The following is a 72,089-nucleotide window of genomic DNA, read 5'->3' as shown; positions in this document are numbered from 1 at the left end:
GAAGTCCCAAGGAGGCAAAGGAAACATTATAAATAACTAAACAAAAACAATAGATACAACAACAACTAAGAAAAGTGAGAAAAGAATCCGAGTCAGTGAATTTTAATGCACACTGATGACAAGTACGTAAACTAATTAATTAACACCGAGTCCCCGGCAGCGGCGCCAAAAACTTGTTCGCAAAAATCTACACGCAAGCGTACGTGGTCACAAGTAATATATTAAGTTCGATCCCACAGAGACTGGTGAATTAAGAATACGCACCTATGCAACAATGTATGATCAATTTTCACTGCCAAGACAATTAACAAGGATGGGTTCTTTTATACTAATAACTAATTTACTAATCAAAATCAGAATAGGAAAACACATGGGATTCTAACTTCATTATCGAATTCATCTAGAATTGAAATTACTGATTGACATGCGACTGTTGATCCTAATCAGACAACACGAAAGTAATACATGCCAACTCTCGTTGCACACATATCATACCAATCAAAATCCACAATTAAGATAGAAATTTCATGGACACCAACAAAGCTCAGACCCTATATCTCTATAGCGGTAGTGTAAGCAGAGAGGTTTAAAAGCAAGTCGTCTATCGTGATTACACAGGGTGATAAAAATAGTTCAAGTCTACCACAAATTATGTTTCATTCACATAATCCTATGTTTACATGGCAAAGTTCTAAATTCAATCATCCACTCTCGCTTCAGAAAGAATTAACAAACAACTCAGAAGTTAGCTACGCTCCTAAGAAGAATAAGCACGGCTCATGCAAAGATATCAACGTACGTCACAAAATCGAGTAATTAATATTCGTTACTAGACTACATCGATAAATCTATTAGAATCCCATGAAGGCGGTTAGTTCATAATCGAACTAATCGACATCATGGGTTCTAGTGAAAACATGATAAATACAAGACAAGAATTATATGGAATAAAAATGCTTGAATTAATAATAAAAGTCACACGTTACAGATTTGATGTTCACGATCTCGCTCGAAACTGTCACTTCCTCGCAAAGAACGATCTACTACAAACTGATAATGTGCTTTGATAAAAATTATACTATGATATTGTTCTCTCTACTAAAACTACTTGGAGGCTAGGGTTTTACACACGAGAAATTAAAATACATTGACCAAGTCAACCGGGCCTCGACTGCTGCGAAAATCCATCAGAAAAGCTTCAAAAATCGGCCCGGGGCACTTCTGCTGGGCGCGGCCGCGCTAAACTAGCGCAGGCGCGCTAGTTGGCTTTAATGTAGCGCGGGCGCGCTAAGAACTAGCGCGGGGGCGCTACTTTCTGACTTTGGACTAGCGCGGGCGCGCTAAGAGTTAGCGCGGGGGCGCTACTTTCTGCCACTGGCAGCCTGTTTCTTCGTTTTCAGCTCGTTCTCGCGTGCATGCCCTTCCTCGCTCTAGTACCACTTCCGTAGGTGATCACGGTTGCATTTAGCATATGCAACAAGCCCTTTAAACCCCTAGATAGCTCTAGTGGACGAGTGTGTTCTCGTGAGGGTTTGTAGAAGATGTACCCACAAAATCCCAAGTCGTGAGGAATCCACAATTCTCTATTCTTGCAAATAATGCACCAAAAACAACCTAAAATGATAGAAAATCACTTCATCACCTCAACTCGTGACCTGCACAGAAAAACACTAAAAACACATCAAAAGACACTAAACACTTAAGTACAACCAATCAATTTAAGTGGAAATGAAGGCCTATAAGTGTGTATAAATACCACTTATCACACTAGAACCCATGATGTCGATTAGTTCGATTATGAACTAACCGCCTTCATGGGATTCTAATGGATTTATCGATGTAGTCTAGTATCGAATATTTATTACTTGATTTTGTGACGTACGTTGATTTCTTTGCATGAGCCGTGCTTATTCTTCTTAGGAGCGTAGCTAACTTCTAAGTTGTTTGTTAATTCTTTCTGAAGCGAGAGTGGATGATTGAATTTAGAACTATGCCATGTAAACATAGGATTATGTGAATGAAACATAATTTGTGGTAGACTTAAACTATTTTTATCACCCTGTGTAATCACGATAGATGACTTGCTATTAAACCTCTCTGCCTATAAGTGTGTATAAATACCACTTATCACACTAGAACCCATGATGTCGATTAGTTCGATTATGAACTAACCGCCTTCATGGGATTCTAATGGATTTATCGATGTAGTCTAGTATCGAATATTTATTACTTGATTTTGTGACGTACGTTGATTTCTTTGCATGAGCCGTGCTTATTCTTCTTAGGAGCGTAGCTAACTTCTAAGTTGTTTGTTAATTCTTTCTGAAGCGAGAGTGGATGATTGAATTTAGAACTATGCCATGTAAACATAGGATTATGTGAATGAAACATAATTTGTGGTAGACTTAAACTATTTTTATCACCCTGTGTAATCACGATAGATGACTTGCTATTAAACCTCTCTGCTTACACTACCGCTATAGAGATATAGGGTCTGAGCTTTGTTGGTGTCCATGAGATTTCTGTCTTAATTGCGGATTTTGATTGGTATGATATGAGTGCAACGAGAGTTGGCATGTATTACTTTTGTGTTGTCTGATTAGGATCAACAGTCGCATGTTAATCAGTAATTTCAATTCTAGATGAGTTCGATAATGAAGTTAGAATCCCATGTGTTTTCCTATTCTGAATTTGATTAGTAATTTTAGTTATTAGTATAAAAGAAACCATCCTTGTTAATTGTCTTGGCAGTGAAAATTGATCATACATTGTTGCATAGGTGCGTATTCTTAATTCACCAGTCTCTGTGGGATCGAACTTAATATATTACTTGTGATCACGTGCGCTTGCGTGTAGATTTCACCGAACAAGTTTTTGGCGCCGCTGCCGGGGACTCGGTGTATATTAATAGTTTATGTACTTGTCATCAGTGTGCATTAAAATTCTCTGACTAGGATTCTATTCTCTTCTCACTTTTCTTCTTTTCTTTATTTCAGGTACTTGGATCGCGTTTATATTAACGAGTTCTCAAACCCGTAAGAAGCAATGAATTCATCTTTTTCTTCTGATTCTGAAACAATGGATTATGCTAGGACAGCAGTTGGTGAGGCGTCCCGTGAATTTTCTCGTTTGAAAATCAATGATAATCAGGCTGACACAATTGAACCAGCAATATCAGCCAGTGGTGTTCGCGTCAAGCCATCAATTATTCTTAAGCTGCAAGATACTATTCAATTCAGGGGTTCTGTTCTCGAAGACCCAAATCTGCATCTAAGGAATTTCGAGAAATTCATTACTGCATTGGATTTCAATATCGGACCTAAAGATCTAGTGAAGCTGAGACTCTTTCCATTCACGCTACGTGATGTAGCACGATCGTGGTTTATCTCTCTCTCGGCAAGCACTACTAATAGCTGGAACAAGTTGGAGAAAATATTCTGTACAAGGTTTTATCCTCTAATCAAAGTATCAGCTATCAAAAACACTGAAGGCAAATTCTCTCAATTCTCGGGAGAATATCTTTGCCTAGCGTGGGACCGATTCAAGAAGATTCTCGAAAATCTCAAGGAAGATGACATGCCTCCGGGAATGGCAATTAATTACTTCTACAGGGGTCTTAATAGTCAATGTAGAGCAGAGTTAGACGTGGCAGCTGGAGGAAGTTTGTGGAACAAAAGCTTCGATGATGCTTACGAACTGATAGAGAACCTAGCCGCTGCTGAGCACAAAGATCTAAAGTGGAAGATTCCAAAAGAGGAAGAATCGGAGGAGGATGAAGCGGTCGAAGTCACTCAGGAAGTCCAGATGACTAATTGGCACAGAATTAGAGCTCACTCAGACTCAAACTTTAATGCATGTGGAGACACTTGTCCTCTATTCTCTACCAGTGCGAGTAACCAAGCGCGCCCGCGCTATCCTCGGGTCAACTAGCGCGCCCGCGCTAGTTTAGCGCGGCCGCGCCCAGCAGAAGTGTTCCGGGCCGATTTTTACAGCTTTTCTGACGGATTTTAGCAGCGGTCGAGGCCCGGTTGACTTGGTCAATTTATTTTAAATTCTCATGTGTAAAACCCTAGCCTCCAAGTAGTTTTAGTAGAGAACAATATCGTAAGTTAGTTTTAATTATTCAAGCACATTATCAGTTTTGTAGTAGATCGTTCTTCGCGAGGAAGTGACAGTTTCGAGCGAGATCGTGAACATCAAATCTGTAACGTGTGATCTTTATTATTAATTCAAGCATTTTTATTCCATTTAATTCTTGTCGTTTATTATCATGTTTTCACTAGAACCCATGATGTCGATTAGTTCGATTATGAACTAACCGCCTTCATGGGATTCTAATGGATTTATCGATGTAGTCTAGTATCGAATATTTATTACTTGATTTTGTGACGTACGTTGATTTCTTTGCATGAGCCGTGCTTATTCTTCTTAGGAGCGTAGCTAACTTCTAAGTTGTTTGTTAATTCTTTCTGAAGCGAGAGTGGATGATTGAATTTAGAACTATGCCATGTAAACATAGGATTATGTGAATGAAACATAATTTGTGGTAGACTTGAACTATTTTTATCACCCTGTGTAATCACGATAGATGACTTGCTATTAAACCTCTCTGCTTACACTACCGCTATAGAGATATAGGGTCTGAGCTTTGTTGGTGTCCATGAGATTTCTGTCTTAATTGCGGATTTTGATTGGTATGATATGTGTGCAACGAGAGTTGGCATGTATTACTTTTGTGTTGTCTGATTAGGATCAACAGTCGCATGTTAATCAGTAATTTCAATTCTAGATGAGTTCGATAATGAAGTTAGAATCCCATGTGTTTTCCTATTCTGAATTTGATTAGTAATTTTAGTTATTAGTATAAAAGAAACCATCCTTGTTAATTGTCTTGGCAGTGAAAATTGATCATACATTGTTGCATAGGTGCGTATTCTTAATTCACCAGTCTCTGTGGGATCGAACTTAATATATTACTTGTGATCACGTGCGCTTGCGTGTAGATTTCACCGAACAAGTTTTTTGGAGCTCTTGAACCATGTTCAAAAGCTCACCATCCTCCGCCGTGGGTAAGAATCCCCTCTCCTTGACTAACGACTTATTCATAAGCCGTTGAAACTCGGTTCGCGCACCATCCGAGGTGAACTCAACCTCACCCATCGAGGAAGAATCGCTAGATGCGGGGGCTTGGGTGCTTGTTCCTTGTGATCTTCGGGCTCTTTTGGGTGCCATTGGTAGAGATTTAGAGTTGCAAGAGATTTGTGTGTAGTGGGTTTGAGAGATTGGATGAAGGTTGTGTGTATGGATGTGTATATGTAATTAGGGTTTAGGCGGGCGCGCTAGTGACTGCCGGGACTGGCGAATTTTCTCCCAAAATTTATTTTTTTTCGTTTTAAAAAGCCCACAATCCTAATTTTGCATGCCTAGCCCGAAATACATCCCATAAAACCCTAACTCAACTCTACAATCCTTATATAAACACAAAACCCATATCCAAATCCCATTATAATTCTCTAAACCCTAATTACATATACACATCCATACACACAACCTTCATCCAATCTCTCAAACCCACTACACACAAATCTCTTGCAACTCTAAATCTCTACCAATGGCACCCAAAAGAGCCCGAAGATCACAAGGAACAAGCACCCAAGCCCCCGCATCTAGCGATTCTTCCTCGATGGGTGAGGTTGAGTTCACCTCGGATGGTGCGCGAACCGAGTTTCAACGGCTTATGAATAAGTCGTTAGTCAAGGAGAGGGGATTCTTACCCACGGCGGAGGATGGTGAGCTTTTGAACATGGTTCAAGAGCGGGGTTGGGAATCTTTTTGCGAGGCTCCGGAGGCGGTTCCCTTGGCTATTATTCGAGAGTTCTATGCTAATGCCAAGGAGAATCGCGATGGATTCACGGTGGTGCGGGGAATCCGTGTTGATTATAGTGCGGAGGCGATCCGCCGAGTTATTGGGGGGCGTGCCAGGCGCCGTAATGAAGAAGATTGGGTGGTTGAGAGGATTGGGCGTGCCAAACGCCGTTTTGATGACGATCCAGTTGATTTTGAGAAGTTGGTGTATGACATGTGTGTACCGGACACGCATTGGAAGATGACTGCACCTCCTTTGCCGGCTCATGTTTCTTTTCCTGCAGCTGCGTTGAACCGGTATGCGAAGGCGTGGAATGCCTTCATCTGTGCTAACATCATGCCATCTTCACATGGGCATGAGGTGACAGTGGAGAGAGCTATTCTGCTCTTTGGGATTGTCTCGGGCAAGTATATTGATCTGGGACATGTTATTCATCAGGGGATTCTGAGGTTCTTGAAAGGAGGAACCACTGGTGCCATTCCATATGGCACAATTGTTACGAAGCTCTGTCGATCGAGCGGTGAGCAATTACAGTTGCCAGGGACACCTATTGATCATTCGGCGATCAGTCGGATGACAGAGTGGGATGGAGGAGTTCCCCACCCTCGAGGCCTCGGGTACTTATATGATGAGATGCCAGGGGGACGTCCAGAGTTTGTGAGGAGGGAGCAGCCTAGAGCTTCTGGAGCTGGTACTTCACAGACGGAGAGGAGCTCCGAACCGATGGGAGATGCTCATTATCGCCGCCTAGCGAGACGGATGGATACCATGCATGACATCCACCAGAGGTTTGCTTTTGATTTGACACAGGCTCTAGGTAGTGCTTTTCAGGCACAGGGGGTCACAGTTCAGTGGCCGGTATTCGGAGCAGGGATGCAGTATCCTCCACCTGATTCACCTCCAGCAGAGGAGGGGGAGGACTCGGACTCCGAGTAGGTATGTGGGTGCTCTAGCCTTTTTATCACTTTCAATGGGGGCATTGAAAATTTTAAGTTTGGGGGTGGTAATCTAAGGAAGAGCATATTATTAGATAGTTTTTTTTTATTTGCATGTGTTAGTTAGTTCATGTAGTTCACGTTTTTTTTATTTTACTTTGATTATTTCTCACGTTTTCTTTCTATTTTTCCCATATTTTCTTTATGTTTACATGTTTAGTGGTAGTTGTAATAGTTAGTATCACGAGCATTTGCATGAATTATGAAGTTAAGCCAAGTTAATTGCCTATGATGAGTTATGTGCGTAGTTCTTGATTAGTAATTTCAATTGCAATGCTAGGTTAGTACTTGGAAATTGCTTGTGTTGGAAATTGTAATTCACATATGTTCTTGAGATAGGATTTAGACGAAATTCCATGAATTCTAGGATTGAATTGAACACCCTTCAGCTTAGGTCTGTAAATCTTAAGTTTGGGGGAACTGAGGAGTAGATATACCTTTCTAAAAGAAAAAGAAAAAAAAAATAAAAATAAAATAGTAGTAAATAAATTCACTAGAAAAATAAGTGGTAGAATTAACTAGGTTGAGCTCATTAGTACTCGAGTAATTAAGTCTGAGGGGACTTTGTGCCTAACAACCTAAAGCCCTTCGTGGTTTGGGATTGTTGACCCAACACTCGCTACATGGGTACTAGTGCATAAATCTTTAGGGATCTCAACCATTGCACGGTTAAATAAACCGCTAGAATAGAGTGAATAATTGGTGTGTAAAGTCTTGTGGTGTTCGTAACGCATTTACACTGCGAAGCGCTCTGACCTTAGACCGAGCAATTAATCACCAATAAAAAAAAAAAATAAAAATAAAAATAAAAAAATTATAGTGAATAAAATAGAAGGGTGTGGACATTCTTTGGGACCTTGGCTTTTAGTTGGACTTGAGTGACGGGGTGTTAGTTTTAAACTTTTACGATTCGTGATTGGGATTCTGTGGGAGTAGTAGTTTTTGTCTTGTCTCAATAAAAGAGCATGCTTGCACACATTGGCACTCCACACTTGTAAATAGAAGAGTAATTGACTTGGTAGCGAGAGAAGTGAAATTCGAGAACACTAGCACAATCTGAGGTATTATAATTGGCAAGGCAATTACTTCATAGTTTACTCATTCATCACGTAGTTGCATTCATGCATTGCATTGTATTAATGTATAGTGTCGTTGACGCTTGAGGACAAGCATCAGTTTAAGTTTGGGGGTGTGATAAGTGGTATTTATACACACTTATAGGCCTTCATTTCCACTTAAATTGGTTGGTTGTACTTAAGTGTTTAGTGTCTTTTGATGTGTTTTTAGTGTTTTTCTGTGCAGGTCACGAGTTGAGGTGATGAAGTGATTTTCTATCATTTTAGGTTGGTTTTGGTGCATTATTTGCAAGAATAGAGAATTGTGGATTCATCAAGACTTGGGATTTTGTGGGTACATCTTCTACAAACCCTCACGAGAGCACACTCGTCCACTAGAGCTATCTAGGGGTTTAAAGGGCTTGTTGCATATGCTAAATGCAACCGTGATCACCTACGGAAGTGGTACTAGAAGCGAGGAAGGACATGCACGCGAGAACGAGCTGAACACGAAGAAACAGGGCTGCCATCACAGTCAGTAGCGCGCCCGCGCTAACCTATAGCGCGCCCGCGCTATCCTCGGGTCAACTAGCGCGCCCGCGCTAGTTTAGCGCGGCCGCGCCCAGCAGAAGTGTTCCGGGCCGATTTTTACAGCTTTTCTGACGGATTTTAGCAGCGGTCGAGGCCCGGTTGACTTGGTCAATTTATTTTAAATTCTCATGTGTAAAACCCTAGCCTCCAAGTAGTTTTAGTAGAGAACAATATCGTAAGTTAGTTTTAATTATTCAAGCACATTATCAGTTTTGTAGTAGATCGTTCTTCGCGAGGAAGTGACAGTTTCGAGCGAGATCGTGAACATCAAATCTGTAACGTGTGATCTTTATTATTAATTCAAGCATTTTTATTCCATTTAATTCTTGTCGTTTATTATCATGTTTTCACTAGAACCCATGATGTCGATTAGTTCGATTATGAACTAACCGCCTTCATGGGATTCTAATGGATTTATCGATGTAGTCTAGTATCGAATATTTATTACTTGATTTTGTGACGTACGTTGATTTCTTTGCATGAGCCGTGCTTATTCTTCTTAGGAGCGTAGCTAACTTCTAAGTTGTTTGTTAATTCTTTCTGAAGCGAGAGTGGATGATTGAATTTAGAACTATGCCATGTAAACATAGGATTATGTGAATGAAACATAATTTGTGGTAGACTTGAACTATTTTTATCACCCTGTGTAATCACGATAGATGACTTGCTATTAAACCTCTCTGCTTACACTACCGCTATAGAGATATAGGGTCTGAGCTTTGTTGGTGTCCATGAGATTTCTGTCTTAATTGCGGATTTTGATTGGTATGATATGTGTGCAACGAGAGTTGGCATGTATTACTTTTGTGTTGTCTGATTAGGATCAACAGTCGCATGTTAATCAGTAATTTCAATTCTAGATGAGTTCGATAATGAAGTTAGAATCCCATGTGTTTTCCTATTCTGAATTTGATTAGTAATTTTAGTTATTAGTATAAAAGAAACCATCCTTGTTAATTGTCTTGGCAGTGAAAATTGATCATACATTGTTGCATAGGTGCGTATTCTTAATTCACCAGTCTCTGTGGGATCGAACTTAATATATTACTTGTGATCACGTGCGCTTGCGTGTAGATTTCACCGAACAAGTTTTTTGAACTCCGAGTAGGTATGTGGGTGCTCTAGCCTTTTTATCACTTTCAATGGGGGCATTGAAAATTTTAAGTTTGGGGGTGGTAATCTAAGGAAGAGCATATTATTAGATAGTTTTTTTTTATTTGCATGTGTTAGTTAGTTCATGTAGTTCACGTTTTTTTTATTTTACTTTGATTATTTCTCACGTTTTCTTTCTATTTTTCCCATATTTTCTTTATGTTTACATGTTTAGTGGTAGTTGTAATAGTTAGTATCACGAGCATTTGCATGAATTATGAAGTTAAGCCAAGTTAATTGCCTATGATGAGTTATGTGCGTAGTTCTTGATTAGTAATTTCAATTGCAATGCTAGGTTAGTACTTGGAAATTGCTTGTGTTGGAAATTGTAATTCACATATGTTCTTGAGATAGGATTTAGACGAAATTCCATGAATTCTAGGATTGAATTGAACACCCTTCAGCTTAGGTCTGTAAATCTTAAGTTTGGGGGAACTGAGGAGTAGATATACCTTTCTAAAAGAAAAAGAAAAAAAAAATAAAAATAAAATAGTAGTAAATAAATTCACTAGAAAAATAAGTGGTAGAATTAACTAGGTTGAGCTCATTAGTACTCGAGTAATTAAGTCTGAGGGGACTTTGTGCCTAACAACCTAAAGCCCTTCGTGGTTTGGGATTGTTGACCCAACACTCGCTACATGGGTACTAGTGCATAAATCTTTAGGGATCTCAACCATTGCACGGTTAAATAAACCGCTAGAATAGAGTGAATAATTAGTGTGTAAAGTCTTGTGGTGTTCGTAACGCATTTACACTGCGAAGCGCTCTGACCTTAGACCGAGCAATTAATCACCAATAAAAAAAAAATAAAAAATAAAAAATAAAAAAATTATAGTGAATAAAATAGAAGGGTGTGGACATTCTTTGGGACCTTGGCTTTTAGTTGGACTTGAGTGACGGGGTGTTAGTTTTAAACTTTTACGATTCGTGATTGGGATTCTGTGGGAGTAGTAGTTTTTGTCTTGTCTCAATAAAAGAGCATGCTTGCACACATTGGCACTCCACACTTGTAAATAGAAGAGTAATTGACTTGGTAGCGAGAGAAGTGAAATTCGAGAACACTAGCACAATCTGAGGTATTATAATTGGCAAGGCAATTACTTCATAGTTTACTCATTCATCACGTAGTTGCATTCATGCATTGCATTGTATTAATGTATAGTGTCGTTGACGCTTGAGGACAAGCATCAGTTTAAGTTTGGGGGTGTGATAAGTGGTATTTATACACACTTATAGGCCTTCATTTCCACTTAAATTGGTTGGTTGTACTTAAGTGTTTAGTGTCTTTTGATGTGTTTTTAGTGTTTTTCTGTGCAGGTCACGAGTTGAGGTGATGAAGTGATTTTCTATCATTTTAGGTTGGTTTTGGTGCATTATTTGCAAGAATAGAGAATTGTGGATTCATCAAGACTTGGGATTTTGTGGGTACATCTTCTACAAACCCTCACGAGAGCACACTCGTCCACTAGAGCTATCTAGGGGTTTAAAGGGCTTGTTGCATATGCTAAATGCAACCGTGATCACCTACGGAAGTGGTACTAGAAGCGAGGAAGGACATGCACGCGAGAACGAGCTGAACACGAAGAAACAGGGCTGCCATCACAGTCAGTAGCGCGCCCGCGCTAACCTATAGCGCGCCCGCGCTATCCTCGGGTCAACTAGCGCGCCCGCGCTAGTTTAGCGCGGCCGCGCCCAGCAGAAGTGTTCCGGGCCGATTTTTACAGCTTTTCTGACGGATTTTAGCAGCGGTCGAGGCCCGGTTGACTTGGTCAATTTATTTTAAATTCTCATGTGTAAAACCCTAGCCTCCAAGTAGTTTTAGTAGAGAACAATATCGTAAGTTAGTTTTAATTATTCAAGCACATTATCAGTTTTGTAGTAGATCGTTCTTCGCGAGGAAGTGACAGTTTCGAGCGAGATCGTGAACATCAAATCTGTAACGTGTGATCTTTATTATTAATTCAAGCATTTTTATTCCATTTAATTCTTGTCGTTTATTATCATGTTTTCACTAGAACCCATGATGTCGATTAGTTCGATTATGAACTAACCGCCTTCATGGGATTCTAATGGATTTATCGATGTAGTCTAGTATCGAATATTTATTACTTGATTTTGTGACGTACGTTGATTTCTTTGCATGAGCCGTGCTTATTCTTCTTAGGAGCGTAGCTAACTTCTAAGTTGTTTGTTAATTCTTTCTGAAGCGAGAGTGGATGATTGAATTTAGAACTATGCCATGTAAACATAGGATTATGTGAATGAAACATAATTTGTGGTAGACTTGAACTATTTTTATCACCCTGTGTAATCACGATAGATGACTTGCTATTAAACCTCTCTGCTTACACTACCGCTATAGAGATATAGGGTCTGAGCTTTGTTGGTGTCCATGAGATTTCTGTCTTAATTGCGGATTTTGATTGGTATGATATGTGTGCAACGAGAGTTGGCATGTATTACTTTTGTGTTGTCTGATTAGGATCAACAGTCGCATGTTAATCAGTAATTTCAATTCTAGATGAGTTCGATAATGAAGTTAGAATCCCATGTGTTTTCCTATTCTGAATTTGATTAGTAATTTTAGTTATTAGTATAAAAGAAACCATCCTTGTTAATTGTCTTGGCAGTGAAAATTGATCATACATTGTTGCATAGGTGCGTATTCTTAATTCACCAGTCTCTGTGGGATCGAACTTAATATATTACTTGTGATCACGTGCGCTTGCTAGTTGCCGGCGTTAATATAATCAGGCGTATTGACGCGTTGGAAGAACAAATTGGTCGCTTTGCTGATATACTAACGGATTCTCTTGCTGAAGCATTCTTGGCACTAGACGTCAATGTTACTTGGGATTCGTTTGGTTATGGAACGAGGTATCCTCCACAGGATACTTCATCGGAATCGGATTAATTCTGGACTTCACGTCGAGCTAACGACGTTAAACAAGCGCTTCGTGGGAGGCAACCCACGCATTGGAACCACATTGTACCATTGTAAACCTCAAAAACACAAAAATCGAAAAAATTCAGCCTCCGGTGTCAGACACTAGCGCGCCCGCGCTAGTGTCAGCGCGCCCGCGCTAAGTTGCACAGCGCGCCCGCGCTATACTTAGCGCGGCCGCGCTACTGACTGCCGGGACTGGCGAATTTTCTCCCAAAATTTATTTTTTTTTCGTTTTAAAAAGCCCACAATCCTAATTTTGCATGCCTAGCCCGAAATACATCCCATAAAACCCTAACTCAACTCTACAATCCTTATATAAACACAAAACCCATATCCAAATCCCATTATAATTCTCTAAACCCTAATTACATATACACATCCATACACACAACCTTCATCCAATCTCTCAAACCCACTACACACAAATCTCTTGCAACTCTAAATCTCTACCAATGGCACCCAAAAGAGCCCGAAGATCACAAGGAACAAGCACCCAAGCCCCCGCATCTAGCGATTCTTCCTCGATGGGTGAGGTTGAGTTCACCTCGGATGGTGCGCGAACCGAGTTTCAACGGCTTATGAATAAGTCGTTAGTCAAGGAGAGGGGATTCTTACCCACGGCGGAGGATGGTGAGCTTTTGAACATGGTTCAAGAGCGGGGTTGGGAATCTTTTTGCGAGGCTCCGGAGGCGGTTCCCTTGGCTATTATTCGAGAGTTCTATGCTAATGCCAAGGAGAATCGCGATGGATTCACGGTGGTGCGGGGAATCCGTGTTGATTATAGTGCGGAGGCGATCCGCCGAGTTATTGGGGGGCGTGCCAGGCGCCGTAATGAAGAAGATTGGGTGGTTGAGAGGATTGGGCGTGCCAAACGCCGTTTTGATGACGATCCAGTTGATTTTGAGAAGTTGGTGTATGACATGTGTGTACCGGACACGCATTGGAAGATGACTGCACCTCCTTTGCCGGCTCATGTTTCTTTTCCTGCAGCTGCGTTGAACCGGTATGCGAAGGCGTGGAACGCCTTCATCTGTGCTAACATCATGCCATCTTCACATGGGCATGAGGTGACAGTGGAGAGAGCTATTCTGCTCTTTGGGATTGTCTCGGGCAAGTATATTGATCTGGGACATGTTATTCATCAGGGGATTCTGAGGTTCTTGAAGGGAGGAACCACTGGTGCCATTCCATATGGCACAATTGTTACGAAGCTCTGTAGATCGAGCGGTGTTCGTTGGCCATCCAACGAGCAATTACAGTTGCCAGGGACACCTATTGATCATTCGGCGATCAGTCGGATGACAGAGTGGGATGGAGGAGTTCCCCACCCTCGAGGCCTCGGGTACTTATATGATGAGATGCCAGGGGGACGTCCAGAGTTTGTGAGGAGGGAGCAGCCTAGAGCTTCTGGAGCTGGTACTTCACAGACGGAGAGGAGCTCCGAACCGATGGGAGATGCTCATTATCGCCGCCTAGCGAGACGGATGGATACCATGCATGACATCCACCAGAGGTTTGCTTTTGATTTGACACAGGCTCTAGGTAGTGCTTTTCAGGCACAGGGGGTCACAGTTCAGTGGCCGGTATTCGGAGCAGGGATGCAGTATCCTCCACCTGATTCACCTCCAGCAGAGGAGGGGGAGGACTCGGACTCCGAGTAGGTATGTGGGTGCTCTAGCCTTTTTATCACTTTCAATGGGGGCATTGAAAATTTTAAGTTTGGGGGTGGTAATCTAAGGAAGAGCATATTATTAGATAGTTTTTTTTTATTTGCATGTGTTAGTTAGTTCATGTAGTTCACGTTTTTTTTATTTTACTTTGATTATTTCTCACGTTTTCTTTCTATTTTTCCCATATTTTCTTTATGTTTACATGTTTAGTGGTAGTTGTAATAGTTAGTATCACGAGCATTTGCATGAATTATGAAGTTAAGCCAAGTTAATTGCCTATGATGAGTTATGTGCGTAGTTCTTGATTAGTAATTTCAATTGCAATGCTAGGTTAGTACTTGGAAATTGCTTGTGTTGGAAATTGTAATTCACATATGTTCTTGAGATAGGATTTAGACGAAATTCCATGAATTCTAGGATTGAATTGAACACCCTTCAGCTTAGGTCTGTAAATCTTAAGTTTGGGGGAACTGAGGAGTAGATATACCTTTCTAAAAGAAAAAGAAAAAAAAATAAAAATAAAATAGTAGTAAATAAATTCACTAGAAAAATAAGTGGTAGAATTAACTAGGTTGAGCTCATTAGTACTCGAGTAATTAAGTCTGAGGGGACTTTGTGCCTAACAACCTAAAGCCCTTCGTGGTTTGGGATTGTTGACCCAACACTCGCTACATGGGTACTAGTGCATAAATCTTTAGGGATCTCAACCATTGCACGGTTAAATAAACCGCTAGAATAGAGTGAATAATTGGTGTGTAAAGTCTTGTGGTGTTCGTAACGCATTTACACTGCGAAGCGCTCTGACCTTAGACCGAGCAATTAATCACCAATAAAAAAAAAATAAAAAAAAAATAAAAAAAATAAAAAAATTATAGTGAATAAAATAGAAGGGTGTGGACATTCTTTGGGACCTTGGCTTTTAGTTGGACTTGAGTGACGGGGTGTTAGTTTTAAACTTTTACGATTCGTGATTGGGATTCTGTGGGAGTAGTAGTTTTTGTCTTGTCTCAATAAAAGAGCATGCTTGCACACATTGGCACTCCACACTTGTAAATAGAAGAGTAATTGACTTGGTAGCGAGAGAAGTGAAATTCGAGAACACTAGCACAATCTGAGGTATTATAATTGGCAAAGCAATTACTTCATAGTTTACTCATTCATCACGTAGTTGCATTCATGCATTGCATTGTATTAATGTATAGTGTCGTTGACGCTTGAGGACAAACATCAGTTTAAGTTTGGGGGTGTGATAAGTGGTATTTATACACACTTATAGGCCTTCATTTCCACTTAAATTGGTTGGTTGTACTTAAGTGTTTAGTGTCTTTTGATGTGTTTTTAGTGTTTTTCTGTGCAGGTCACGAGTTGAGGTGATGAAGTGATTTTCTATCATTTTAGGTTGGTTTTGGTGCATTATTTGCAAGAATAGAGAATTGTGGATTCATCAAGACTTGGGATTTTGTGGGTACATCTTCTACAAACCCTCACGAGAGCACACTCGTCCACTAGAGCTATCTAGGGGTTTAAAGGGCTTGTTGCATATGCTAAATGCAACCGTGATCACCTACGGAAGTGGTACTAGAAGCGAGGAAGGACATGCACGCGAGAACGAGCTGAACACGAAGAAACAGGGCTGCCATCACAGTCAGTAGCGCGCCCGCGCTAACCTATAGCGCGCCCGCGCTATCCTCGGGTCAACTAGCGCGCCCGCGCTAGTTTAGCGCGCCCGCGCCCAGCAGAAGTGTTCCGGGCCGATTTTTACAGCTTTTCTGACGGATTTTAGCAGCGGTCGAGGCCCGGTTGACTTGGTCAATTTATTTTAAATTCTCATGTGTAAAACCCTAGCCTCCTAGTAGTTTTAGTAGAGAACAATATCGTAAGTTAGTTTTAATTATTCAAGCACATTATCAGTTTTGTAGTAGATCGTTCTTCGCGAGGAAGTGACAGTTTCGAGCGAGATCGTGAACATCAAATCTGTAACGTGTGATCTTTATTATTAATTCAAGCATTTTTATTCCATTTAATTCTTGTCGTTTATTATCATGTTTTCACTAGAACCCATGATGTCGATTAGTTCGATTATGAACTAACCGCCTTCATGGGATTCTAATGGATTTATCGATGTAGTCTAGTATCGAATATTTATTACTTGATTTTGTGACGTACGTTGATTTCTTTGCATGAGCCGTGCTTATTCTTCTTAGGAGCGTAGCTAACTTCTAAGTTGTTTGTTAATTCTTTCTGAAGCGAGAGTGGATGATTGAATTTAGAACTATGCCATGTAAACATAGGATTATGTGAATGAAACATAATTTGTGGTAGACTTGAACTATTTTTATCACCCTGTGTAATCACGATAGATGACTTGCTATTAAACCTCTCTGCTTACACTACCGCTATAGAGATATAGGGTCTGAGCTTTGTTGGTGTCCATGAGATTTCTGTCTTAATTGCGGATTTTGATTGGTATGATATGTGTGCAACGAGAGTTGGCATGTATTACTTTTGTGTTGTCTGATTAGGATCAACAGTCGCATGTTAATCAGTAATTTCAATTCTAGATGAGTTCGATAATGAAGTTAGAATCCCATGTGTTTTCCTATTCTGAATTTGATTAGTAATTTTAGTTATTAGTATAAAAGAAACCATCCTTGTTAATTGTCTTGGCAGTGAAAATTGATCATACATTGTTGCATAGGTGCGTATTCTTAATTCACCAGTCTCTGTGGGATCGAACTTAATATATTACTTGTGATCACGTGCGCTTGCGTGTAGATTTCACCGAACAAAGCGATAGGAGTCAGATACTTTGCCACATAGTTATATATAGTTGGTAGTGGATTGCTTGTAATAGACACTGATATACTCAAAGAATATCTTGAGTATAAGTGGGAGATTGTTAGGGTTATACTGAAATATTCGTTTGAAGTATATAACAATTATTTGAGAATCTTCAATGCATGTTTTCACATTGTCTGTATATTATATATTGTAGACAATCTAGTATCAAATGGGATAGCAGAAGATTAGATTGTCAGACTCCTTATATAATATAATAAAGGTTCACAGTCGAGGTGGTGTTAGACAAACCACTGGAACGGCTGAAGTATTATTTGGAAATAGTTTATCTTGACTATTGAATAATACTTATATACTTTGTGTATATTGAACGGGATCAAAATAGTAGAATAATTGTTTCTTTAATTCTGACAATAAAGAACTAAGATTCTATGATGTTATTAATGCTTAAGTTCTTAATCCGGATATAGTGATTGACACTTGTATTTAATGCACATGCCTTGACTCATAAATTAAGTAATTTATTTTAAATTACGAATTTATGTATTGGGCAATGACATTATATACAGAGTGGGATATTGACTATACAAGGAAACCGTGTCCGAAAAATATATTCGGGTGATGATGTCCTCTTGAAAGCTCATAAAGATAATTATGCTTTAGTCCTGCAGACAGATTTGTTCTTGCATAATTATAAGGTTGAGTGGATGATCAAGGATAAAAGATATTGATTAAATTAATTGTCAGAAATTAATTTAATTAATGGACATGCGATATCTTAAACATGGGGAATTTATAAGCAATTAATATGGGAGCCGAATTAAATAATTAATTTACGGAATTAGGAAAGGTAGTGCAAATATTAGTTCTTTAGTGGATAGAATTAATATTTAATGACATTGGGCCTGGCCCGGAATGTCATTGGAAGGCCTGACCTAATGATCCATGATCCCTGCTGTAGCCTATATATATTCTCGTTCTCCTAAAGCTGAAAGACACACCAAAACGAATTAATCCTAGAGTCAGAGAGAGGCAGACGTTTTTCTCAAGGAGACAGCTAGGGTTTTGGGTTTTCGGAGCTTTAAGGAGAGGCACACCTTGGGAGATCGAAGGCCACACTTCGTCCAAGGAGAATCAAGGAATACAGTAGAAGACGTGGATTTGAATCGCTTGCGCCGTAGCGATTAAGGTTAATATTCTGTTCGAACTTTTAATTAATATCATAAAACGCAGGACCAAGGTCCGATTGTTCTTACAAAATGTACCTACAAGTTGTTTTCAACTTCAAACGAGTCTGGAATGAAGCTACAAGTTGTTTCCAACTTCAATCTAGTCAATCATAAAGCTACAAGTTGTTTTCAAGCTCAAACGAGTCAAAAATGAAACTACAAGTTAATTCCAATTTAAAACAACCGAAAATGAAGCTACAAGTAATTTTCAGTTTCAAACGAGTCTGGAATGAAGCTACAAGTTGTTTCCAACTTGAATCTAGTCAATAATAAAGCTACAAGTTGTTTTTAAGCTCAAACGAGTCAAGAATGAAACTACAAGTTGATTCCAATTTCAAACAACCAAAAATGAAACTACAAGTTGTTTTCAACTTAAAACGAGTCTGGAATGAAGCTACAAGTTGTTTCCATCTTCAATCTAGTCAATAATAAAGCTACAAGTTGATTTCAAGCTCAAACGAGTCAAGAATGAAACTACAAGTTGATTCCAATTTGAAACAACCGAAAATGAAGCTACAAGTAATTTTCAGTTTCAAACGAGTCTGGAATGAAGCTACAAGTTGTTTCCAAGTTCAATCTAGTCAATAATAAAGCTACAAGTTGTTTTCAAGCTCAAACGAGTCAAGAATGAAACTACAAGTTCATTCCAATTTCAAACAACAAAAAATGTACCTACAAGTTGTTTTCAACTTCAAACAAGTCTGGAATGAAGCTACAAGTTGTTTCCAACTTCAATCTAGACAATAATAAAGCTACAAGTTGATTTCAAGCTTGTTTCCAACTTCAATCTGTTCAATAATAAAAGCTACAAGTTGTTTTCAAGCTCAAACGAGTCAAGATTGAAACTACAAGCTGATTCCAATTTCAAAAAACCGAAAATGAAGCTACAAGTTGTTTTCAACTTCAAACGAGTCTGGAATGAAGCTACAAGTTGTTTTCAACTTCAATCTAGTCAATCATAAAGCTACAAGTTGTTTTCAAGCTCAAACGAGTCAAAAATGAAACTACAAGTTAATTCCAATTTAAAACAACCGAAAATGAAGCTACAAGTAATTTTCAGTTTCAAACGAGTCTGGAATGAAGCTACAAGTTGTTTCCAACTTCAATCTAGTCAATAATAAAGCTACAATTTGTTTTCAAGCTCAAACGAGTCAAGATTGAAACTACAAGTTGATTCCAATTTCAAACAACCGAAAATGAAGCTACAAGTAATTTTCAGTTTCAAACGAGTCTGGAATGAAGCTACAAGTTGTTTCCAAGTTCAATCTAGTCAATAATAAAGCTACAAGTTGTTTTCAAGCTCAAACGAGTCAAGAATGAAACTACAAGTTGATTCCAATTTCAAACAACCAAAAATGTACCTACAAGTTGTTTTCAACTTCAAACGAGTCTGGAATGAAGCTACAAGTTGTTTCCAACTTCAATCTAGAAAATAATAAAGCTACAAGTTGATTTCAAGCTTGTTTCCAACTTCAATCTAGTCAATAATAAAGCTACAAGTTGTTTTCAAGCTCAAACGAGTCAAGATTGAAACTACAAGCTGATTCCAATTTCAAAAAACCGAAAATGAAGCTACAAGTTGTTTTCAACTTCAAACGAGTCTGGAATGAAGCTACAAGTTGTTTCCAACTTCAATCTAGTCAATCATAAAGCTACAAGTTGTTTTCAAGCTCAAACGAGTCAAAAATGAAACTACAAGTTAATTCCAATTTAAAACAACCGAAAATGAAGCTACAAGTAATTTTCAGTTTCAAACGAGTCTGGAATGAAGCTACAAGTTGTTTCCAACTTCAATCTAGTCAATAATAAAGCTACAAGTTGTTTTTAAGCTCAAACGAGTCAAGAATGAAACTACAAGTTGATTCCAATTTCAAACAACCAAAAATGAAACTACAAGTTGTTTTCAACTTAAAACGAGTCTGGAATGAAGCTACAAGTTGTTTCCATCTTCAATCTAGTCAATAAGAAAGCTACAAGTTGATTTCAAGCTCAAATGAGTCAAGAATGAAACTACAAGTTGATTCCAATTTCAAACAACCAAAAATGAAACTAAAAGTTGTTTTCAACTTCAAATGAGTCTGGAATTAAGCTGCAAGTTGTTTCCAACTTCAATCTAGTCAATAATGAAGCTCCAAGTGGTTTACAAGATCAAACGAATCAAAAATAATACTACAATGTGATTCCAATTTCAAACAACCAAAAATGAAGCTACAACTTGTTTTCAACTTCAAACGAGTCTGGAATGAATCTACAAGTTGTTTCCAACTTCAATCTAGTCGATAATGAAGCTAAAAATTGTTTCCGTGCACAAACGAGTCTGGAATGAAGCTACAAGTTGTTTCCAACTTCAATCTAGTCAATAATTAAGCTACAAGTTGTTTTTAAGCTCAAACGAGTCAAGAATGAAACTACAAGTTGATTCCAATTTCAAACAACCAAAAATGAAACTACAAGTTGTTTTCAACTTAAAACGATTCTGGAATGAAGCTACAAGTTGTTTCCATCTTCAATCTAGTCAATAATAAAGCTACAAGTTGATTTCAATCTCAAACGAGTCAAGAATGAAACTACAAGTTGATTCCAATTTGAAACAACCGAAAATGAAGCTACAAGTAATTTTCAGTTTCAAACGAGTCTGGAATGAAGCTACAAGTTGTTTCCAAGTTCAATCTAGTCAATAATAAAGCTACAAGTTGTTTTCAAGCTCAAACGAGTGAAGAATGAAACTACAAGTTCATTCCAATTTCAAACAACAAAAAATGTACCTACAAGTTGTTTTCAACTTCAAACAAGTCTGGAATGAAGCTACAAGTTGTTTCCAACTTCAATCTAGACAATAATAAAGCTACAAGTTGATTTCAAGCTTGTTTCCAACTTCAATCTGTTCAATAATAAAAGCTACAAGTTGTTTTCAAGCTCAAACGAGTCAAGATTGAAACTACAAGCTGATTCCAATTTCAAAAAACCGAAAATGAAGCTACAAGTTGTTTTCAACTTCAAACGAGTCTGGAATGAAGCTACAAGTTGTTTTCAACTTCAATCTAGTCAATCATAAAGCTACAAGTTGTTTTCAAGCTCAAACGAGTCAAAAATGAAACTACAAGTTAATTCCAATTTAAAACAACCGAAAATGAAGCTACAAGTAATTTTCAGTTTCAAACGAGTCTGGAATGAAGCTACAAGTTGTTTCCAACTTCAATCTAGTCAATAATAAAGCTACAATTTGTTTTCAAGCTCAAACGAGTCAAGATTGAAACTACAAGTTGATTCCAATTTCAAACAACCGAAAATGAAGCTACAAGTAATTTTCAGTTTCAAACGAGTCTGGAATGAAGCTACAAGTTGTTTCCAAGTTCAATCTAGTCAATAATAAAGCTACAAGTTGTTTTCAAGCTTGTTTCCAACTTCAATCTAGTCAATAATAAAGCTACAAGTTGTTTTCAAGCTCAAACGAGTCAAGATTGAAACCACAAGCTGATTCCAATTTCAAAAAACCGAAAATGAAGCTACAAGTTGTTTTCAACTTCAAACGAGTCTGGAATGAAGCTACAAGTTGTTTCCAACTTCAATCTAGTCAATCATAAAGCTACAAGTTGTTTTCAAGATCAAACGAGTCAAAAATGAAACTACAAGTTAATTCCAATTTAAAACAACCGAAAATGAAGCTACAAGTAATTTTCAGTTTCAAACGAGTCTGGAATGAAGCTACAAGTTGTTTCCAACTTCAATCTAGTCAATAATAAAGCTACAAGTTGTTTTTAAGCTCAAACGAGTCAAGAATGAAACTACAAGTTGATTCCAATTTCAAACAACCAAAAATGAAACTACAAGTTGTTTTCAACTTAAAACGAGTCTGGAATGAAGCTACAAGTTGTTTCCATCTTCAATCTAGTCAATAAGAAAGCTACAAGTTGATTTCAAGCTCAAATGAGTCAAGAATGAAACTACAAGTTGATTCCAATTTCAAACAACCAAAAATGAAACTAAAAGTTGTTTTCAACTTCAAATGAGTCTGGAATTAAGCTGCAAGTTGTTTCCAACTTCAATCTAGTCAATAATGAAGCTCCAAGTGGTTTACAAGCTCAAACGAATCAAAAATAATACTACAATTTGATTCCAATTTCAAACAACCAAAAATGAAGCTACAACTTGTTTTCAACTTCAAACGAGTCTGGAATGAATCTACAAGTTGTTTCCAACTTCAATCTAGTCGATAATGAAGCTAAAAATTGTTTCCGTGCACAAACGAGTCTGGAATGAAGCTACAAGTTGTTTCCAACTTCAATCTAGTCAATAATAAAGCTACAAGTTGTTTTTAAGCTCAAACGAGTCAAGAATGAAACTACAAGTTGATTCCAATTTCAAACAACCAAAAATGAAACTACAAGTTGTTTTCAACTTAAAACGATTCTGGAATGAGGCTACAAGTTGTTTCCATCTTCAATCTAGTCAATAATAAAGCTACAAGTTGATTTCAAGCTCAAACGAGTCAAGAATGAAACTACAAGTTGATTCCAATTTGAAACAACCGAAAATGAAGCTACAAGTAATTTTCAGTTTCAAACGAGTCTGGAATGAAGCTACAAGTTGTTTCCAAGTTCAATCTAGTCAATAATAAAGCTACAAGTTGTTTTCAAGCTAAAACGAGTAAAGAATGAAACTACAAGTTCATTCCAATTTCAAACAACAAAAAATGTACCTACAAGTTGTTTTCAACTTCAAACAAGTCTGGAATGAAGCTACAAGTTGTTTCCAACTTCAATCTAGACAATAATAAAGCTACAAGTTGATTTCAAGCTTGTTTCCAACTTCAATCTGTTCAATAATAAAAGCTACAAGTTGTTTTCAAGCTCAAACGAGTCAAGATTGAAACTACAAGCTGATTCTGATAAGTGGTATTTATACACACTTATAGGCCTTCATTTCCACTTAAATTGGTTGATTGTACTTAAGTGTGTAGTGTCTTTTGATGTGTTTTTATTGTTTTTCTGTGCAGGTCACGAGTTGAGGAGATGAAGTGATTTTCTATCATTTTAGGTTGGTTTTGGTGCATTCTTTGCGAGAATAGAGAATTGTGGATTCACCGAGACTTGGGATTTTGTGGGTATATCTTCTACAAACCCTCACGAGAACACACTCGTCCACTAGAGCTATCTAGGGGTTTAAAGGGCTTGTTGCATATGCTAAATGCAACCGTGATCACCTACGGAAGTGGTACTAGGAACGAGGAAGGACATGCACGCGAGAACGGGCTGAAAAACAAAGAATCAAGGCTGTCATCACAGACAGTAGCGCGCCCGCGCTAACCTGTAGCGCGCCCGCGCTACAGCCTGCATCACTAGCGCGCCCGCGCTAGTGTAGCGCGGTGGCGCTCCGCAGAAACTCCCCGGGCCGATTTTTACAGCTTTTCTGATGGATTTTCGCAGCGGTCGAGGCCCGGTGGACGTAGTCAATGCATTTTTTATTTCTCGTGTGTAAAAACCCTAGCCTCATAGTCGTAGTTTGAGTAGAGTTTAATATCGTAATCATAGTTTTAGTTTTATTCGAAGCACATTATCAGTTTGTATTAGATCGTTCTTCGCGAGGAAGTGACAGTTTCGAGCAAGATCGTGAACATCAAATCTGTAACGTGTGATCCTTATTATTATTAATTCAAGCATTTATTTTATTTAATTCTCGTCTTTTCTTTATCATGCTTTCATTAGAACCCATGATGTCGATTAGTTCGATTATGAACTAACCGCCTTCATGGGACTCTAATGGATTTATCGATGTAGTCTAGTAACGATTATAATTACGTGATTTTGTGACATATGTTGATTGCTTTGCATGAGCCGTGCTTATTCTTCTTAGAAGCGTAGCTAACTTCTAAGTTGTGTGTTAATTCTTTCTGAAGCGAGAGTGGATGATTGAATTTAGAACTATGCCATGTAAACATAGGATTATGTGAATGAAACATAATTTGTGGTAGACTTGAACTATTTTTATCACCCTGTGTAATCACGATAGACGACTTGTTATTAAACCTCTCTGCTTACACTACCGCTATAGAGATATAGGGTCTGAGCTTTGTTGGTGTCCATGAGATTTCTATCTTAATTGTGGATTTTGATTGGTATGTTATGTGTGCAACGAGAGTTGGCATGTATTACTTCCGTGTTGTCTGATTAGGATCAACAGTCGCATGTTAATCAGTAATTTCAATTCTAGATGAATTCGATAATGAAGTTAGAATCCCATGTGTTTTCCTATTCTGAATTTGATTAGTAATTTTAATTATTAGTATAAAAGAACCCAATCCTTGTTAATTGTCTTAGCAGTGATAATTGATCATACATTGTTGCATAGGTGCGTATTCTTAATTCACCAGTCTCTGTGGGATCGAACTTAATATATTACTTGTGATCGCGTACGCTTGCGTGTAGATTTCACCGAACAAGTTTTTGGCGCCGCTGCCGGGGACTCGGTGTTAATTAATTAGTTTATGCACTTGTCATCAGTGTGCATTAAAATTCACTGACTAGGATTCTATTCTCTTCTCACTTTTCTTCTTTTCTTTATTTCAGGTACTTGGATCGCGTTTTTACTAACGAGTTTTCGAACCCGTAAGAAGCAATGGATTCATCTTTTTCTTCTGATTCTGAAACAATGGATTATGCTAGGACAGCAGTTGGTGAGGCATCCCGTGAATTTTCTCGTTTGAAAATCAATGATAATCAGGCTGACACAATTGAACCAGCAATATCCGCCAGTGGCATTCGCATCAAGCCATCAATCATTCTCAAGCTGCAAGATACCATTCAATTTGGGGGTTCTGTTCTTGAGGACCCAAATCTACATCTAAGGAATTTCGAGAAATTCATTACTGCATTGGACTTCAATATCGGACCTAAGGATCTAGTGAAACTGAGACTCTTTCCATTCACGCTACGTGATGTAGCACGATCGTGGTTTATCTCTCTCTCGGCAAGCACTACTAATAGCTGGAACAAGTTGGAGAAAATATTCTGTACAAGGTTTTATCCTCTAATCAAAGTATCAGCTATCAAAAACACTGAAGGCAAATTCTCTCAATTCTCGGGAGAATATCTTTGCCTAGCTTGGGACCGATTCAAGAAGATTCTCGAAAACCTCAAGGAAGATGACATGCCTCCTGGAATGGCAATTAATTACTTCTACAGGGGTCTTAATAGTCAATGTAGAGCAGAGTTAGACGTAGCAGCTGGAGGAAGTTTGTGGAACAAAAGCTTCGATGATGCTTACGAACTGATAGAGAACCTAGCCGCTGCTGAGCACAAAGATCTAAAGTGGAAGATTCCAAAAGAGGAAGAATCGGAGGAGGATGAAGCGGTCGAAGTCACTCAGGAAGTCCAGATGACTAATTGGCACAGAATCAGAGCTCACTCAGACTCAAACTTTAATGCATGTGGAGACACTTGTCCTCTATTCTCTGCCAGTGCGAGTAACCAATCTGCAATTCAATCACCTGCTGATTCAACACTGAATGAAGCACAGTACCGAAGAATAATCAGGCGTATTGACGTGTTGGAGGAACGAATTGGTCGCTTTGCTGATATACTAACGGATTCTCTTGCTGAAGCGTTCTTGGCACTAGACGTCAATGTTACTTGGGATTCGTTTGGTTATGGAACGAGGTATCCTCCACAGGATACTTCATCGGAATCTGATTAATTCTGGACTTCACGTCGAGCTAACGACGTTAAACAAGCGCTTCGTGGGAGGCAACCCACGCATTGGAACCACATTGTACCATTGTAAACCTCAAAAACACAAAAATCGAAAAATTTCAGCCTCCGGTGTCAGACACTAGCGCGCCCGCGCTAGTGTCAGGCGCGACCGCGCTAAGTTGCACGGCGCGCCCGCGCTATACTTAGCGCGGCCGCGCTACTGACTGCCGGACCGGCGGATTTTTCCCCCAAAAATAGTTTTTTTTTCGTTTTAAAAAGCCCACAATCCTAATTTTGCATGCCTAGCCCGAAATACGCCCTCTAAAACCCTAACTCAGCCCTCCAATCCCTATATAAACACAAACATATCTCCAATTCCCATTATAATTCTCTAAACCCTACCTATACATACACATCCATACACACAACCTTCATTCAATCTCTCCAACCCAATACACACAAACCTCTTACAAATCTAAATCTCTACCAATGGCACCCAAAAGAGCAAGAAGATCACAAGGACCGAGCACCCGAGCCGCCGCATCTAGCGATTCTTCCTCGATGGGCGAGGTTGAGTTTACCTCGGATGGTGCGAGAAACGAGTTTCAACGGCTTATGAATAAGTCGTTAGTTAAGGAGAGGGGATTCTTGCCCACGGCGGAAGATGGTGAGCTCTTGAACATGATTCAAGAACGTGGTTGGGAATCTTTTTGCGAGGCTCCGGAGGCGGTTCCCTTGGCTATTGTTCGAGAATTTTATGCTAATGCCAAGGAGAATCGTGATGGATTCACGGTTGTTCGGGGAATCCGGGTGGATTACAGTGCGGATGCAATCCGTAGAGTCATTGGGGGGCGTGCCAGGCGCCCTGATGAAGAAGATTGGGTGGTGGAGAGGATTGGGCGTGCAAAACGCCGATTTGATGATGATCCGGTTGATTTGGAGCGGCTAATCTATGATATGTGTGTGCCGGATACACGTTGGAAGATGACTGCACCGCCTTTGCCGGCACATGTTTCGTTTCCAGCAGCCGCGTTGAACCGGTATGCAAAGGCGTGGAACGCCTTCATATGTGCCAACATCATGCCATCGTCACATGGGCATGAGGTGATAGTGGAGAGAGCGATTCTGCTTTATGGGATTGTCTTGGGCAAGTATATTGACCTGGGACATGTTATTCATCAGGGGATTCTGAGGTTCTTGCGAGGAGGAACCACTGGTGCCATTCCCCATGGCACAATTGTTACCAAGCTCTGTCGATCGAGTGGTGTTCGTTGGCCATCCAACGAGCAATTACAGTTGCCAGGGACACCTATTGATCATTCGGCGATCAGTCGGATGACGGAGTGGGAAGGAGGAGTTCCCCACCCTCGAGGTCTCGGGTACTTATATGATGAGATGCCAGGGGGACGTCCCGAGTTTGTTAGGAGGGAGCAGCCTAGAGCTTCTGGAGCTGGTACGTCGCAGACAGAGAGGAGCTCCGAGCCTATGGGAGATGTTCATTATCGCCGATTAGCGAGACGGATGGACGCCATGCATGACATCCACCAGAGGTTTGCTTTTGATTTGACACAGGCTCTAGGCAGTGCTTTTCAGGCACAGGGGGTCACAGTTCAGTGGCCAGTATTCGGAGCGGGGATGCAGTATCCTCCACCAGATTCACCTCCAGCAGAGGAGGGGGAGGACTCGGACTCCGAGTAGGTATGTGGGTGCTCTAGCCTTTTTATCACTTTCAATGGGGACATTGAAAATTTTAAGTTTGGGGGTGGTAATCTAAGGAAGAGCATATTATTAGATAGTTTTTTTTTATTATTGCATGTGTTAGTTAGTTCATGTAGTTCACGTTTATTTTATGTTGATTTGATTATTTCTCACGTTTTTTTATTTTACTCACGTTTTTTTTATTTTGCATAGTAACTGTCATAGTAGTATCACGAGCATTTGCATGAATTATGAAGTTAAGCCAAGTTAATTGCCTATGATGAGTTATGTGCGTAGTTCTTGATTAGTAATTTCAATTGCAATGCTAGGTTAGTACTTGGAAATTGCTTGTGTTGGAAATTGTAATTCACATATGTTCTTGAGATAGGATTTAGACGAAATTCCATGAATTCTAGGATTGAATTGAACACCCTTCAGCTTAGGTCTGTAAATCTTAAGTTTGGGGGAACTGAGGAGTAGATATACCTTTCTAAAAAGAATGATATAGAAAAAGAAAAAAAAAAATATAGTAGTAAATAAATTCACTAAAAAAATAAGTGGTAGAATTAACTAGGTTGAGCTCATTAGTACTCGAGTAATTAAGTCTGAGGGGACTTTGTGCCTAACAACCTAAAGCCCTTCGTGGTTTGGGATTGTTGACCCAACGCTCGCTACATGGGTACTAGTGCATAAATCTTTAGGGATCTCAACCATTGCACGGTTAAATAAACCACTAGAATAAAGTGAATAATTGGTGTGTGAAGTCTTGTGGTGTTCGTAACGCATTTACACTGCGAAGCGCTCTGACCTTAGACCAAGCAATTAATCACCAATAAAAAAAAAAAAAAGAGAAGAAAAAAATAATATAGTGAATAAAATAGAAGGGTGTGGACATTCTTTGGGACCTTGGCTTTTAGTTGGACTTGAGTGACGGGGTGTTAGTTTAGACTTTTACGATTCTTGATTGGGATTCTGTGGGAGTAGTAGTTTTTGTCTTGTCTCAATAAAAGAGCATGCTTGCACACACGGGCACTCCACACTTGTAAATAGAAGAGTGATTGACTTGGTAGCGAGAGAGATGAAAGTCGAGAACATTAGCACAATCTGAGGTATTAAAAATTGACAAGGCAATGACTTCATAGTTTATTCATTCATCACGTAGTTGCATTCATGCATTGCATTGTATTATTGTATAGTGTCGTTGACGCTTGAGGACAAGCATCAGTTTAAGTTTGGGGGTGTGATAAGTGGTATTTATACACACTTATAGGCCTTCATTTCCACTTAAATTGGTTGATTGTACTTAAGTGTGTAGTGTCTTTTGATGTGTTTTTATTGTTTTTCTGTGCAGGTCACGAGTTGAGGAGATGAAGTGATTTTCTATCATTTTAGGTTGGTTTTGGTGCATTCTTTGCGAGAATAGAGAATTGTGGATTCACCGAGACTTGGGATTTTGTGGGTATATCTTCTACAAACCCTCACGAGAACACACTCGTCCACTAGAGCTATCTAGGGGTTTAAAGGGCTTGTTGCATATGCTAAATGCAACCGTGATCACCTACGGAAGTGGTACTAGGAACGAGGAAGGACATGCACGCGAGAACGGGCTGAAAAACAAAGAATCAAGGCTGTCATCACAGACAGTAGCGCGCCCGCGCTAACCTGTAGCGCGCCCGCGCTACAGCCTGCATCACTAGCGCGCCCGCGCTAGTGTAGCGCGGTGGCGCTCCGCAGAAACTCCCCGGGCCGATTTTTACAGCTTTTCTGATGGATTTTCGCAGCGGTCGAGGCCCGGTGGACGTAGTCAATGCATTTTTTATTTCTCGTGTGTAAAAACCCTAGCCTCATAGTCGTAGTTTGAGTAGAGTTTAATATCGTAATCATAGTTTTAGTTTTATTCGAAGCACATTATCAGTTTGTATTAGATCGTTCTTCGCGAGGAAGTGACAGTTTCGAGCAAGATCGTGAACATCAAATCTGTAACGTGTGATCCTTATTATTATTAATTCAAGCATTTATTTTATTTAATTCTCGTCTTTTCTTTATCATGCTTTCATTAGAACCCATGATGTCGATTAGTTCGATTATGAACTAACCGCCTTCATGGGACTCTAATGGATTTATCGATGTAGTCTAGTAACGATTATAATTACGTGATTTTGTGACATATGTTGATTGCTTTGCATGAGCCGTGCTTATTCTTCTTAGAAGCGTAGCTAACTTCTAAGTTGTGTGTTAATTCTTTCTGAAGCGAGAGTGGATGATTGAATTTAGAACTATGCCATGTAAACATAGGATTATGTGAATGAAACATAATTTGTGGTAGACTTGAACTATTTTTATCACCCTGTGTAATCACGATAGACGACTTGTTATTAAACCTCTCTGCTTACACTACCGCTATAGAGATATAGGGTCTGAGCTTTGTTGGTGTCCATGAGATTTCTATCTTAATTGTGGATTTTGATTGGTATGTTATGTGTGCAACGAGAGTTGGCATGTATTACTTCCGTGTTGTCTGATTAGGATCAACAGTCGCATGTTAATCAGTAATTTCAATTCTAGATGAATTCGATAATGAAGTTAGAATCCCATGTGTTTTCCTATTCTGAATTTGATTAGTAATTTTAATTATTAGTATAAAAGAACCCAATCCTTGTTAATTGTCTTAGCAGTGATAATTGATCATACATTGTTGCATAGGTGCGTATTCTTAATTCACCAGTCTCTGTGGGATCGAACTTAATATATTACTTGTGATCGCGTACGCTTGCGTGTAGATTTCACCGAACAGATTCCAATTTCAAAAAACCGAAAATGAAGCTACAAGTTGTTTTCAACTTCAAACGAGTCTGGAATGAAGCTACAAGTTGTTTTCAACTTCAATCTAGTCAATCATAAAGCTACAAGTTGTTTTCAAGCTCAAACGAGTCAAAAATGAAACTACAAGTTAATTCCAATTTAAAACAACCGAAAATGAAGCTACAAGTAATTTTCAGTTTCAAACGAGTCTGGAATGAAGCTACAAGTTGTTTCCAACTTCAATCTAGTCAATAATAAAGCTACAATTTGTTTTCAAGCTCAAACGAGTCAAGATTGAAACTACAAGTTGATTCCAATTTCAAACAACCGAAAATGAAGCTACAAGTAATTTTCAGTTTCAAACGAGTCTGGAATGAAGCTATGAAAGGCATATGTTCAGCCTATTTGTATTTAAAGAGATACAACTCAACTCAGATAAGAAAGCTCAGTAAATAGCAAGTCAACGGAATCCGTACGAAGAACGTCAAATGATTTATGGGAATTATATGTCAGATAAATTCCAGGATGCTGCTGCACACCACTGAAAGAAGTTCATTAATATGTTCAGGCCTCAGTGCACAAATAATCTCTCGTGGCACGTCCAGGAGTTCAGAAGATATAAAGTTCCTATACTTTATTTTATCAGAAGATTCCATTTAATGAAGAAGTACTTACAAGACGAAGACTCGACGAACAAATCAAATTCTTAATGTTTATTTGACAAAGAATATTTGATTTAACTAGATACAGATGAACCAGACAGTGCATCTGTGTATCAGTTATTCAAATTGAATATTTGAAGTCAAGCAGAGTTGGTGGTTCGTTCGCTCGACTGATCAAGACGGAGTTTTTATTGTTTAGAGAAGACGGGAAGCAGTTCTGCTGATGAATGGGTGATTAAATATTTAATAGATTATTATTTCACTTCTTAAATAATTAAATTAATTATGTAATTTATTTGTTAAATTAATTCACTCTCGAATTAATTTAATTTATGAATTTATATGATTAAATTAATTAAGTGGATAATTTTCTATTTAAATATAATCTACAAATCACATTCAATCATCCACTCAAGCTCAGCAAGACAATCTGAGATTGTCTTACCGAAGGTGCTCTGCCAAGACAATTGGATTGTCTGGCCGAGAAAACCACTCTGCCAAGACAATCTTATATTGTCTGCCCGAGAACAATCTGCCAAGACAATTAGGCATTGTCTGACCGAGATAAAATTGTCTGCAAGACATTCTGTGACTTCCCAGACAATCAAAGATTGTCTGACCGAATGAAGATCACCAAGACAATCTTTGATTGTCTGACCGAAGGTGCTCTGCCAAGACAATTGGATTGTCTGGCCGAGAGAACCACACTGCCAAGACAATATAATTGTCTGACCGAACTATAAATTGTCTTGCTAGCCTTTAGATTGTCTTTCTGCCATGCTTTTGGCTTGATAGGCAATTGTAATTGTCTTGCCCTTGCTAGATTGTCTTTTCTACTTGCAATTGTCTTGTCTTTCAATTGTCTTACAAGTACAAATGCTTTGCCTATAAATATGGCATTGCATCCTTCATTTTTAAGTGTTCATTCACTTTGTAATCAAAGCATTTGTAAAGCTTTCAAGTTGTTCGTAACTTGCTTGATCGTTATATCCACAGTTTTCTGTGCTTTGATAACCCGGTTGTTTTAATCACTAAATCTAGAATATACCCTGTCGAATTTATTCTACGAACTTTAGTGGACATTAAAACTGAACCATCTTAATTATATAACGACTTCAAACATTGTTATATTAATTAATTATAATCTGATTATCAAATCATATTCAATCAGATTAACTTCCGCGACGATTTGGTACTGATTGTATTCAACCCCCCCCCTTCTACAATCATATCTGGACCTAACAATTGGCATCAGAGCGGTTGATACCATTTTTCCGTATCAGATCCTATACACACTCTGTAACGTCCAAATATTTTTTGTTCGAATTAATTTTATTCCAAAAATTAATTTTGATTAAAAATATTTTTCTTTCAAAAATCTAAATCTCTCCAAACACTATTCACTTCAAATCCTTAAACATGAGTACACAAAAGATCAGTAGCATTAAAATCCCACCGTTCAGCCAGGAACACTTTGGCCTATGGAAGAGGCACATGTTCCTATTCCTCCGAACTGCGAACAGAAAATACATCGGGATTTTGGACAAAGGTGTTACTACTCCGATGAAGGTCATATTAGCACACGAAGAGGATGGTGTGTTGATACCTCATCAGGTCATTCCGAAAGAACTTTCTGAGTACACAGACGAAGAGAGTGATCAGATGAACTTAGATGATGCTCTTCAACTAATCTTGGTTGAATCTCTAAATCCAGTAATGTACAATGCTGTTGTAAATTGTACGAACGCCAAGCAAATCTGGGATACATTAGAGATTATCAATGAAGGCTCAGAGGAAGTTAGGGAAAACAAGAAAGAGATACTGATGGCTCAGTATGAACAGTTTGGTTCTCATCCCGGTGAAGGGATTTCAGAAGTATTTATCAGACTTAATAATTTGATAAATAATTTAAATCTGAATGGGAAATTCTACGACAAGAAAGAGGTCAACATGAAGTTTCTCTTAACCCTTCCTGAACATCTGGAACACAGAATCACTGCCATCAGGGAAAGCAGAGATCTGAATGAGATTTCTCTGGAAAGACTCTACGGAGTTTTGAAAACTTATGAACTGGAGCAAGTTCAGAGTAAACAGAGATATGGCTGGGGTAAAACACAGAACCATTCGAGAGCTCTAGTTGTTGAGTCACCTGTACTGGAAGAAAAGAAGAAGGATGTTGTTGTTCCTTCTGAGACTACTCAGGAATTTGTTGTACCTGAGATGGGTCAGACTGCTTCTACCAGTGGTGACGAAGAGTTCTATACAATGGAAGAGCTTGAACAGTTAGAAGATCAATCTCTATCACTGTTTGCCAAGAAGTTTGGAAACATGAGATTTCGGAAGAACCCTTCCTATAAATACAAACCTACTATTAGTAAGTTTCAGAAGGGAGGCTATTCATCTTCTACAAGCAAAGGAGGATACAAGACTGGGATGGTGGACAGAAGCAAGTTCAAATGCTTCAATTGTGGTGAACCTGGACACTTTGCAACTGAATGCAAACAGCCCAAGGTTCAAGGAAAAAGAAAAGATTCGTATGATGAGCTGAAGCAGAAGTATGATGCACTGGTTAGAAAGCATCATGGTACTTCTGGAAGTCAAAGTTTCAAAAGCAAGTCTTATCTGGCAGAAGGCAAAAGCTGGGATGATACAGATAGTGATGAAGAGGAGCAGCTAGGGAATGTTGCTTTCATGGCTAATGCTGGATCATCTTCACCTCCTCCTGCTGGAAGCTTTCAGGTAGATCCTACATGCCCTAAACTGTTTATGCAATTAGGACTTGAAAGAGATGATGCTATTAAAAGGATGAAAGCTGCTAATCTTAAAATTGATACTTTAGTCTTAGAAATTCATGCTTATAAAATGAATGAGATGAAAGTATTAAAACCTAAAATAGAACAATTGACTATGGACTTAGGATTACAATGTGCTAAAGTCAAAGTTCTAGAGAAAGGTGAGATTGCCTTAAGACTTCAGCTAGACGAAGAGAAAGTGAAATGTAAAGCCTTTAAGGATGCCTCCTTGATAGTCAAAGAACTTAATGATAAACAAGAGATCAAGAGAACTGTTGGAATAGGCTTTGACTATAACAAATCTGTAGGTAAGGCTAGTAACATTACTCCTTTTAAGAAGAGTGCTGAAGAGAGAGGGATTCCTTTTGTTTTGAAAGATTCCCTTAAACCTTTGTTTAAAACCTCAGAAGCTGAACCTCTTTTAGAGACTCCTGTTGTCATTAGATATGAACTAAAACAGGAAGACCTTAAAATGAAAGAGAGTAATGAGATGAGAGATGAGATTCTGACAAACCTGAAACCAATTAAAGTGAGAGGCAATGTTAGGTTGCCTAAAGCTGGTTTAGGTGTCAACTCTGAAAGAACCAAATTCAACAAGCCTAATAGTTTTGTGAATAGTAAGAACAAGAACAATAGATGTCATTCTACTGAGAACTTTAAATCTGATAACAAGGTTAGAGTAGAATCTATTAATGTTCCTACTACTATGACTGATACTCCTGTTGTTCCTGCTTTTGATGCATGTCATAAATACTGTGGTGTTGATAATTGTATGACTTGTGCTTTCAATTTGATGTCTGCTTATTTTAAAAATTTGCATGCCAAAAATGAAAACACATCACCTAGACAACACACAAACAACAAGCATGCTAGATCAAAGACTGCTAGTCCTACTCATGTTAGGAAGGAGACTTATGTTCCAAAGCCTAAAACTAAGGTTTATAAGGCTGTTGTTAAGGAAGTAAGTTCAGTCAAGTCTGAACCAAGTATCAGTCCAAGAGGCTCTGTTGTATTACCTAATAGAAATCAGTTCTTTAAGACTGCCGGACCCAATCAAGTGTGGGTCCCAAAGACTGTCTAATCAAGTTGTCTTTTGCAGGGTGCCAGTGGAGTTGTTCGTGTTACCTGGGTGCTTGACAGTGGAGCGTCAATGCACATGACTGGCAATAAATCCCTGCTGGAGGACATAAGAGAAGGAGCTGGCCCTACAGTCAGTTTTGCTGATAATAGCAAAGGTCGTACTGTGGGATATGGCAAGTACAAAATTGGAAGGATCATCATAGAAGATATTGCAATAGTTGAAGGACTTCAACATAATCTCCTGAGTGTCAGTCAATTCTGTGACAAAGGTTATTATGTTCATTTTGAAAAAGAGATATGTATCATTAAACATATCAAGGATAAGCGTCCTTCACTATGTGGCATAAGGAAAGGCAATATATTCGTAGCTGATTTGTCTTCAGGACCTGGAAACGAAGTTCACTGTTTCTACGCCAAAGCGTCAGCTGAAGATAGTTGGTTATGGCATAAGAAGCTCTCACACCTCAACTTCAAAACCATAAACTCTCTTGTCAAGAGAGATCTAGTGAGAGGTTTGCCTTCCCTGGAATTCTCAACTGATGATCTTTGTGAAGCTTGTCAGAAAGGAAAAGCGAAGAGAGCATCTCACAAAGGCAAAACCATCAATACCATTACAGATCCACTTCATTTGTTACATATGGATTTGTTTGGCCCTGTGAATGTTGCATCTATTGATGGAGGAAGATATGCCTTAGTCATTGTGGATGACTTCTCTAAATTTACTTGGGTTTACTTCCTGTCTTCCAAGGATGAAACTCCCCTGACAGTAATTGATCATATCAAGTTGGTTGAGTTGGAAAAAGGTGTTCCTGTAAAAGCTGTAAGATCAGACAATGGAACTGAGTTTAAAAATCAAACTCTAATCAACTTTTACTCTGAAAAGGGAATTAGAAGGCAGTATTCAGCACCAAGGACTCCTCAGCAGAATGGAGTCGTCGAAAGAAAGAATCGTACACTGATCGAAGCTGCAAGGACTATGATTGCTGAAGCAAAGCTTCCTCTGTACTTTTGGGCTGAAGCTGTGTCTACTGCCTGCTATACCCAGAATAGAACTTTGATCAACAAGGATCATATGAAAACTCCATTTCATCTGTATAACAACAAGAAACCTTATGTCAAACATCTTCATGTCTTTGGAGCCAAGTGTTTTGTTCTCAAGGATGGTGAAGAGAACTTGAACAAATTTGAGCCAAAGGCTTCTGAAGCAATTTTTGTTGGTTATACAAATAATGCTTATAGAGTTTTTATAATTGATACTCTGTCAGTGAAAGTTAGTGTCAATGTTACATTTGATGACACTAAACTTCCAAGTATACAATCTGCTGATCCATCTGAATCTCTGAAGTTTGACAACTATCCAGATTCTGATTCAGATGATGATGTTCCACCTGAGGTTGAAACAGGAGATGACAACAATGATAATGATCCAGGCAATGGTGGAGGAAATGGCAATAATGCTGGAGATTCCACTAATGCTAGTGGTGGATCATCAAGTCAACCTGGCAACAGCTCAGGGGGAGCTGGTGGATCAACTAGTCATACACATCAGCCAAATGATAATACTGCTGAATCATCAAGGACACAACTTCCAAGGGAAAGGATTTGGAGCAGAGATCATCCCTTTGATCTAATTATTGGTGATCCTGATGTTGGTGTAAGGACTAGAAGTGCTACGACAAATGAATGTCTATTCTCTGGGTTTCTATCGCAACTAGAACCAAAGAAAATAGAAGAAGCACTTGCTGATCCTGATTGGGTTCTTGCCATGCAAGAAGAACTCAATCAATTTGAGAGACAAGAAGTCTGGGCCCTGGTTCCAAGACCAAAAGGAAAATCTACAATTGGAGCTAGATGGGTCTTCCGTAACAAGTTAGATGGTGATGGCATTGTTGTGAGAAACAAAGCCAGACTGGTTGCAAAAGGTTATTCTCAGGAAGAAGGAATTGATTACGATGAAACCTATGCTCCAGTTGCTCGTCTTGAAGCCATCAGAATATTTCTTGCATTTGCTGCACACTCCAACTTCAAAGTATATCAAATGGATGTGAAAAGTGCATTTCTGAATGGAAAGCTAGAAGAAGAAGTATATCTGGAACAGCCCCCTGGCTTTGAAAATCCAGAGTTTGCTGATTTTGTATACTTTCTATTCAAAGCTGTCTATGGACTCAAGCAGTCACCAAGAACATGGTATGACACTCTTTCTGAGTTTTTAATAGAAAACAACTTTACTAGAGGTGTCATAGACAAAACTCTCTTTTACAAATTGCATGATAAGGATATGATATTTGTACAAATATATGTTGATGATATTATATTTGGTTCTACTAACGATAACTTGTGCAAGAGATTTGCTAAGTTAATGCAGAGTAATTATGAGATGAGTATGATGGGTGAACTGTCCTACTTCCTTGGTCTTCAAGTAAGTCAAAAGGAAGATGGAATATTTATTTGCCAATCCAAATATGTCAGAGATCTTCTTCGAAAGTTCAATCTAGAAGACTCTTCACCGGCAAAGACACCCATGGCCACTGCCACAAAGCTTGATCAGGATAAATCTGGTAAGAAAGTTGATATCACAAGCTATCGAGGTATGATTGGCTCTCTACTTTATCTTACTGCAAGTAGACCAGATATCATGTTTGCAACATGTTTGTGTGCTAGGTTCCAAGCTGATCCTAAGGAATCACATCTTATAGCCGTCAAAAGAATCTTTAGATATCTTAAGGGTACACCTGGTTTAGGTATTTGGTACCCTAAGAATACTGGTTTTGACTTAACCGGCTATACAGATTCTGATTATGCAGGATGCAGGATTGATAGGAAGAGTACGTCTGGAAGCTGTCAATTTCTAGGACGTCGGTTGGTTTCCTGGTATAGCAAGAAGCAGCACTCAGTGTCTACTTCTACTGCTGAAGCTGAGTATATAGCTGCTGGAAGCTGCTGTGCTCAGATCTTGTGGATCAAGAATCAACTGAATGATTATGGTGTTGTAGTAAACAAAATTCCCATATTTTGTGATAATACAAGTGCCATAGCCATTTCCAACAATCCGGTTCAACATTCAAGAACCAAGCACATTGATATCAGGTATCATTTCATACGAGAACATGTCATGAATGGTACAGTGGTGTTACATTTTGTACCCACGACTGAGCAAATTGCGGACATCTTCAGTAAACCACTGGATGAATCCACTTTCTCTAAGCTGGTTTGTGAGTTAGGGATGTTAAATATGACATAGTTCTTTTGTATATATTTTTCATATGCATTATATGTTTTTATATATTTTTGTGAATGTTCTGTATAATTATATCTATTTTATTAAATTTTATATGATTTTCTGTATATTATCTGATAATATTCTTAGTAATTATGCATGTTTGTATATTAGTCTGTAATTTTCTAAGTGCTTATACACTCCCCTGTACTATTCCCTAAGCATTTAGATAATTATTTGTAATTATTTTGTATTTTTCAAAATTAATTAAGCATAAATATTTGATTCTAAGTTAATTCATCTTTTTTTGAATTAAAGTCAAAGTCATAAGTATTTATATTTAATTAAAGTTGAAATTTACAAAATATATGTGTAATATAAAGTATTGTTTTTATTATAGATTTTTGATTTTAATTGCAAAATGTTTTATCTCTTAAATTAATCAAAAATCATATTATTATTATTTGTTTTTCTTTTTGACAATTGGCATTGTCTACTGATTGGCTCGGCAAGACAATTAAATTGTCTTGCTGAACCGATTTTTCAGTGTAATTTCAAACAACTCGGCAAGACAATTAGATTGTCTTACCGAGCATGCTTTGTAATCGCCGTTTTGTATCTAATTGTCTTACAGACACTTCTTTTGTCTGCGTCGTTAGAATCTCGGCAAGACAATTTCAAATTGTCTTACCGAGACTTAACTTTGGATTGTCTTGCTGCCTTGTATATATTTCCCTGAAAGGCTTTTGAGCAAGACAATTTAGATTGTCTTGCCCAAACTCATCTTCTCCATCGATACACATACATATATACACGCACAAACTGATCTGGTTTTCAAGTTTTGCCGAAAAACTTGCTGGTTTTCTGTCGATTTCAGGCTGTAAAGCTTGCTTGGTTACTTAAAATCGATCGATTTGAAGCTGAACCTCTGCCGGATTTTGGTCAGATTCCCGTCGGTTTTTGTTGTCTGTTTTCGAAGCTTTTCGACTAAGTTTGTACTGAGACTTGCCTGGAAATCAGTTTAACGGTATTGTTTGTGTGATCCTTGAGTCGATTTTAGGCCAATTTGAAGTTAGGGTTCTTGATTTATTGATTTAAGGGCGTGTTTGGTTGAAATTGATTATTTGGGGTTTTTGGCCTTAAGGACCTGTTTGGCAAATCTGAGTTATTTGGACTTAAAGATTTGTTTGGTGATTATTTAGTTAAGTTCTATTTGATTAGTGCCATTCAAATTAATTAACTTTTAATTCGATATTATTTTAATATTTCGAATTATTAATTAATTAATTAAGCTTTAATTAATAGTTGAAATTTGCGAGACATTTGAGAATTCACATTTAATTTGAAAAATTCTCGCTTAATTCAATTTTTAATTATTAAAAATGGCCGGAGAGTTCGTTGTTGCTGAGACTAACTACTGTGCCAGTCTTAACCCCGATGACTGTTCTGATAGATTCCGGACTTGGGTCAGATTTCTTTCGAGACAGAGTTTGGTCAGTACAGCAATGACTGCAGATATTCCGATCAAGCTGCAACCTCTGTTTGACTTCTACTCAAATGCTGTCAACTCTACAACCCTGGAGAACTACAAGTTAATAGGGGATTTACCTAACCGGAAGAGGATTGTAATCACTGTCGATGATGTGAACCGGATCTTAGGACTTCCAAGGGACAATTTTGAGCCAGATCCCTCTGAGGATGAATTGAGACAGTTCTTTCAGGATATTCACTATCAGGGTCAGATTTTTCTCCCGAAGATGTCAAAGGGAAATCTGAAAGCTGAATGGGATGTGTTCTTTGACACCCTTGCCAAGGTGTTTGCTCCCACAAATAGGAAGAATTTTGGAAATATATCTTCAATGCTGCAGATCTTTGGATTCAGCATAGCTTACAACCGACGAATCAATTTTGGGAAGATATTGCTGAGGGAGATTATCAGGAAGATGGGGTCTGTTTCACAGAGATCAATTCAGAAGAATGACAAAGTTGAATGCTTCTACCCCAGATTCCTGATGTTGTTTATGAATGATAAGATGAATGCTGATGATAGGCACATGTACATCGATTCTCCTGTTGTTCCTATTCAGAGGACATGTGCGAAGATCCAAACTAGGCTGGTCAACAAGAAAAAGCATGATAATGTACCGCTGGTAGTGACTCCATTCATGCTCGAACAATTTAGTGTTCCTTTTCAGCCTGTACAAGTTCCAGAACCACTTCAACAACAACAATATCAACCTCAACAACAACAACAAGCTCAACAACAAGAACAGCCGCAACCACAATCACCTCCTCAAAACTTTCAACCACTTCAACTCCTACAAGACTACCAATCATCCAGCCAATCCTCACATTACTCTCCCTACAACCCTCATTACAATTCACCACAACAATCTCCTCACCAATCTCCTCACCAATCTCAACACCAATCCCCTCCACAATACAACTTCTTCCCAGACCAACAAGCCTCCATTCTTCCCTCTCAATCTGAACCAACACCTTCACCTACACATACACATACCATACCTCAACCTCAATCAACCTCTCAGCCACTGCCTGCTGATTCTGCTATCAATCCTGCCCTACAGGACTTCAGGGCTGATTTACAGGTAGCTCAGGTACTTTCTAATCTCACTGATACCTTTAATATTGATATTGCAGATTTTGATTGTGATATTGGATTTGATTTCCAGACTCCCAGCATTGAACCTGTAAACACCCAGGTTCATATCCAAGCTGATGTTTCCAATTCAACAACTGAGTCTTCGTCAAACACATCAACCGACACTACTCATACACCTGTTGTTCGAAAGGTAGCCCGGAAACGGAGTGGGAGTGCTATTCTGAGAGAACCCGCAGCTCTGTCTCATAAGAAGCAAAGGGTGGCAGAACCGGAGACAACTGCAGCCACATCCATTTCCTCCCAAAAGGATTTGGACTCTGACATGGTAAATATACAGTCTCTAGATTCATTCTCTCCACAGAATGCATTTATTGAAATTGGCCGTCCGACCGCGGTATCCTGTAAAGAGTCAAGCACACAACTAGCACTCACGCTAGTAAACTCTGAACCTGTGTCTTTTAATTCTTCACTTAGAGAGAGCACAGAATTTCAAAACATGTTATATGAAAATCTTTCTGATCACTCTTTCTTTTTGGATCAGGATCTACTTGGCAACCTGCAAGTACATCCGCCTTCACAGGCATTCGGAGAACAATTTGTTTCTTCACCTCCTACAGTTCCATCTCAGGGAACTATGGTTGTATACAGGTGCTGGTGACGGTGTGAAAACTACGAGTGAAATCAGGCAAACACCGAGCGAAACACATGCACGAGAGGATAGTGAAAAATCTTTGAGTGTTCGTGAGGTGAGTGCACACACCAACACAGATCTGTTACAGGAACAAATGGCTTCTCTGAGGGCTGAAATAGAAAGGTTGAATGCTGAGAACGCAAGATTCAGAAGTGGAGAGTTGGTAACTCTAAAAGAAAAGGCTGTTGATCCTTCATTCTCTTCCCTCAAACAGGAATTAGATGCTCATGTCAAGGGTATTCACTCTAGGATGGACAAATTTGATACAACTCAGGAGCTCTGTCTGACGAAGCTTGACAACTTGGAGCAAACTTTGGCTCAAGTTGTTCAACACTTAAAGATCAATCCGTCAACATCTCAGTCTACTCCAGAGGATCCCTCAACTAAGGGGGAGAAGGATAAGGATGACAAAGATAAGGATGACAGCAATGCTGGTGGTGGTGGCAATGGTGGTGACAAGGGTGGAGATACTGATAGGAGTGATAAGGGTGGAGAAGGAGCAAGTGAAAAGGACTCTTCTGAAGCTAGCAAGTCTAAAGGCAAAATGCCTGAAACTGAGAACATCTTCACTAATCAGGATTATGATAACATTCCTGAAGATGTTGATGATGATGATGCATTTGATTCTGCTTACTTTGAAGCTGAAGAAGAAGGTCGTTTCGAGGAAGGCTTTCTTTTCAATGAAGATCAGTCTGTAGATCCTGAGCACATGGAAAAGGTCAAGATGTTTAAAGCTCAACATGAAGCTAGCAAAGCAAAGCTTCAGGAACTGCAGAAACTGGTAGATGAAAAGAGGACAACTGATGAGTTGGTCAAGCTGGAGAAACAGAAACTATGGGATGCTAAGTGCAAGGAAAAGAGAGAGGATATCTCCAGGAAAGTTGGTGAAAGCTGGGATATTGCAAGGCAAATCCTCTCTGGACCTCAAAGGGAACCTTTCAATGATGGTAAATTCAAATCCTTCATTTATGACCTGAGAGAGGCTAACCCTAATGAAGATATGTTTATGCGTGCTCTTGCTCTCGAGTTAGAATATATAACTATTGGTGTCAAGAATCTTCTCAATGAATGGGAGATCATTATTTCTACTCAGAGAAACGGAACATTCAGGGTTTCAATTGATCTATTCAAGTTTCTATCTCTAACTGAAATCTGGGTGATTCGTAACAAGATTAGACGCAGCTCGAATTTGAATGAACTCCTACGTGACAGACTTATGGATTGTGCCATTCATAACAGTCCACAAGTTGTCAGAAAGCCTTACTGTGTCAAGTTCATTCACGAGAGAAAATTTGGAACCTTCTACCTGGACCACCAACATCTTCTCAAGTATGATGTGAGTCAGTTGGTTCTTGTATCTACAATTCTACGTACCAAGGGCTTCGCTACTAAGGCCAAAGCTGATGCTGATACTGAGATTGTGAACTACTGCACAAGAAGAAATATTCAGCAATACTTCAGGAAGATGAAGTATATCAACCAATCTCAGCCAGCAGATTTCATCGAAGACCCTGTGGATATTGAGGTTCAATATTATCTCTCTTTGGCTCGTGAAAGAAAGAAGCGTGGAGAATCCACTGCAGCTGAAGAGCCAACTCAGAATGAGCCGTCTACTCCAATTATCCACTGTTCAGATGCTGAAGAAGGAGAAGTCACTCGTTCTGAGTAAATAGATTGATTAGGATATTTTGTTAGATATGTTCAAGGAACATCCTTTTGTAATCTATTATGAATATGGTTTAATGTTCAATACAAGCCATAAACTTTTGCTATTTACATTCCATTGTTTAAATCTTTGTCTTATCTGTTAGTTGAGTTATCCTCTAGGAAATTTGCATGTTATGTTAACAAACAAATAGGGGGAGATTGAAAGGCATATGTTCAGCCTATTTGTATTTAAAGAGATACAACTCAACTCAGATAAGAAAGCTCAGTAAATAGCAAGTCAACGGAATCCGTACGAAGAACGTCAAATGATTTATGGGAATTATATGTCAGATAAATTCCAGGATGCTGCTGCACACCACTGAAAGAAGTTCATTAATATGTTCAGGCCTCAGTGCACAAATAATCTCTCGTGGCACGTCCAGGAGTTCAGAAGATATAAAGTTCCTATACTTTATTTTATCAGAAGATTCCATTTAATGAAGAAGTACTTACAAGACGAAGACTCGACGAACAAATCAAATTCTTAATGTTTATTTGACAAAGAATATTTGATTTAACTAGATACAGATGAACCAGACAGTGCATCTGTGTATCAGTTATTCAAATTGAATATTTGAAGTCAAGCAGAGTTGGTGGTTCGTTCGCTCGACTGATCAAGACGGAGTTTTTATTGTTTAGAGAAGACGGGAAGCAGTTCTGCTGATGAATGGGTGATTAAATATTTAATAGATTATTATTTCACTTCTTAAATAATTAAATTAATTATGTAATTTATTTGTTAAATTAATTCACTCTCGAATTAATTTAATTTATGAATTTATATGATTAAATTAATTATGTGGATAATTTTCTATTTAAATATAATCTACAAATCACATTCAATCATCCACTCAAGCTCAGCAAGACAATCTGAGATTGTCTTACCGAAGGTGCTCTGCCAAGACAATTGGATTGTCTGGCCGAGAAAACCACTCTGCCAAGACAATCTTATATTGTCTGCCCGAGAACAATCTGCCAAGACAATTAGGCATTGTCTGACCGAGATAAAATTGTCTGCAAGACATTCTGTGACTTCCCAGACAATCAAAGATTGTCTGACCGAATGAAGATCACCAAGACAATCTTTGATTGTCTGACCGAAGGTGCTCTGCCAAGACAATTGGATTGTCTGGCCGAGAGAACCACACTGCCAAGACAATATAATTGTCTGACCGAACTATAAATTGTCTTGCTAGCCTTTAGATTGTCTTTCTGCCATGCTTTTGGCTTGATAGGCAATTGTAATTGTCTTGCCCTTGCTAGATTGTCTTTTCTACTTGCAATTGTCTTGTCTTTCAATTGTCTTACAAGTACAAATGCTTTGCCTATAAATATGGCATTGCATCCTTCATTTTTAAGTGTTCATTCACTTTGTAATCAAAGCATTTGTAAAGCTTTCAAGTTGTTCGTAACTTGCTTGATCGTTATATCCACAGTTTTCTGTGCTTTGATAACCCGGTTGTTTTAATCACTAAATCTAGAATATACCCTGTCGAATTTATTCTACGAACTTTAGTGGACATTAAAACTGAACCATCTTAATTATATAACGACTTCAAACATTGTTATATTAATTAATTATAATCTGATTATCAAATCATATTCAATCAGATTAACTTCCGCGACGATTTGGTACTGATTGTATTCAACCCCCCCCTTCTACAATCATATCTGGACCTAACAAGCTACAAGTTGTTTCCAAGTTCAATCTAGTCAATAATAAAGCTACAAGTTGTTTTCAAGCTCAAACGAGTCAAGAATGAAACTACAAGTTGATTCCAATTTCAAACAATCAAAAATGTACCTACAAGTTGTTTCCAACTTCAATCTAGACAATAATAAAGCTACAAGTTGATTTCAAGCTTGTTTCCAACTTCAATCTAGTCAATAATAAAGCTACAAGTTGTTTTCAAGCTCAAACGAGTCAAGATTGAAACTACAAGCTGATTCCAATTTCAAAAAACCGAAAATGAAGCTATAAGTTGTTTTCAACTTCAAACGAGTCTGGAATGAAGCTACAAGTTGTTTCCAACTTCAATCTAGTCAATCATAAAGCTACAAGTTGTTTTCAAGCTCAAACGAGTCAAAAATGAAACTACAAGTTAATTCCAATTTAAAACAACCGAAAATGAAGCTACAAGTAATTTTCAGTTTCAAACGAGTCTGGAATGAAGCTACAAGTTGTTTCCAACTTCAATCTAGTCAATAATAAAGCTACAAGTTGTTTTTAAGCTCAAACGAGTCAAGAATGAAACTACAAGTTGATTCCAATTTCAAACAACCAAAAATGAAACTACAAGTTGTTTTCAACTTAAAACGAGTCTGGAATGAAGCTACAAGTTGTTTCCATCTTCAATCTAGTCAATAAGAAAGCTACAAGTTGATTTCAAGCTCAAATGAGTCAAGAATGAAACTACAAGTTGATTCCAATTTCAAACAACCAAAAATGAAACTAAAAGTTGTTTTCAACTTCAAATGAGTCTGGAATTAAGCTGCAAGTTGTTTCCAACTTCAATCTAGTCAATAAAGAAGCTCCAAGTGGTTTACAAGCTCAAACGAATCAAAAATAATACTACAATTTGATTCCAATTTCAAACAACCAAAAATGAAGCTACAACTTGTTTTCAACTTCAAACGAGTCTGGAATGAACCTACAAGTTGTTTCCAACTTCAATCTAGTCGATAATGAAGCTAAAAATTGTTTCCGTGCACAAACGAGTCAAGAATGAAACTACAAGTTGATTTCAATTTCAAACAACCGAAAATGAAGCTACAAGTAATTTTCAGTTTCAAACGAGTCTGGAATGAAGCTACAAGTTGTTTCCAAGTTCAATCTAGTCAATAATAAAGCTACAAGTTGTTTTCAAGCTCAAACGAGTCAAGAATGAAACTACAAGTTGATTCCAATTTCAAACAACCAAAAATGTACCTACAAGTTGTTTTCAACTTCAAACGAGTCTGGAATGAAGCTACAAGTTGTTTCCAACTTCAATCTAGTCAATCATAAAGCTACAAGTTGTTTTCAAGCTCAAACGAGTCAAAAATGAAACTACAAGTTAATTCCAATTTAAAACAACCGAAAATGAAGCTACAAGTAATTTTCAGTTTCAAACGAGTCTGGAATGAAGCTACAAGTTGTTTCCAACTTCAATCTAGTCAATAATAAAGCTACAAGTTGTTTTTAAGCTCAAACGAGTCAAGAATGAAACTACAAGTTGATTCCAATTTCAAACAACCAAAAATGAAACTACAAGTTGTTTTCAACTTAAAACGAGTCTGGAATGAAGCTACAAGTTGTTTCCATCTTCAATCTAGTCAATAATAAAGCTACAAGTTGATTTCAAGCTCAAACGAGTCAAGAATGAAACTACAAGTTGATTCCAATTTCAAACAACCGAAAATGAAGCTACAAGAAATTTTCAGTTTCAAACGAGTCTGGAATGAAGCTACAAGTTGTTTCCAAGTTCAATCTAGTCAATAATAAAGCTACAATTTGTTTTCAAGCTCAAACGAGTCAAGATTGAAACTACAAGTTGATTCCAATTTCAAACAACCGAAAATGAAGCTACAAGTAATTTTCAGTTTCAAACGAGTCTGGAATGAAGCTACAAGTTGTTTCCAAGTTCAATCTAGTCAATAATAAAGCTACAAGTTGTTTTCAAGCTCAAACGAGTCAAGAATGAAACTACAAGTTGATTCCAATTTCAAACAACCAAAAATGTACCTACAAGTTGTTTTCAACTTCAAACGAGTCTGGAATGAAGCTACAAGTTCTTTCCAACTTCAATCTAGACAATAATAAAGCTACAAGTTGATTTCAAGCTTGTTTCCAACTTCAATCTAGTCAATAATAAAGCTACAAGTTGTTTTCAAGCTCAAACTAGTCAAGATTGAAACTACAAGCTGATTCCAATTTCAAAAAACCGAAAATGAAGCTACAAGTTGTTTTCAACTTCAAACGAGTCTGGAATGAAGCTACAAGTTGTTTCCAACTTCAATCTAGTCAATCATAAAGCTACAAGTTGTTTTCAAGCTCAAACGAGTCAAAAATGAAACTACAAGTTAATTCCAATTTAAAACAACCGAAAATGAAGCTACAAGTAATTTTCAGTTTCAAACGAGTCTGCAATGAAGCTACAAGTTGTTTCCAACTTCAATCTAGTCAATAATAAAGCTACAAGTTGTTTTTAAGCTCAAACGAGTCAAGAATGAAACTACAAGTTGATTCCAATTTCAAACAACCAAAAATGAAACTACAAGTTGTTTTCAACTTAAAACGAGTCTGGAATGAAGCTACAAGTTGTTTCCATCTTCAATCTAGTCAATAATAAAGCTACAAGTTGATTTCAAGCTCAAACGAGTCAAGAATGAAACTACAAGTTGATTCCAATTTCAAACAACCGAAAATGAAGCTACAAGTAATTTTCAGTTTCAAACGAGTCTGGAATGAAGCTACAAGTTGTTTCCAACTTCAATCTAGTCAATCATAAAGCTACAAGTTGTTTTCAAGCTCAAACGAGTCAAAAATGAAACTACAAGTTAATTCCAATTTAAAACAACCGAAAATGAAGCTACAAGTAATTTTCAGTTTCAAACGAGTCTGGAATGAAGCTACAAGTTGTTTCCAACTTGAATCTAGTCAATAATAAAGCTACAAGTTGTTTTTAAGCTCAAACGAGTCAAGAATGAAACTACAAGTTGATTCCAATTTCAAACAACCAAAAATGAAACTACAAGTTGTTTTCAACTTAAAACGAGTCTGGAATGAAGCTACAAGTTGTTTCCATCTTCAATCTAGTCAATAATAAAGCTACAAGTTGATTTCAAGCTCAAACGAGTCAAGAATGAAACTACAAGTTGATTCCAATTTCAAACAACCAAAAATGAAACTAAAAGTTGTTTTCAACTTCAAATGAGTCTGGAATAAAGCTGCAAGTTGTTTCCAACTTCAATCTAGTCAATAATGAAGCTCCAAGTGGTTTACAAGCTCAAACGAATAAAAAATAATACTACAATTTGATTCCAATTTCAAACAACCAAAAATGAAGCTACAAGTTGTTTTTAACTTCAAACGAGTCTGGAATGAATCTACATGTTGTTTCCAACTTCAATCTAGTCGATAATGAAGCTAAAAATTGTTTCCGTGCACAAACGAGTCAAGAATGAAACTACAAGTTGATTCCAATTTCAAACAACCGAAAATGAAGCTACAAGTAATTTTCAGTTTCAAACGAGTCTGGAATGAAGCTACAAGTTGATTCCAAGTTCAATCTAGTCAATAATAAAGCTACAAGTTGTTTTCAAGCTCAAACGAGTAAAGAATGAAACTACAAGTTCATTCCAATTTCAAATAACCAAAAATGTACGTACAAGTTGTTTTCAACTTCAAACGAGTCTGGAATGAAGCTACAAGTTGTTTCCAACTTCAATCTAGACAATAATAAAGCTACAAGTTGATTTCAAGCTTGTTTCCAACTTCAATCTAGTCAATAATAAAAGCTACAAGTTGTTTTCAAGCTCAAACGAGTCAAGATTGAAACTACAAGCTGATTCCAATTTCAAAAAACCGAAAAAAGCTACAAGTTGTTTTCAACTTCAAACGAGTCTGGAATGAAGCTACAAGTTGTTTTCAACTTCAATCTAGTCAATCATAAAGCTACAAGTTGTTTTCAAGCTCAAACGAGTTAAAAATGAAACTACAAGTTAATTCCAATTTAAAACAACCGAAAATGAAGCTACAAGTTGTTTTCAACTTCAAACGAGTCTGGAATGAAGCTACAAGTTGTTTCCAACTTCAATCTAGACAATAATAAAGCTACAAGTTGATTTCAAACTTGTTTCCAACTTCGATCTAGTCAATAATAAAGCTACAAGTTGTTTTCAAGCTCAAACGAGTCAAGATTGAAACTACAAGCTGATTCCAATTTCAAAAAACCGAAAATGAAGCTACAAGTTGTTTTCAACTTCAAACGAGTCTGGAATGAAGCTACAAGGTGTTTCCAACTTCAATCTAGTCAATCATAAAGCTACAAGTTGTTTTCAAGCTCAAACGAGTCAAAAATGAAACTACAAGTTAATCCCAATTTAAAACAACCGAAAATGAAGCTACAAGTGATTTTCAGTTTCAAACGAGTCTGGAATGAAGCTACAAGTTGTTCCAAACTTCAATCTAGTCAATAATAAAGCTACAAGTTGTTTTTAAGCTCAAACGAGTCAAGAATGAAACTACAAGTTGATTCCAATTTTAAACAACCAAAAATGAAACTACAAGTTGTTTTCAACTTAAAACGAGTCTGGAATGAAGCTACAAGTTGTTTCCATCTTCAATCTAGTCAATAATAAAGCTACAAGTTGATTTCAAGCTCAAACGAGTCAAGAATGAAACTACAAGTTGATTCCAATTTCAAACAACCAAAAATGAAACTAAAAGTTGTTTTCAACTTCAAATGAGTCTGGAATTAAGCTGCAAGTTGTTTCCAACTTCAATCTAGTCAATAATGAAGCTCCAAGTGGTTTACAAGCTCAAACGAATAAAAAATAATACTACAATTTGATTCCAATTTCAAACAACCAAAAATGAAGCTACAAGTTGTTTTTAACTTCAAACGAGTCTGGAATGAATCTACATGTTGTTTCCAACTTCAATCTAGTCGATAATGAAGCTAAAAATTATTTCCGTGCACAAACGAGTCAAGAATGAAACTACAAGTTGATTCCAATTTCAAACAACCGAAAATGAAGCTACAAGTAATTTTCAGTTTCAAACGAGTCTGGAATGAAGCTACAAGTTGATTCCAAGTTCAATCTAGTCAATAATAAAGCTACAAGTTGTTTTCAAGCTCAAACGAGTAAAGAATGAAACTACAAGTTCATTCCAATTTCAAATAACCAAAAATGTACGTACAAGTTGTTTTCAACTTCAAACGAGTCTGGAATGAAGCTACAAGTTGTTTCCAACTTCAATCTAGACAATAATAAAGCTACAAGTTGATTTCAAGCTTGTTTCCAACTTCAATCTAGTCAATAATAAAAGCTACAAGTTGTTTTCAAGCTCAAACGAGTCAAGATTGAAACTACAAGCTGATTCCAATTTCAAAAAACCGAAAAAAGCTACAAGTTGTTTTCAACTTCAAACGAGTCTGGAATGAAGCTACAAGTTGTTTTCAACTTCAATCTAGTCAATCATAAAGCTACAAGTTGTTTTCAAGCTCAAACGAGTTAAAAATGAAACTACAAGTTAATTCCAATTTAAAACAACCGAAAATGAAGCTACAAGTTGTTTTCAACTTCAAACGAGTCTGGAATGAAGCTACAAGTTGTTTCCAACTTCAATCTAGACAATAATAAAGCTACAAGTTGATTTCAAACTTGTTTCCAACTTCGATCTAGTCAATAATAAAGCTACAAGTTGTTTTCAAGCTCAAACGAGTCAAGATTGAAACTACAAGCTGATTCCAATTTCAAAAAACCGAAAATGAAGCTACAAGTTGTTTTCAACTTCAAACGAGTCTGGAATGAAGCTACAAGGTGTTTCCAACTTCAATCTAGTCAATCATAAAGCTACAAGTTGTTTTCAAGCTCAAACGAGTCAAAAATGAAACTACAAGTTAATTCCAATTTAAAACAACCGAAAATGAAGCTACAAGTAATTTTCAGTTTCAAACGAGTCTGCAATGAAGCTACAAGTTGTTTCCAACTTCAATCTAGTCAATAATAAAGCTACAAGTTGTTTTTAAGCTCAAACGAGTCAAGAATGAAACTACAAGTTGATTCCAATTTCAAACAACCAAAAATGAAACTACAAGTTGTTTTCAACTTAAAACGAGTCTGGAATGAAGCTACAAGTTGTTTCCATCTTCAATCTAGTCAATAATAAAGCTACAAGTTGATTTCAAGCTCAAACGAGTCAAGAATGAAACTACAAGTTGATTCCAATTTCAAACAACCGAAAATGAAGCTACAAGTAATTTTCAGTTTCAAACGAGTCTGGAATGAAGCTACAAGTTGTTTCCAACTTCAATCTAGTCAATCATAAAGCTACAAGTTGTTTTCAAGCTCAAACGAGTCAAAAATGAAACTACAAGTTAATTCCAATTTAAAACAACCGAAAATGAAGCTACAAGTAATTTTCAGTTTCAAACGAGTCTGGAATGAAGCTACAAGTTGTTTCCAACTTGAATCTAGTCAATAATAAAGCTACAAGTTGTTTTTAAGCTCAAACGAGTCAAGAATGAAACTACAAGTTGATTCCAATTTCAAACAACCAAAAATGAAACTACAAGTTGTTTTCAACTTAAAACGAGTCTGGAATGAAGCTACAAGTTGTTTCCATCTTCAATCTAGTCAATAATAAAGCTACAAGTTGATTTCAAGCTCAAACGAGTCAAGAATGAAACTACAAGTTGATTCCAATTTCAAACAACCAAAAATGAAACTAAAAGTTGTTTTCAACTTCAAATGAGTCTGGAATAAAGCTGCAAGTTGTTTCCAACTTCAATCTAGTCAATAATGAAGCTCCAAGTGGTTTACAAGCTCAAACGAATAAAAAATAATACTACAATTTGATTCCAATTTCAAACAACCAAAAATGAAGCTACAAGTTGTTTTTAACTTCAAACGAGTCTGGAATGAATCTACATGTTGTTTCCAACTTCAATCTAGTCGATAATGAAGCTAAAAATTGTTTCCGTGCACAAACGAGTCAAGAATGAAACTACAAGTTGATTCCAATTTCAAACAACCGAAAATGAAGCTACAAGTAATTTTCAGTTTCAAACGAGTCTGGAATGAAGCTACAAGTTGATTCCAAGTTCAATCTAGTCAATAATAAAGCTACAAGTTGTTTTCAAGCTCAAACGAGTAAAGAATGAAACTACAAGTTCATTCCAATTTCAAATAACCAAAAATGTACGTACAAGTTGTTTTCAACTTCAAACGAGTCTGGAATGAAGCTACAAGTTGTTTCCAACTTCAATCTAGACAATAATAAAGCTACAAGTTGATTTCAAGCTTGTTTCCAACTTCAATCTAGTCAATAATAAAAGCTACAAGTTGTTTTCAAGCTCAAACGAGTCAAGATTGAAACTACAAGCTGATTCCAATTTCAAAAAACCGAAAAAAGCTACAAGTTGTTTTCAACTTCAAACGAGTCTGGAATGAAGCTACAAGTTGTTTTCAACTTCAATCTAGTCAATCATAAAGCTACAAGTTGTTTTCAAGCTCAAACGAGTTAAAAATGAAACTACAAGTTAATTCCAATTTAAAACAACCGAAAATGAAGCTACAAGTTGTTTTCAACTTCAAACGAGTCTGGAATGAAGCTACAAGTTGTTTCCAACTTCAATCTAGACAATAATAAAGCTACAAGTTGATTTCAAACTTGTTTCCAACTTCGATCTAGTCAATAATAAAGCTACAAGTTGTTTTCAAGCTCAAACGAGTCAAGATTGAAACTACAAGCTGATTCCAATTTCAAAAAACCGAAAATGAAGCTACAAGTTGTTTTCAACTTCAAACGAGTCTGGAATGAAGCTACAAGGTGTTTCCAACTTCAATCTAGTCAATCATAAAGCTACAAGTTGTTTTCAAGCTCAAACGAGTCAAAAATGAAACTACAAGTTAATCCCAATTTAAAACAACCGAAAATGAAGCTACAAGTGATTTTCAGTTTCAAACGAGTCTGGAATGAAGCTACAAGTTGTTCCAAACTTCAATCTAGTCAATAATAAAGCTACAAGTTGTTTTTAAGCTCAAACGAGTCAAGAATGAAACTACAAGTTGATTCCAATTTTAAACAACCAAAAATGAAACTACAAGTTGTTTTCAACTTAAAACGAGTCTGGAATGAAGCTACAAGTTGTTTCCATCTTCAATCTAGTCAATAATAAAGCTACAAGTTGATTTCAAGCTCAAACGAGTCAAGAATGAAACTACAAGTTGATTCCAATTTCAAACAACCAAAAATGAAACTAAAAGTTGTTTTCAACTTCAAATGAGTCTGGAATTAAGCTGCAAGTTGTTTCCAACTTCAATCTAGTCAATAATGAAGCTCCAAGTGGTTTACAAGCTCAAACGAATAAAAAATAATACTACAATTTGATTCCAATTTCAAACAACCAAAAATGAAGCTACAAGTTGTTTTTAACTTCAAACGAGTCTGGAATGAATCTACATGTTGTTTCCAACTTCAATCTAGTCGATAATGAAGCTAAAAATTGTTTCCGTGCACAAACGAGTCAAGAATGAAACTACAAGTTGATTCCAATTTCAAACAACCGAAAATGAAGCTACAAGTAATTTTCAGTTTCAAACGAGTCTGGAATGAAGCTACAAGTTGATTCCAAGTTCAATCTAGTCAATAATAAAGCTACAAGTTGTTTTCAAGCTCAAACGAGTAAAGAATGAAACTACAAGTTCATTCCAATTTCAAATAACCAAAAATGTACGTACAAGTTGTTTTCAACTTCAAACGAGTCTGGAATGAAGCTACAAGTTGTTTCCAACTTCAATCTAGACAATAATAAAGCTACAAGTTGATTTCAAGCTTGTTTCCAACTTCAATCTAGTCAATAATAAAAGCTACAAGTTGTTTTCAAGCTCAAACGAGTCAAGATTGAAACTACAAGCTGATTCCAATTTCAAAAAACCGAAAAAAGCTACAAGTTGTTTTCAACTTCAAACGAGTCTGGAATGAAGCTACAAGTTGTTTTCAACTTCAATCTAGTCAATCATAAAGCTACAAGTTGTTTTCAAGCTCAAACGAGTTAAAAATGAAACTACAAGTTAATTCCAATTTAAAACAACCGAAAATGAAGCTACAAGTTGTTTTCAACTTCAAACGAGTCTGGAATGAAGCTACAAGTTGTTTCCAACTTCAATCTAGACAATAATAAAGCTACAAGTTGATTTCAAACTTGTTTCCAACTTCGATCTAGTCAATAATAAAGCTACAAGTTGTTTTCAAGCTCAAACGAGTCAAGATTGAAACTACAAGCTGATTCCAATTTCAAAAAACCGAAAATGAAGCTACAAGTTGTTTTCAACTTCAAACGAGTCTGGAATGAAGCTACAAGGTGTTTCCAACTTCAATCTAGTCAATCATAAAGCTACAAGTTGTTTTCAAGCTCAAACGAGTCAAAAATGAAACTACAAGTTAATCCCAATTTAAAACAACCGAAAATGAAGCTACAAGTGATTTTCAGTTTCAAACGAGTCTGGAATGAAGCTACAAGTTGTTCCAAACTTCAATCTAGTCAATAATAAAGCTACAAGTTGTTTTTAAGCTCAAACGAGTCAAGAATGAAACTACAAGTTGATTCCAATTTTAAACAACCAGAAATGAAACTACAAGTTGTTTTCAACTTAAAACGAGTCTGGAATGAAGCTACAAGTTGTTTCCATCTTCAATCTAGTCAATAATAAAGCTACAAGTTCATTTCAAGCTCAAACGAGTCAAGAATGAAACTACAAGTTGATTCCAATTTCAAACAACCAAAAATGAAACTAAAAGTTGTTTTCAACTTCAAATGAGTCTGGAATTAAGCTGCAAGTTGTTTCCAACTTCAATCTAGTCAATAATGAAGCTCCAAGTGGTTTACAAGCTCAAACGAATAAAAAATAATACTACAATTTGATTCCAATTTCAAACAACCAAAAATGAAGCTACAAGTTGTTTTTAACTTCAAACGAGTCTGGAATGAATCTACATGTTGTTTCCAACTTCAATCTAGTCGATAATGAAGCTAAAAATTGTTTCCGTGCACAAACGAGTCAAGAATGAAACTACAAGTTGATTCCAATTTCAAACAACCGAAAATGAAGCTACAAGTAATTTTCAGTTTCAAACGAGTCTGGAATGAAGCTACAAGTTGTTTCCAACTTGAATCTAGTCAATAATAAAGCTACAAGTTGTTTTTAATCTCAAACGAGTCAAGAATGAAACTACAAGTTGATTCCAATTTCAAACAACCGAAAATGAAGCTACAAGTAATTTTCAGTTTCAAACGAGTCTGGAATGAAGCTACAAGTTGTTTCCAAGTTCAATCTAGTCAATAATAAAGCTACAAGTTGTTTTCAAGCTCAAACGAGTCAATAATGAAACTACAAGTTCATTCCAATTTCAAACAACCAAAAATGTACCTACAAGTTGTTTTCAACTTCAAACGAGTCTGGAATGAAGCTACAAGTTGTTTCCAACTTCAATCTAGACAATAATAAAGCTACAAGTTGATTTCAAGCTTGTTTCCAACTTCAATCTAGTCAATAATAAAGCTACAAGTTGTTTTCAAGCTCAAACGAGTCAAGATTGAAACTACAAGCTGATTCCAATTTCAAAAAACCGAAAATGAAGCTACAAGTTGTTTTCAACTTCAAACTAGTCTGGAATGAAGCTACAAGTTGTTTTCAACTTCAATCTAGTCAATCATAAAGCTACAAGTTGTTTTCAAGCTCAAACGAGTCAAAAATGAAACTACAAGTTAATTCCAATTTAAAACAACCGAAAATGAAACTACAAGTAATTTTCAGTTTCAAACGAGTCTGGAATGAAGCTACAAGTTGTTTCCAACTTCAATCTAGTCAATAATAAAGCTACAATTTGTTTTCAAGCTCAAACGAGTCAAGATTGAAACTACAAGTTGATTCCAATTTCAAACAACCGAAAATGAAGCTACAAGTAATTTTCAGTTTCAAACGAGTCTGGAATGAAGCTACAAGTTGTTTCTAAGTTCAATCTAGTCAATAATAAAGCTACAAGTTGTTTTCAAGCTCAAACGAGTCAAGAATGAAACTACAAGTTGATTCCAATTTCAAACAACCAAAAATGTACCTACAAGTTGTTTTCAACTTCAAACGAGTCTGGAATGAAGCTACAAGTTGTTTCCAACTGCAATCTAGACAATAATAAAGCTACAAGTTGATTTCAAGCTTGTTTCCAACTTCAATCTAGTCAATAATAAAGCTACAAGTTGTTTTCAAGCTCAAACGAGTCAAGATTGAAACTACAAGCTGATTCCAATTTCAAAAAACCGAAAAAGAAGCTACAAGTTGTTTTCAACTTCAAACGAGTCTGGAATGAAGCTACAAGTTGTTTCCAACTTCAATCTAGTCAATCATAAAGCTACAAGTTGTTTTCAAGCTCAAACGAGTCAAAAAGGAAACTACAAGTTAATCCCAATTTAAAACAACCGAAAATGAAGCTACAAGTAATTTTCAGTTTCAAACGAGTCTGGAATGAAGCTACAAGTTGTTTCCAACTTGAATCTAGTCAATAATAAAGCTACAAGTTGTTTTTAATCTCAAACGAGTCAAGAATGAAACTACAAGTTGATTCCAATTTCAAACAACCGAAAATGAAGCTACAAGTAATTTTCAGTTTCAAACGAGTCTGGAATGAAGCTACAAGTTGTTTCCAAGTTCAATCTAGTCAATAATAAAGCTACAAGTTGTTTTCAAGCTCAAACGAGTCAATAATGAAACTACAAGTTCATTCCAATTTCAAACAACCAAAAATGTACCTACAAGTTGTTTTCAACTTCAAACGAGTCTGGAATGAAGCTACAAGTTGTTTCCAACTTCAATCTAGACAATAATAAAGCTACAAGTTGATTTCAAGCTTGTTTCCAACTTCAATCTAGTCAATAATAAAGCTACAAGTTGTTTTCAAGCTCAAACGAGTCAAGATTGAAACTACAAGCTGATTCCAATTTCAAAAAACCGAAAATGAAGCTACAAGTTGTTTTCAACTTCAAACTAGTCTGGAATGAAGCTACAAGTTGTTTTCAACTTCAATCTAGTCAATCATAAAGCTACAAGTTGTTTTCAAGCTCAAACGAGTCAAAAATGAAACTACAAGTTAATTCCAATTTAAAACAACCGAAAATGAAACTACAAGTAATTTTCAATTTCAAACGAGTCTGGAATGAAGCTACAAGTTGTTTCCAACTTCAATCTAGTCAATAATAAAGCTACAATTTGTTTTCAAGCTCAAACGAGTCAAGATTGAAACTACAAGTTGATTCCAATTTCAAACAACCGAAAATGAAGCTACAAGTAATTTTCAGTTTCAAACGAGTCTGGAATGAAGCTACAAGTTGTTTCTAAGTTCAATCTAGTCAATAATAAAGCTACAAGTTGTTTTCAAGCTCAAACGAGTCAAGAATGAAACTACAAGTTGATTCCAATTTCAAACAACCAAAAATGTACCTACAAGTTGTTTTCAACTTCAAACGAGTCTGGAATGAAGCTACAAGTTGTTTCCAACTGCAATCTAGACAATAATAAAGCTACAAGTTGATTTCAAGCTTGTTTCCAACTTCAATCTAGTCAATAATAAAGCTACAAGTTGTTTTCAAGCTCAAACGAGTCAAGATTGAAACTACAAGCTGATTCCAATTTCAAAAAACCGAAAAAGAAGCTACAAGTTGTTTTCAACTTCAAACGAGTCTGGAATGAAGCTACAAGTTGTTTCCAACTTCAATCTAGTCAATCATAAAGCTACAAGTTGTTTTCAAGCTCAAACGAGTCAAAAAGGAAACTACAAGTTAATCCCAATTTAAAACAACCGAAAATGAAGCTACAAGTAATTTTCAGTTTCAAACGAGTCTGGAATGAAGCTACAAGTTGTTTCCAACTTCAATCTAGTCAATAATAAAGCTACAAGTTGTTTTTAAGCTCAAACGAGTCAAGAATGAAACTACAAGTTGATTCCAATTTCAAACAACCAAAAATGAAACTACAAGTTGTTTTCAACTTCAAACGAGTCTGGAATGAAGCTACAAGTTGTTTCCATCTTCAATCTAGTCAATAATAAAGCTACAAGTTGATTTCAAGCTCAAACGAGTCAAGAATGAAACTACAAGTTGATTCGAATTTCAAACAACCAAAAATGAAACTAAAAGTTGTTTTCAACTTCAAATGAGTCTGGAATTAAGCTGCAAGTTGTTTCCAACTTCAATCTAGTCAATAATGAAGCTCCAAGTGGTTTACAAGCTCAAACGAATCAAAAATAATACTACAATTTGATTCCAATTTCAAACAACCAAAAATAAAGCTACAAGTTGTTTTCAACTTCAAACGAGTCTGGAATGAATCTACAAGTTGTTTCCAACTTCAATCTAGTCGATAATGAAGCTAAAAATTGTTTCCGTGCACAAACGAGTCAAGAATGAAACTACAAGTTGATTCCAATTTCAAACAACCGAAAATGAAGCTACAAGTAATTTTCAGTTTCAAACGAGTCTGGAATGAAGCTACAAGTTGTTTCCAAGTTCAATCTAGTCAATAATAAAGCTACAAGTTGTTTTCAAGCTCAAACGAGTCAAGAATGAAACTACAAGTTGATTCCAATTTCAAACAACCAAAAATGTACCTACAAGTTGTTTTCAACTTCAAACGAGTCTGGAATGAAGCTACAAGTTGTTTCCAACTTCAATCTAGTCAATCATAAAGCTACAAGTTGTTTTCAAGCTCAAACGAGTCAAAAATGAAACTACAAGTTAATTCCAATTTAAAACAACCGAAAATGAAGCTACAAGTAATTTTCAGTTTCAAACGAGTCTGGAATGAAGCTACAAGTTGTTTCCAACTTGAATCTAGTCAATAATAAAGCTACAAGTTGTTTTTAAGCTCAAACGAGTCAAGAATGAAACTACAAGTTGATTCCAATTTCAAACAACCGAAAATGAAGCTACAAGTAATTTTCAGTTTCAAACGAGTCTGAAATGAAGCTACAAGTTGTTTCTAAGTTCAATCTAGTCAATAATAAAGCTACAAGTTGTTTTCAAGCTCAAACGAGTCAAGAATGAAACTACAAGTTCATTCCAATTTCAAACAACCAAAAATGTACCTACAAGTTGTTTTCAACTTCAAACGAGTCTGGAATGAAGCTACAAGTTGTTTCCAACTGCAATCTAGACAATAATAAAGCTACAAGTTGATTTCAAGCTTGTTTCCAACTTCAATCTAGTCAATAATAAAGCTACAAGTTGTTTTCAAGCTCAAACGAGTCAAGATTGAAACTACAAGCTGATTCCAATTTCAAAAAACCGAAAAAGAAGCTACAAGTTGTTTTCAACTTCAAACGAGTCTGGAATGAAGCTACAAGTTGTTTCCAACTTCAATCTAGTCAATCATAAAGCTACAAGTTGTTTTCAAGCTCAAACGAGTCAAAAAGGAAACTACAAGTTAATCCCAATTTAAAACAACCGAAAATGAAGCTACAAGTAATTTTCAGTTTCAAACGAGTCTGGAATGAAGCTACAAGTTGTTTCCAACTTCAATCTAGTCAATAATAAAGCTACAAGTTGTTTTTAAGCTCAAACGAGTCAAGAATGAAACTACAAGTTGATTCCAATTTCAAACAACCAAAATGAAACTACAAGTTGTTTTCAACTTCAAACGAGTCTGGAATGAAGCTACAAGTTGTTTCCATCTTCAATCTAGTCAATAATAAAGCTACAAGTTGATTTCAAGCTCAAACGAGTCAAGAATGAAACTACAAGTTGATTCGAATTTCAAACAACCAAAAATGAAACTAAAAGTTGTTTTCAACTTCAAATGAGTCTGGAATTAAGCTGCAAGTTGTTTCCAACTTCAATCTAGTCAATAATGAAGCTCCAAGTGGTTTACAAGCTCAAACGAATCAAAAATAATACTACAATTTGATTCCAATTTCAAACAACCAAAAATAAAGCTACAAGTTGTTTTCAACTTCAAACGAGTCTGGAATGAATCTACAAGTTGTTTCCAACTTCAATCTAGTCGATAATGAAGCTAAAAATTGTTTCCGTGCACAAACGAGTCAAGAATGAAACTACAAGTTGATTCCAATTTCAAACAACCGAAAATGAAGCTACAAGTAATTTTCAGTTTCAAACGAGTCTGGAATGAAGCTACAAGTTGTTTCCAAGTTCAATCTAGTCAATAATAAAGCTACAAGTTGTTTTCAAGCTCAAACGAGTCAAGAATGAAACTACAAGTTGATTCCAATTTCAAACAACCAAAAATGTACCTACAAGTTGTTTTCAACTTCAAACGAGTCTGGAATGAAGCTACAAGTTGTTTCCAACTTCAATCTAGTCAATCATAAAGCTACAAGTTGTTTTCAAGCTCAAACGAGTCAAAAATGAAACTACAAGTTAATTCCAATTTAAAACAACCGAAAATGAAGCTACAAGTAATTTTCAGTTTCAAACGAGTCTGGAATGAAGCTACAAGTTGTTTCCAACTTGAATCTAGTCAATAATAAAGCTACAAGTTGTTTTTAAGCTCAAACGAGTCAAGAATGAAACTACAAGTTGATTCCAATTTCAAACAACCGAAAATGAAGCTACAAGTAATTTTCAGTTTCAAACGAGTCTGGAATGAAGCTACAAGTTGTTTCCAAGTTCAATCTAGTCAATAATAAAGCTACAAGTTGTTTTCAAGCTCAAACGAGTCAAGAATGAAACTACAAGTTCATTCCAATTTCAAACAACCAAAAATGTACCTACAAGTTGTTTTCAACTTCAAACGAGTCTGGAATGAAGCTACAAGTTGTTTCCAACTTCAATCTAGACAATAATAAAGCTACAAGTTGATTTCAAGCTTGTTTCCAACTTCAATCTAGTCAATAATAAAGCTACAAGTTGTTTTCAAGCTCAAACGAGTCAAGATTGAAACTACAAGCTGATTCCAATTTCAAAAAACCGAAAATGAAGCTACAAGTTGTTTTCAACTTCAAACGAGTCTGGAATGAAGCTACAAGTTGTTTTCAACTTCAATCTAGTCAATCATAAAGCTACAAGTTGTTTTCAAGCTCAAACGAGTCAAAAATGAAACTACAAGTTAATTCCAATTTAAAACAACCGAAAATGAAGCTACAAGTAATTTTCAGTTTCAAATGAGTCTGGAATGAAGCTACAAGTTGTTTCCAACTTCAATCTACTCAATAATAAAGCTACAATTTGTTTTCAAGCTCAAACGAGTCAAGATTGAAACTACAAGTTGATTCCAATTTCAAACAACCGAAAATGAAGCTACAAGTAATTTTCAGTTTCAAACGAGTCTGGAATGAAGCTACAAGTTGTTTCCAAGTTCAATCTAGTCAATAATAAAGCTACAAGTTGTTTTCAAGCTCAAACGAGTCAAGAATGAAACTACAAGTTGATTCCAATTTCAAACAACCAAAAATGCACCTACAAGTTGATTTCAACTTCAAACGAGTCTGGAATGAAGCTACAAGTTGTTTCCAACTTCAATCTAGTCAATAATAAAGCTACAAGTTGTTTTTAACCTCAAACGAGTCAAGAATGAAACTACAAGTTGATTCCAATTTCAAACAACCAAAAATGAAACTACAAGTTGTTTTCAACTTAAAACGAGTCTGGAATGAAGCTACAAGTTGTTTCCATCTTCAATCTAGTCAATAATAAAGCTACAAGTTCATTTCAAGCTCAAACGAATCAAGAATGAAACTACAAGTTGATTCCAATTTCAAACAACCAAAAATGAAACTAAAAGTTGTTTTCAACTTCAAATGAGTCTGGAATTAAGCTGCAAGTTGTTTCCAACTTCAATCCAGTCAATAATGAAGCTCCAAGTGGTTTACAAGCTCAAACGAATCAAAAATAATACTACAATTTGATTCCAATTTCAAACAACCAAAAATGAAGCTACAAGTTGTTTTTAACTTCAAACGAGTCTGGAATGAATCTACATGTTGTTTCCAACTTCAATCTAGTCGATAATGAAGCTAAAAATTGTTTCCGTGCACAAACGAGTCAAGAATGAAACTACAAGTTGATTCCAATTTCAAACAACCGAAAATGAAGCTACAAGTAATTTTCAGTTTCAAACGAGTCTGGAATGAAGCTACAAGTTGATTCCAAGTTCAATCTAGTCAATAATAAAGCTACAAGTTGTTTTCAAGCTCAAACGAGTCAAGAATGAAACTACAAGTTCATTCCAATTTCAAATAACCAAAAATGTACGTACAAGTTGTTTTCAACTTCAAACGAGTCTGGAATGAAGCTACAAGTTGTTTCCAACTTCAATCTAGACAATAATAAAGCTACAAGTTGATTTCAAACTTGTTTCCAACTTCAATCTAGTCAATAATAAAGCTACAAGTTGTTTTTAAGCTCAAACGAGTCAAGAATGAAACTACAAGTTGATTCGAATTTCAAACAACCAAAAATGAAACTACAAGTTGTTTTCAACTTAAAACGAGTCTGGAATGAAGCTACAAGTTGTTCCAAACTTCAATCTAGTCAATAATAAAGCTACAAGTTGTTTTTAAGCTCAAACGAGTCAAGAATGAAACTACAAGTTAATTCAAATTTAAAACAACTGAAAATGAAGCTACAACTAATTTTCCGTTTCAAACGAGTCTAGAATGAAGCTACAAGTTGTTTCCAACTTCAATCTAGTCAATAATAAAGCTACAAGTTGTTTTCAAGCTCAAACGAGTCAAGAATGAAACTACAAGTTGATTCCAATTTCAAACAACCGAAAATGAAGCTACAAGTAATTTTCAGTTTCAAACGAGTCTGGAATGAAGCTACAAGTTGTTTCTAAGTTCAATCTAGTCAATAATAAAGCTACAAGTTGTTTTCAAGCTCAAACGAGTCAAGAATGAAACTACAAGTTCATTCCAATTTCAAACAACCAAAAATGTACCTACAAGTTGTTTTCAACTTCAAACGAGTCTGGAATAAAGCTACAAGTTGTTTCCAACTGCAATCTAGACAATAATAAAGCTACAAGTTGATTTCAAGCTTGTTTCCAACTTCAATCTAGTCAATAATAAAGCTACAAGTTGTTTTCAAGCTCAAACGAGTCAAGATTGAAACTACAAGCTGATTCCAATTTCAAAAAACCGAAAAAGAAGCTACAAGTTGTTTTCAACTTCAAACGAGTCTGGAATGAAGCTACAAGTTGTTTCCAACTTCAATCTAGTCAATCATAAAGCTACAAGTTGTTTTCAAGCTCAAACGAGTCAAAAAGGAAACTACAAGTTAATCCCAATTTAAAACAACCGAAAATGAAGCTACAAGTAATTTTCAGTTTCAAACGAGTCTGGAATGAAGCTACAAGTTGTTTCCAACTTCAATCTAGTCAATAATAAAGCTACAAGTTGTTTTTAAGCTCAAACGAGTCAAGAATGAAACTACAAGTTGATTCCAATTTCAAACAACCAAAAATGAAACTACAAGTTGTTTTCAACTTCAAACGAGTCTGGAATGAAGCTACAAGTTGTTTCCATCTTCAATCTAGTCAATAATAAAGCTACAAGTTGATTTCAAGCTCAAACGAGTCAAGAATGAAACTACAAGTTGATTCGAATTTCAAACAACCAAAAATGAAACTAAAAGTTGTTTTCAACTTCAAATGAGTCTGGAATTAAGCTGCAAGTTGTTTCCAACTTCAATCTAGTCAATAATGAAGCTCCAAGTGGTTTACAAGCTCAAACGAATCAAAAATAATACTACAATTTGATTCCAATTTCAAACAACCAAAAATAAAGCTACAAGTTGTTTTCAACTTCAAACGAGTCTGGAATGAATCTACAAGTTGTTTCCAACTTCAATCTAGTCGATAATGAAGCTAAAAATTGTTTCCGTGCACAAACGAGTCAAGAATGAAACTACAAGTTGATTCCAATTTCAAACAACCGAAAATGAAGCTACAAGTAATTTTCAGTTTCAAACGAGTCTGGAATGAAGCTACAAGTTGTTTCCAAGTTCAATCTAGTCAATAATAAAGCTACAAGTTGTTTTCAAGCTCAAACGAGTCAAGAATGAAACTACAAGTTGATTCCAATTTCAAACAACCAAAAATGTACCTACAAGTTGTTTTCAACTTCAAACGAGTCTGGAATGAAGCTACAAGTTGTTTCCAACTTCAATCTAGTCAATCATAAAGCTACAAGTTGTTTTCAAGCTCAAACGAGTCAAAAATGAAACTACAAGTTAATTCCAATTTAAAACAACCGAAAATGAAGCTACAAGTAATTTTCAGTTTCAAACGAGTCTGGAATGAAGCTACAAGTTGTTTCCAACTTGAATCTAGTCAATAATAAAGCTACAAGTTGTTTTTAAGCTCAAACGAGTCAAGAATGAAACTACAAGTTGATTCCAATTTCAAACAACCGAAAATGAAGCTACAAGTAATTTTCAGTTTCAAACGAGTCTGGAATGAAGCTACAAGTTGTTTCCAAGTTCAATCTAGTCAATAATAAAGCTACAAGTTGTTTTCAAGCTCAAACGAGTCAAGAATGAAACTACAAGTTCATTCCAATTTCAAACAACCAAAAATGTACCTACAAGTTGTTTTCAACTTCAAACGAGTCTGGAATGAAGCTACAAGTTGTTTCCAACTTCAATCTAGACAATAATAAAGCTACAAGTTGATTTCAAGCTTGTTTCCAACTTCAATCTAGTCAATAATAAAGCTACAAGTTGTTTTCAAGCTCAAACGAGTCAAGATTGAAACTACAAGCTGATTCCAATTTCAAAAAACCGAAAATGAAGCTACAAGTTGTTTTCAACTTCAAACGAGTCTGGAATGAAGCTACAAGTTGTTTTCAACTTCAATCTAGTCAATCATAAAGCTACAAGTTGTTTTCAAGCTCAAACGAGTCAAAAATGAAACTACAAGTTAATTCCAATTTAAAACAACCGAAAATGAAGCTACAAGTAATTTTCAGTTTCAAATGAGTCTGGAATGAAGCTACAAGTTGTTTCCAACTTCAATCTACTCAATAATAAAGCTACAATTTGTTTTCAAGCTCAAACGAGTCAAGATTGAAACTACAAGTTGATTCCAATTTCAAACAACCGAAAATGAAGCTACAAGTAATTTTCAGTTTCAAACGAGTCTGGAATGAAGCTACAAGTTGTTTCCAAGTTCAATCTAGTCAATAATAAAGCTACAAGTTGTTTTCAAGCTCAAACGAGTCAAGAATGAAACTACAAGTTGATTCCAATTTCAAACAACCAAAAATGCACCTACAAGTTGATTTCAACTTCAAACGAGTCTGGAATGAAGCTACAAGTTGTTTCCAACTTCAATCTAGTCAATAATAAAGCTACAAGTTGTTTTAACCTCAAACGAGTCAAGAATGAAACTACAAGTTGATTCCAATTTCAAACAACCAAAAATGAAACTACAAGTTGTTTTCAACTTAAAACGAGTCTGGAATGAAGCTACAAGTTGTTTCCATCTTCAATCTAGTCAATAATAAAGCTACAAGTTCATTTCAAGCTCAAACGAATCAAGAATGAAACTACAAGTTGATTCCAATTTCAAACAACCAAAAATGAAACTAAAAGTTGTTTTCAACTTCAAATGAGTCTGGAATTAAGCTGCAAGTTGTTTCCAACTTCAATCCAGTCAATAATGAAGCTCCAAGTGGTTTACAAGCTCAAACGAATCAAAAATAATACTACAATTTGATTCCAATTTCAAACAACCAAAAATGAAGCTACAAGTTGTTTTTAACTTCAAACGAGTCTGGAATGAATCTACATGTTGTTTCCAACTTCAATCTAGTCGATAATGAAGCTAAAAATTGTTTCCGTGCACAAACGAGTCAAGAATGAAACTACAAGTTGATTCCAATTTCAAACAACCGAAAATGAAGCTACAAGTAATTTTCAGTTTCAAACGAGTCTGGAATGAAGCTACAAGTTGATTCCAAGTTCAATCTAGTCAATAATAAAGCTACAAGTTGTTTTCAAGCTCAAACGAGTCAAGAATGAAACTACAAGTTCATTCCAATTTCAAATAACCAAAAATGTACGTACAAGTTGTTTTCAACTTCAAACGAGTCTGGAATGAAGCTACAAGTTGTTTCCAACTTCAATCTAGACAATAATAAAGCTACAAGTTGATTTCAAACTTGTTTCCAACTTCAATCTAGTCAATAATAAAGCTACAAGTTGTTTTCAAGCTCAAACGAGTCAAGATTGAAACTACAAGCTGATTCCAATTTCAAAAAACCGAAAATGAAGCTACAAGTTGTTTTCAACTTCAAACGAGTCTGGAATGAAGCTACAAGTTGTTTCCAACTTCAATCTAGTCAATCATAAAGCTACAAGTTGTTTTCAAGCTCAAACGAGTCAAAAATGAAACTACAAGTTAATCCCAATTTAAAACAACCGAAAATGAAGCTACAAGTGATTTTCAGTTTCAAACGAGTCTGGAATGAAGCTACAAGTTGTTCCAAACTTCAATCTAGTCAATAATAAAGCTACAAGTTGTTTTTAAGCTCAAACGAGTCAAGAATGAAACTACAAGTTGATTCGAATTTCAAACAACCAAAAATGAAACTACAAGTTGTTTTCAACTTAAAACGAGTCTGGAATGAAGCTACAAGTTGTTCCAAACTTCAATCTAGTCAATAATAAAGCTACAAGTTGTTTTTAAGCTCAAACGAGTCAAGAATGAAACTACAAGTTGATTCCAATTTCAAACAACCAAAAATGAAACTACAAGTTGTTTTCAACTTAAAACGAGTCTGGAATGAAGCTACAAGTTGTTTCCATCTTCAATCTAGTCAATAATAAAGCTACAAGTTCATTTCAAGCTCAAACGAGTCAAGAATGAAACTACAAGTTGATTCCAATTTCAAACAACCAAAAATGAAACTAAAAGTTGTTTTCAACGTCAAATGAGTCTGGAATTAAGCTGCAAGTTGTTTCCAACTTCAATCTAGTCAATAATGAAGCTCCAAGTGGTTTACAAGCTCAAACGAATCAAAAATAATACTACAATTTGATTCCAATTTCAAACAACTAAAAATAAAGCTACAAGTTGTTTTCAACTTCAAACGAATCTGGAATGAATCTACAAGTTGTTTCCAACTTCAATCTAGTCGATAATGAAGCTAAAAATTGTTTCCGTGCACAAACGAGTCAAGAATGAAACTACAAGTTGATTCCAATTTCAAACAACCGAAAATGAAGCTACAAGTAATTTTCAGTTTCAAACGAGTCTGGAATGAAGCTACAAGTTGTTTCCAAGTTCAATCTAGTCAATAATAAAGCTACAAGTTGTTTTCAAGCTCAAACGAGTCAAGAATGAAACTACAAGTTGATTCCAATTTCAAACAACCAAAAATGTACCTACAAGTTGTTTTCAACTTCAAACGAGTCTGGAATGAAGCTACAAGTTGTTTCCAACTTCAATCTAGTCAATCATAAAGCTACAAGTTGTTTTCAAGCTCAAACGAGTCAAAAATGAAACTACAAGTTAATTCCAATTTAAAACAACCGAAAATGAAGCTACAAGTAATTTTCAGTTTCAAACGAGTCTGGAATGAAGCTACAAGTTGTTTCCAACTTGAATCTAGTCAATAATAAAGCTACAAGTTGTTTTTAATCTCAAACGAGTCAAGAATGAAACTACAAGTTGATTCCAATTTCAAACAACCGAAAATGAAGCTACAAGTAATTTTCAGTTTCAAACGAGTCTGGAATGAAGCTACAAGTTGTTTCCAAGTTCAATCTAGTCAATAATAAAGCTACAAGTTGTTTTCAAGCTCAAACGAGTCAATAATGAAACTACAAGTTCATTCCAATTTCAAACAACCAAAAATGTACCTACAAGTTGTTTTCAACTTCAAACGAGTCTGGAATGAAGCTACAAGTTGTTTCCAACTTCAATCTAGACAATAATAAAGCTACAAGTTGATTTCAAGCATGTTTCCAACTTCAATCTAGTCAATAATAAATCTACAAGTTGTTTTCAAGCTCAAACGAGTCAAGATTGAAACTACAAGCTGATTCCAATTTCAAAAAACCGAAAATGAAGCTACAAGTTGTTTTCAACTTCAAACTAGTCTGGAATGAAGCTACAGGTTGTTTTCAACTTCAATCTAGTCAATCATAAAGCTACAAGTTGTTTTCAAGCTCAAACGAGTCAAAAATGAAACTACAAGTTAATTCCAATTTAAAACAACCGAAAATGAAACTACAAGTAATTTTCAGTTTCAAACGAGTCTGGAATGAAGCTACAAGTTGTTTCCAACTTCAATCTAGTCAATAATAAAGCTACAATTTGTTTTCAAGCTCAACCGAGTCAAGATTGAAACTACAAGTTGATTCATATTTCAAACAACCGAAAATGAAGCTACAAGTAATTTTCAGTTTCAAACGAGTCTGGAATGAAGCTACAAGTTGTTTCCAAGTTCAATCTAGTCAATAATAAAGCTACAAGTTGTTTTCAAGCTCAAACGAGTCAAGAATGAAACTACAAGTTCATTCCAATTTCAAACAACCAAAAATGTACCTACAAGTTGTTTTCAACTTCAAACGAGTCTGGAATGAAGCTACAAGTTGTTTCCAACTTCAATCTAGACAATAATAAAGCTACAAGTTGATTTCAAGCTTGTTTCCAACTTCAATCTAGTCAATAATAAAGCTACAAGTTGTTTTCAAGCTCAAACGAGTCAAGATTGAAACTACAAGCTGATTCCAATTTCAAAAAACCGAAAATGAAGCTACAAGTTGTTTTCAACTTCAAACGAGTCTGGAATGAAGCTACAAGTTGTTTTCAACTTCAATCTAGTCAATCATAAAGCTACAAGTTGTTTTCAAGCTCAAACGAGTCAAAAATGAAACTACAAGTTAATTCCAATTTAAAACAACCGAAAATGAAGCTACATGTAATTTTCAGTTTCAAACGAGTCTGGAATGAAGCTACAAGTTGTTTCCAACTTCAATCTAGTCAATAATAAAGCTCCAATTTGTTTTCAAGCTCAAACGAGTCAAGATTGAAACTACAAGTTGATTCCAATTTCAAACAACCGAAAATGAAGCTACAAGTAATTTTCAGTTTCAAACGAGTCTGGAATGAAGCTACAAGTTGTTTCCAAGTTCAATCTAGTCAATAATAAAGCTACAAGTTGTTTTCAAGCTCAAACGAGTCAAGAATGAAACTACAAGTTGATTCCAATTTCAAACAACCAAAAATGCACCTACAAGTTGATTTCAACTTCAAACGAGTCTGGAATGAAGCTACAAGTTGTTTCCAACTTCAATCTAGTCAATAATAAAGCTACAAGTTGTTTTTAACCTCAAACGAGTCAAGAATGAAACTACAAGTTGATTCCAATTTCAAACAACCAAAAATGAAACTACAAGTTGTTTTCAACTTAAAACGAGTCTGGAATGAAGCTACAAGTTGTTTCCATCTTCAATCTAGTCAATAATAAAGCTACAAGTTCATTTCAAGCTCAAACGAATCAAGAATGAAACTACAAGTTGATTCCAATTTCAAACAACCAAAAATGAAACTAAAAGTTGTTTTCAACTTCAAATGAGTCTGGAATTAAGCTGCAAGTTGTTTCCAACTTCAATCCAGTCAATAATGAAGCTCCAAGTGGTTTACAAGCTCAAACGAATCAAAAATAATACTACAATTTGATTCCAATTTCAAACAACCAAAAATGAAGCTACAAGTTGTTTTTAACTTCAAACGAGTCTGGAATGAATCTACATGTTGTTTCCAACTTCAATCTAGTCGATAATGAAGCTAAAAATTGTTTCCGTGCACAAACGAGTCAAGAATGAAACTACAAGTTGATTCCAATTTCAAACAACCGAAAATGAAGCTACAAGTAATTTTCAGTTTCAAACGAGTCTGGAATGAAGCTACAAGTTGATTCCAAGTTCAATCTAGTCAATAATAAAGCTACAAGTTGTTTTCAAGCTCAAACGAGTCAAGAATGAAACTACAAGTTCATTCCAATTTCAAATAACCAAAAATGTACGTACAAGTTGTTTTCAACTTCAAACGAGTCTGGAATGAAGCTACAAGTTGTTTCCAACTTCAATCTAGACAATAATAAAGCTACAAGTTGATTTCAAGCTTGTTTCCAACTTCAATCTAGTCAATAATAAAAGCTACAAGTTGTTTTCAAACTCAAACGAGTCAAGATTGAAACTACAAGCTGATTCCAATTTCAAAAAACCGAAAAAAGCTACAAGTTGTTTTCAACTTCAAACGAGTCTGGAATGAAGCTACAAGTTGTTTTCAACTTCAATCTAGTCAATCATAAAGCTACAAGTTGTTTTCAAGCTCAAACGAGTTAAAAATGAAACTACAAGTTAATTCCAATTTAAAACAACCGAAAATGAAGCTACAAGTAATTTTCAGTTTCAAACGAGTCTGGAATGAAGCTACAAGTTGTTTCCAACTTCAATCTAGGCAATAATAAAGCTACAAGTTGTTTTCAAGCTCAAACGAGTCAAGAATGAAACTACAAGTTGATTCCAATTTCAAACAACCAAAAATGTACCTACAAGTTGTTTTCAACTTCAAACGAGTCTGGAATGAAGCTACAAGTTGTTTCCAACTTCAATCTAGACAATAATAAAGCTACAAGTTGATTTCAAACTTGTTTCCAACTTCAATCTAGTCAATAATAAAGCTACAAGTTGTTTTCAAGCTCAAACGAGTCAAGATTGAAACTACAAGCTGATTCCAATTTCAAAAAACCGAAAATGAAGCTACAAGTTGTTTTCAACTTCAAACGAGTCTGGAATGAAGCTACAAGTTGTTTCCAACTTCAATCTAGTCAATCATAAAGCTACAAGTTGTTTTCAAGCTCAAACGAGTCAAAAATGAAACTACAAGTTAATCCCAATTTAAAACAACCGAAAATGAAGCTACAAGTGATTTTCAGTTTCAAACGAGTCTGGAATGAAGCTACAAGTTGTTCCAAACTTCAATCTAGTCAATAATAAAGCTACAAGTTATTTTTAAGCTCAAACGAGTCAAGAATGAAACTACAAGTTGATTCGAATTTCAAACAACCAAAAATGAAACTACAAGTTGTTTTCAACTTAAAACGAGTCTGGAATGAAGCTACAAGTTGTTCCAAACTTCAATCTAGTCAATAATAAAGCTACAAGTTGTTTTTAAGCTCAAACGAGTCAAGAATGAAACTACAAGTTGATTCCAATTTCAAACAACCAAAAATGAAACTACAAGTTGTTTTCAACTTAAAACGAGTCTGGAATGAAGCTACAAGTTGTTTCCATCTTCAATCTAGTCACTAATAAAGCTACAAGTTCATTTCAAGCTCAAACAAGTCAAGAATGAAACTACAAGTTGATTCCAATTTCAAACAACCAAAAATGAAACTAAAAGTTGTTTTCAACTTCAAATGAGTCTGGAATTAAGCTGCAAGTTGTTTCCAACTTCAATCTAGTCAATAATGAAGCTCCAAGTGGTTTACAAGCTCAAACGAATCAAAAATAATACTACAATTTGATTCCAATTTCAAACAACTAAAAATAAAGCTACAACTTGTTTTCAACTTCAAACGAGTCTGGAATGAATCTACATGTTGTTTCCAACTTCAATCTAGTCGATAATGAAGCTAAAAATTGTTTCCGTGCACAAACGAGTCAAGAATGAAACTACAAGTTGATTCCAATTTCAAACAACCGAAAATGAAGCTACAAGTAATTTTCAGTTTCAAACGAGTCTGGAATGAAGCTACAAGTTGATTCCAAGTTCAATCTAGTCAATAATAAAGCTACAAGTTGTTTTCAAGCTCAAACGAGTCAAGAATGAAACTACAAGTTCATTCCAATTTCAAATAACCAAAAATGTACGTACAAGTTGTTTTCAACTTCAAACGAGTCTGGAATGAAGCTACAAGTTGTTTCCAACTTCAATCTAGACAATAATAAAGCTACAAGTTGATTTCAAGCTTGTTTCCAACTTCAATCTAGTCAATAATAAAAGCTACAAGTTGTTTTCAAACTCAAACGAGTCAAGATTGAAACTACAAGCTGATTCCAATTTCAAAAAACCGAAAAAAGCTACAAGTTGT

The sequence above is a fragment of the Daucus carota genome, chromosome 1 (assembly GCF_001625215.2).
Source record: "Daucus carota subsp. sativus chromosome 1, DH1 v3.0, whole genome shotgun sequence".
Classification (NCBI taxonomy): domain Eukaryota; kingdom Viridiplantae; phylum Streptophyta; class Magnoliopsida; order Apiales; family Apiaceae; genus Daucus; species Daucus carota.
The sequence above is the reverse complement of the archived record's forward strand: the minus strand, read 5'-3'. Positions refer to the sequence as shown.